Here is a 72,089-nt window from a genome sequence, read left to right on the forward strand (position 1 = left end):
TCGAAACATATCGCCTAATTAATTATACTTAATTAATTAAGGGCCTCTTCTTATCAAATTATAATTATTCTATAAATAGTAAAGTTAAACCACACCAACAAACTGTATCATGCAATTACCCTACTTACCAAACATATATACAACCATGCAGATAATATAAGGGGATGTCGACGACTAACTTAAATTAATTAGCTCAATTATTGACTAGCTAATTATTATGGTGAATGTTGCTTTATTACAATCACAACTCATAGATTATGCCACTATGTTTTATAATTAAAGTACTCTTAGATATTATTTGGAGCCTTAAACTTCTTAAACCTTCACTTTATATAATTGTATCATTTTCCTTCCAAAAAAAAAAAAAAAAAAAATTATATAATTGCGTCATTTGAGTTAGAAAAAATTGTACAATCAAGTACAAATGTACAATGGATGAAAGAAGTTAATGAATGAATCCGGGTGTATGTTATAATCTTAAATGGACTAGGATTAGTTATATTGATACTAATTTAAGTTTGAATTTAATTAACTTATTGAATTATGTTGAATGATTATCTCATAGTCAAAAGATGAATAAAGATATGTATCATTTTATAGTTAATACATGCATTGGATTTCTTCACCCACTAAAGCCATATAGTTTATAAAGATATCACTTTATAGTTCATAATTAGAAACTGATGACTCCTAGTGTAAGGTTACTGATGAACATTATTGAATACAAATTTAAGTGAATGAAGTAATAGACTTTTTAACTGAGCGATCTCAAAGAAACACAGTCTTAGGTATAAAAAAGGAGTTGTGATTTTTGACAAAATCTAATAAGTTTCATATTGAATACACAAATAAGATTGACTTATCTTCTACAATATGTAATTGAGCTCACTAGAATGAAAGAGTTACGTTACACTTACACACATACAACAATTTAGAAAGAAAAAATAAAAATTGTCACAAATATAAAATGCTTTCTCTAATCTCTCTTTTTATGAATTGTCATTCAAAATGTTAAAAAATCATTCCTGTTAACACTAGTCGTGTAACCATAATCCCTATTCACTTACGGAGTAATTTTTAACTAGGTGTCATATATGCTTAATTGAGATTATTTATTTTTTATTTTTCCATCTTTTTGTTATATACTTGTATGATACATATTTATACCTTTATGAAAAAAAAGACATGAAGTGTAAAATTAAAACTTTGTACTATGGAAAATAACGTTGGTCTAAAAATCGGTCATGCAAATGTTGTTCCCTGTGGATAAATTACAGCTGTAGCATAATATACGAAGAGAAAGGCATATTATCCTTTTATCTTTACTTCTTTATTAATCGTATGATCATTTGCCAGAGGTTATGGTATCTTCCTTTATTTATTTTTTTGGTTGATGGCTTCCTAATTTAAAGTTGGAATGTCGGATTTTCTCTACCTTTTAGATTTACACCTTTATATGTGTCGGTTTCTCATTCATTATCATTAATACTTGAAAAAGTATATTAGCATCATCTTAATTATGGGTCATTCTTCCTAATCAACAGGGTAACTACCGACAACCCCTTTTTGTAGAGAAAATCACAAATGCAAGTATTGGTTAATAGGAACAATACACAATAATAAGTGCTTCGATCAGCTGATAATGAAGTTGTTCTAGCGTAATAAAGATATTAAGTTTAAGATTTAACATCATGTTAGGAGAGTTTTTTCCTTCAATTAGGGCTTAATTAACCTGACTCTATTTCGGAGTAGTCCGTATAGTGCGCTCTACATTATTGATATGTTTGTATTAATTAAAAGAGTATCAGTAATAAGGGTTTTCGAGTTTTGTGTAATACCCCCGATACTTTAATTAACCAAGATTATTTTCATTTCATCAAATCTCATTCGTCACATTTAAATGAATGTGGTTTGGTCTAATTTCATAATTTGATTGAACTTTGATCTTATTTATGCATTGAATAAGATATAGCTTAATTAAGATAGTTGTCATTCCCATGATTAAATAAAATAGTTGTCATTCTCATATTTGCTTTAATCAACTTTGCTGGACGAAGTATCCATTGACAAAATATTTGCTTTTAATTTATAAGTTAAATTAGACATAGCCTAATTAAGATAGTTGTCATTATCATACCTTATACTTCTTTCATTTCTGTATAGTTGCGGCACTTCTCTGAAATGGAAATGTCATAATAATTACAACACACTATAAAAAGGAAGGTTTTTATGGTGAAAATTGTACTATTACCTTTATTTAAAACTCATGACCCATTTGATTAAACTCCTAACAACCTCTTAACCATATTTAAAGTGTATTATGTCATGTGAGGTCCATTTTCTTAAAAACCGTAATAAAGTGTGTGTTGCAACTATAGAGAAACAAATGATGTAGTACCACCTTTTGATTATTCCAGAATAACACCACCTTTCATATGTATTTGCCAAAAATGAAACAAAACCGGTTGGTAACCTGTTGTATTGGTTTCCTATGACACGTGTCACAATGTCATTGGTTAATTATTTTTATTTTTATTTTTTTTAAAAAAACCTAAGTAATTAAAATAAAGTTAAAATTAAAAAAAAAAAACCACCACCTAGCCTCCCTGCCCAACCCTCACCCTCACCGGCCGCCCCTCCCCCCACGCTCGCCGGCGCCCCTCCCCCCACCCTTGCTGGCGCCCCTCCCCCCGCCCTCGTCGTTGATCGACCTCCCTAGCCTTCCCCCTCCCCTGAACGACACCCCTCCACAGCTCCACCCATTCCCCCACCCTTAAACAACCCACCACCGAAACCCTAGCCTACGGAAATTAGGGAGAGGAAGCCAAAATTGAAAAGGGAAGGAGGGAGGGGGCTGAAATCGGAAAAGGGAAGAGGGGGAAGGGTCGGCCGGAAAGGGGTAGGGAAGGGGAGAGGGTGGTGCAAAGGCGTCGAGCAGGGGAGGTGGGTGCCGAAAAGGGGTATGGAAGGGGAGGGGGCGACGGAAAGGGGAGGGGGTGCTGGAAAGGGGGTCGGAAACTAGGACGGGGGTCGGGGATAGGGTTGTTTTAGGTGGATGGTCTCGGTGGTGGTGGTGGATGCCGGCGAATGGTGGTGGATGACGGTGATAGTCGTGGGAAAGGGGGTTAATTTTTTTTTTTTAAAAAGTTTTTTCAAAGTCAAAAATAAAAATAAATAAACTGACCGATCATACTAGGACACGTGTCCCAAGGTAACCTGTAAAATAGGTGACCGATTTTTTGTTTCATTTTTGGCAGATGTGTGTCAAAGGTGGTGTTATTGTGGAATAATCAAAAGGTGGTGTTATTTAGGGAAGACCGGTGAAAGGTGGTGTTATTTTTAGCAAATTTTCCTTAATATTATTCAAAACACTTCTTTCCTGTTTGTGGTTGTTTCAGGAGATTTTGGAGATTCTTCCACGCTTTTCTGCCTGTCAACTTCGTAAGGTGCCACAAAGTTGGGTTGCTCCTGCGCACTGGTTGGCTGTCCGTGCTAGTGATTGTCATTTCCTTTGCTGGTCTTTTTAGCTTGTGTTTGTTGTTTTGTTTGTTTGTTAGTGTTCTTTGTCAAAAAAAAAAAAAAAACAAAAAAAACAGATGGAATATCAATAATCCAACTTTGTACTCCCTCCGTTCCACAATGATGTTCCTGTTTTGAATCTTTGACTTTTTTAAGATAGAGAGAATCTTCTAAATTTTTCTTAATCTATAAGAGCAAATATAGTCATGTGGGATCTAGTTTGATTCGTCTTGGTGAGTAGTTTATTAATATCTAACTTTTACTTCCTCCGTTTTCTTTTAGATGCAACACAACCTTTAGCGCGGTAATTAAGAAAGATGGGGTTTACATGATATAATAAACTTTAAAATAAGATGAGTGGTTGTTAGGATTGTAATTTAGTGGACCATGTCCTTTAAATAAGGGATATAGTTGTCCTTTAAATAAGGGATATAGTATAGTTTTTCCCTAAAGTAACTTTCCTTTTATAGTGTGTTGCAAGTATTGTGACATTTCCTTTTTAGGGAAGTGTTGCAAGTAAAAGAAAACAGAGGAAGTATAATTTTTGCAAGTGTGAGATTAAAGATATTTGCGGTCAAAGATTGGTAAAATTTTGCATTAATTTGTTAAATAGGAACATCATTATGAAAACGGATTGACTACTTAAAAAGGAAACAGGTAATTAAATTAGGACACGTTTTAACTTGTTTTCCTTATTATTTTCTAATGTGTAACTAACTCAGGTCTCAATGTCAAAAAAAAAAAAAAAAAAAAATCCATATTTAGTAAGAAATCATTTGTTCCTTTAATATGAGAAACTAATAAAAAAAGGAAAAAGAAAATAAACACAACAAGAGAATGAAAATGACATCTAACTAGGTAGGAACATGGGACGACTATAATTTACCCAATATGGAGTAACATCCAACGCTAAAGAAGTAAAGATAGAGTGATCAATTGGAGTAAGATATATACCTAACCTATCAATTTTGTTCAATGTTGTCTTGTGGCGGACTAAGATATACTGTCTGGTCAATTTCAGGCTGATATTATAGGAAAACTTTTGTATACACCCGGTTTTCAATAATTTACTGAACATTGGGTACACTTTTGTCAGATTTAGTGTCACTTTTGTCAAATTTAGTGTCACTTTTGTCAAATTTATCAATAAAGCATAAATAACTTTTATATATGTCAGGATAACTTTTGTGCGTTTTAGTGTAACTTTTGCACATTTTATTTTCACTTTATACCGGATGTTCAGTAATTTACTGAACATCCGTTTTATTTAAAAGTTTGTCGATATTATATGCATGTGACGGTGCCAACTAGGTCTAAATTAGGGTTATTACAACTAATTAATCAGACATACTAATCCGGCTATGTTTGGTTAAGGGGTCGATTAAGGACTGATCTTTTCTCCTCTTCATCCTTCTTCTCCGGTAAGATATTATCAAATCAAATCACAACCCCCACGGTAAAATTAAAGATGGGGACATGTTATTCCATGTCAGCATGTCTCTTGCTCAACTGCTCAAGCAAGCCATGCCTAAAACCGGCTAAGATATAATCGTGCTTGCTTGCTTGCTTGCATTAGGGTACATAATACGCAGTAAGTTTTTTTTTTTTTTTAATTAAAGTTGCATGCATGACATTTTCCCAAACACATGCCCACACCTATCCATGATGTACATATATACGTTCAAGTGTAGGATATAGTAATGCACTACTAAAAAGATAGCGTGAACGTTGTCTCTAGTAGTATAGTACTAAGCAGCAGCACTTGATGCCAACTTTAATGAGACGGATTGGCCGATTGGCCATAAATGGAAATGGTGGGAAGCAAGAAGAAGCACCTTCACTAAGATAAGTAAAATTAGTTAGCAAAGCATGCAACTAAAATGGATGATGGATGCATGCCAACAATCATATCATACATATTTGAGTATAATATTGAGCTTTCATACAATATATACATCTACAGACATATATACCATATACTGATATACATACTCCCTTTGTCCCTTATTATTTTTTGCCCCATAGAGGAATATTACATTATTATTTTTAGCAGTGGCGGATCCAGGATTTTCGAACTGGTGAGTCACCATCAATAACTGATCACTTGTTTCAATCCAAAAATTACATATATGTATATATAAAAAATATATTTCACCAAAATGATTTCAATCAAAAAATAGGACATAAAAATCCATACTACAATAGTACTTAAAAATTCAATCTTACAAGTCAAAAGTACGTACTTCAAATAAATAACATGTTACAAACAAATAATACTATAAAATTATTACATTAAATTAACTTTATTGTACAAGAATTATTAAAAAATTATAAGGAGTACACAAAAAAAAAAAAAAAAAAAAATATATATATATAGTGAGATAACTTAAGAGACTTGTTATTAAATATAACAGGTCTCTTTAATGAAAAAAAGAAAGCAGCGCAACAAATATTCATATACAATCAGCAGAAAAGAGACCTGTTATCTAAATAACCGGTCTCTTTGTTATTTTAAAAAATCTGACAAAGTGCTAGGCAGCAATAGCAGCAAAGAGACCGCCTATCTATAATAGAAGGTCTCTTTGATTTTTTTTTTTTTTTTTAAAAAAAATTAATTTTTTTTTTTTTTTTGCTGGTGAGTCACGTGACTCACCATGCACCTACATAGTTCCGCCCCTGATTTTTAGGTTGGAAAAAAATAAATGAGAGAGAAAAGTAATAGGATTAAAAATAGAATGAGACAAAATTAAAAGAATAGGCTAAAAAGAAAAGGAAAATTGGCTGCAACAACACCAACTATGATAAAGGTACGTGTAGCATTAAAACCTTTTAAAGGTGCCGTCCAAAGCACAAATTATGTAATTGAGTGCACATATTAGCATAAATGACACTAATGAACTAAGGTTCTATGGAAAAAAGTGGAATCTTCATTATTTTATAATTGTTTAAACATTTTTTAAACTTACACATTTTTCCATCATGTGTGATGTGTCTATTTTATATAGTATTTTACCCCCGTCCCTTGGTCATAATTAGTAGTGTTTTTGGCTCTTTAGAGTCACTTTTATTACTAATTGGTGTTTTCTAGTGTTTTCGTAGATTTGGTTGACTTTTGCAGGGATTTATGCTTTTGGAGTATTTTCCCGAGATATTTTGGAGCAATCACGAGCATTGGAGAAACACGACCAGATTTTATAGCCCAGGGCCGGTTAGAGCCATCGAACCGGTGATTAAGGGCTCGGTATAGGTGATACCGGGGCATTTGGACCGAGTATTCAAGACCCAAAGAGGAAACCCAGATTGGCCCGAAGAATTGGAGCCCAATCGTAGTCCAAATAGTGGCCCAAGAGAGCCGCCCGGCCAAAAAGGCTGGCGCCCGGAGGCGAGCCCGGCCGGGCGGGAGAAGCAAAGGTCGGCGCCCGGCCAAAAAGGCTGGCGCCCGGCCGGGCGAGAGAAGCAAAGGCTGGCGCCCGAAGGCGCGCCCGATCGGGCGGTGCCTCGCCCGATCGGGCGCGTGTATTTCTTAGGAGATGTTTAACGTAGTTTTAATTTGTTTTAATTTAGGATTTTGTACGGGGTATAAATACTCCTCCGTAATACGATTTTAGTATCATCTCTTCTTCTTCTCTTCCTCTCCTACTTACTCTTTCTTTACTCTCTTAATTAATTCTCTTAGAATTCTTTCTCTAAACTTTTGTCCTTAATTCTTCCATTAATTCCAGATTACTTTTTGGTAACAATTTCTTCCCCTTTACTTTCAGTTATTTTATTTACTCCCTTGATTATGCTTTTATTTATTTATTTGATTAGTTTAGTCATGATGATTTGTGAGTAGTTTTATTTCTAGGGTTTATGGGGATCTAATAAATAATATGAAGGGGTAATTTATTGTTGTTAATTATCAATGCTAGATTAGTTTCCTATCGATTGATTTAATGCTCTGTGACTAGATTAGGCCTATCTTTTATGCATGAGTTTGACAATATTGATTCAAGAATCGAGATATGAGAATTAATGTTTAGGTCTAGTTTCAATAGGCAAGTTAATTTATAAATGGTTAAGTCAAGGTTCGAGAGATGAGATTTAATACCGGTTGATTAATTCTGTGATTGTAATACGTAGCGAAAGCCCTTTACAATCTGGTTAATTGATGCATTGATGATTGACTATTATTGATTATTGATATTGCATGATAATTTCCTATTGAATTGTTTTAATGTTTTACAATTGCGGCTTGTAAAAGTATAGCAATATTAAATTGATTAATCGAGCAGATGTTAATTTGATATTAAAGGTTATTTTCAATAAGAACTTAGATCTAGTAAATTGCGAGAGCCTGTTAGATCTATGTTGATTAATAAATTGCGAGAGCCTGTTAATCATGTTATTTATGCAATGTCAATGATTGATTACTATGTTTTACCCTGGAGTATTATTTATTGGTGAACCTATGCCCTAGATCCTTTTATATATTGTTTTCTCCCTATTCCTATTCTTTGTAGTTTAGTTTCTTACTCAAATATAAATATTGGTTACCTAGATAATTTAGATTATAATAATTAATTAGGAGTAAAAAGACTTGTTTCCCTGTGGAGATCGACCCTACTTCCCTATCTACTTTAGTTAGAGGACTTAGGAATTATTTTTGATTAGGGGATACGACTTTACCCTGTCAATGTGTGACTAAATTAGCCTTCCCTTCTATTTTTTGTTTCCATTTAAGCATTTCTTATCCTTCACCATTGAAGCGGATTCCTTTGAAAAAATTGTACAACTATTTTCCTTCTTTCGCTTCTTCAATTACTTTATTCTAATATCAATCTCAAAGAATTGAATTGACTTAGTTTCCTTTCCCTCTCCACTTAGTCATATACTAAATTGATAAATAAATAAATAAAAATCATTGAAAAACCTTTATTTTGTCAGAGTTCGGGATATATAAGTAACTTTCTAATACCAAGCCCCAGAAAATAATTCAAAATACTTAATTCAAACAACAATTTTAGAATTGGGTTTTAAGTTATACCAAATTGATTTTCTGGTTTTTGATTTTCTAGTTGATTTACTATTGTTAGTTGAGACGAACACTACAAGAGGGGGGGCGAATTGTAGGTGAGTTCCTAGTGACTACTTTTTCAAATATAAAACAGAATAAAATAGGAACTTCAATGCACACAGGATTTTACGAGGAAACCTTCTAGTGCCCAACTAGAAGTAAAACCTCGACCCTACCTTAGGGATTTCGATCACAAACAATTTCACTATAATAGGGCAAACACCAAGTTACAACCTATTATAATCAAACCTCTACTCACAAGTTTCTGAACAAACTTGCTACATAATAGGATTCTATTCTACCCAGTCTAAGTCCCACACTTAGACTCTCTCTCGTACTCCCTAAGCACAGATCTTCTTAACTTCTCAACAGAAGCTCTCTCTCTGTATGCAATGATGACAAAAACACTCTCACCCAAATAACCCAAACCAATTACAAATAAAGACACCTAGTATATGATAGGCAAGCTATGCATGAAACCCGAAACTAATATGACAAGATGATAAGCTTGGAAAACTTACACAATTAAAGCTCTGTAAATTCTTTTCGCATAAACTCACAAAAACCTAAACTCCTTTTTCCTCTACTATTTATACAAGTATTACTTGTATAGCAAGTAGGTTTTCTTAAAGATAAATAAGTTAAACTTAACTTATCTTTATACACGGTTTTTATGTAAATCATTAGAAGAAAATATTTTCCGAAAAATAAGATAGAAAGATTGAGTTAAAAAGCATAATATCTTTTTAACAAACTGATTTTAAGAAATAAACTTTTAAAGAAAATCTTTTTCGAATTCTATCTTTTATCTTTTCCAATTTTAATTTATTTGCCAAGCTATCTTGCCACGCTTCTAATAGACTTCATGCATATCCTACTTAACATATTTAACAATGAATCTAGAAGATAAAATCTTAACTAAGTCATTGCTGCGCCGTGCTCCTGTACTGGTAGGTTTACTTGAGCTCCACGCTTACTAAGTTCCTCCAAAGATCTTAGTCAGCCATCTTCAAGTTCCTGTGAAGGAACGTTCCTGTTAGAAAACTCAGTTCATGTGAGGGAACACTTCTTCTGTTTCGAATAACCTTCTTGAACAAGGAACTTCTTCAAGTCTTCTTAGTTTCAGTTACTTCTTCCATCTCCAAGATCAATTTCACCTAAACTAAACAAACACTTGAAAAACCTTTATTAAATGAGTTTGCTGTAGTTTAAGTTCTTCATCATCAAAACCTTTAACCATCAACAATTACACTTTAATTGTGAAGGTTGAGAGAGAATAATTTAAAGGGAAAAAATAGTTATAATGGAAGAGGAAACTAAGTCAATCACATGAGATGTAAAAAAAAATGTAATTAAAGAAACAAACGATAGAAAATAATGGCGAAAACTTTTTTAAATTATTCAATTTAATGGAGGAAATTGAATAGTGTTTAAAGTAAAACAATTAAAGGAAGAGAAGACTACTTAGTTACGTGAGATGGAAAATTAAGTAGAATGGAATTAAACTACAATATATATAAATAAAAAATTTAAAAATATTTAAGATTCCACTTTTTGAAGAAATCTAAGCTATGCCAATGTCATTTTGTTGTTATGTGCACCCAAATGCATAGTTTGTGATGTTGAATGCACCTTTAAAAGGTTGTGCTGTTGCACACTCCTTCGTCATAATTGGTGTTGTTGATAGTTTGTGATGTTGAATGCACCTTTAAAAGGTTGTGCTGTTGCACACTCCTTCGTCATAATTGGTGTTGTTGCGGCCAATTTTTCTAGTTTAGGACAAAAAATAAGAGACGAGGGAGTACAACATATTAGTTACTCCCTCCGTTTTTAAATACTTGTTCCATTACTATTTTTTGCACTATTCATTTGTCCTACTTTGACTAATGTTTGTGATTTATACAATAAGAAAAAATATAGTATAGTCTTATGGGTACTTGTTGGAATCATCTCAATGAATAGATTATTAATTTTCAATTGTTAGAATTTATAAAATGGAGGGAGTACATCATATGAAGCAGTTCACTATTGTAGATGTTTGAGAAAGCGTAAAGAAAGTAAAATTGTTCTATTTCAATTAGCATATACAAAGTATATATACAATTCTTTTTTTTTTTTTTTTTTTTTTTTGATTGGACGAGACAGATGACTATATAATTTTCCACTATAAACTACTAAGAAGATTATATCAAGTTTCATGTTTTATTATTCTATATCAAACGTGCACGTAGGTTCGTTCACTGGTTTATTACAACAATCCAATATTTCGTATGATTTCTCCATTATCTACATCAACTAAAAGTTTAAAGTCTCATTTTTTCACAAAGATGGATTTTTTTTCTGATTATTTTTTTTATTTTTATTTTTGAGACATACAAAGATTAAGTTATCTAGGCTTTTAAGTTTTTGAATTTTTGAGCATGCATATCAGCATATATCTAGCAAGGTTTATGAAAAGTCGGTCATAAGGAAATTACGACCTTTTTACCATAGCACTTGGCTTTGATGTTCCAAGCTTAAGAAAATTCTAGTAACAGATGGAAAGTGTCTTTAATTCTTTATGATGAGTTACCTGTTTGGTAATAAAAATGAATTTTATCTAGTATCTGACCCGTTTAATGCACGAGTTATTACTTAGGTATATTTTTTGAAATGTGTTGCTTATTTGTGCTATATATATGCACGCGTAATTACATTTGATTTGCAAAGTGGAAATAAAAATATTTATTGTTCATGTAAGATTAACTTGTATGATGGACTCGATGTCCTATTCTTAATATAATGCTCCGTTTGCTTCTGCAAAATCACATTTTCTAGCGATATAAACGTTTATAATTTATCTCTTTATGATCCTTTTTGTTATTTTTAGAATCTTTTAATGAGACAAAGAAAAGAAAAAAAAAAGTTAAAAGTAGGAATAACAAAAGGCATTATTAGATCAAAATAGAATATCTAACAAGTACGTACTCATATGCATTAGTTGTTATTATTAATCTTGACTTCAAATTAAAAATATAAAGGTTAATGCATAAGATAAGTGGTGAATCCAAATTTAAAAAATTATATACTCCCTTCGTTACATATTACTCACAACAAAGTAATAATTTATGTCTCACAAATAATACCCCTTTTGTTGCGAGTAATTCGTAACGGAGGAAGTATATATAAAAAAAATTAAAAAAAAAAAAAAAAGAAAGAAAAGAAAAATAAAACCCTTACTTTTCTTCTCTCTTAGATTGTTGAGTTAAGGTTTAATAATGCTTCCTCTTCTAAAATGAACATTTCTCCCTCAAAGGATCGATATGGGTTTTATTCACCTCTTATGTAATGAGAATTTTCCTCATTAATTTGAAAAACAGAGTCTTTCTTCTCTTCTTATTGAGATATAGATCTAATGCATTACTATGAAAATATCATCAAAATTCATCAATAATTTTGATTCAATCATATATATGAATCTGATGAAAACTGTGCATACCTCTCCAACAAATCATTAGATTATTTATTCAAAAAGCAATATTTTTAGGGATATGAGTGAGAGGTCTTTCACAGTTTATAACAAGATTTACTTGACGATCAATTATAGCTTAATTATATATTTATATGTAGGAGCTGAAATTGAGTACATTTATTAGATTCATATTTCTTTTTTAATAATACTAATGAATTAAAGTTTTAGTGATATGTATGTTCTTTTTTTATTTTATTGTATAATTTTCTATTTTATGGGTACTAATTACTAATCATAAAATCCCAACATAATAATTACTATTGAGTGATACTTGGAGCTTTAAAAGGAAATTTTTATCTTTTCTTATTTTTTTGGGCCATTATAGCCTATAGGTGTTTAAGAATTAGAAAAAGGTTGGGGAATTTGCATGAAATTCTTGTCTACTTCTTTTTTAATGTAGACTATTTTTTGGGCACCTTTTCAATTATAGACTTGTCTCATCAGAAACGCCAATTTTAATGTCTATTTCTTTTTAAGGGGTTGAAAACACATAAATGTGGGAATTTGGTGAATAATACTCGTTATTCACCTAATATAATCATAATTTAAAAGTGTTGGGGACTTAAATTTCCAAAGGTGTCATAAATTGTTAAAGGACAAATATATGCTAGCCTAAATTCCTCCAATCATGAAAAACTTCTAATTGGATGGTGCAAGAAAACAATTACATCCACGTCTTATAGAGTTATAGTTGACATGAAGATCATTAGTCTATTATTATCATTTAATTGGAAAATTGTTGATTATGAAATCCAACTTGTTAGGAAATTAGGGTGCAATTGTGTTTGATTAATGCGGAACAAGTCAATGAAATTAAGAACGAGAAAAGCAATAAAAAAAGATAAACAAAGAACACAAGGATTTACGTGGTTCGGTCAAAATAGACCTACATCCACGGGTGGGGGATTCGAGAGCTTCTTCACTATAATGGAGAAAGAAACAAGATAATAATACAAGGAGTCTTAAATCTAATGGCTCAAAAGGTATGATCTAATTGATCAACTAAAGGGTCCTTTTATAACACAAGGAAACCCTAATAAAACCCTAAGATTGTTCCCCAAGTACACTCAAATTATAGCCGTCATAGAAAAGATATAATTATAGAAAATATTCCATAAATTATCCTAGAATAACCTAACTACCGAGCTATAGCTCGGCAGCTAGCTCATGCCTGTCGCAAGTCCTCATAGGGCCAAGCTATAGCTCACTCGCATAGAGCTATAGCTCGCAGCCTCGTTGCAAATTTCCAGCTTCGTCAGGTTTTTGTAAAACGGTCATAACTTTCTCGTTTCTTATCGGAATTGGGCATATAACCTATCGTTGGAAAGCTCTTGAACCAAGCTATCACCTCCAACTTGAATCACCTCAAAATCAGTTGTAGTTTGAGAGATATAAGCGTTCAAAGTCAGCCCTACTAGATTTCAAGTCACAATTTAACACAACTTTTACCGGTGTGCATAAGTAATCTCAATTGGCATCTAGTGATATTCTACAAAATTGTTCTACTTTTGTCCCTTTTGTTGGTTATGCTTTCTCTTTTCGTTCCTTTCTTTTAAATGGTTGCACTTTAGTTTTTGTTATATTTTTTAAACCCGTATAAACTTTTATTACCAAAACCTCACTTACAATATTATCTTATATATATATTTTTAATAGTACTCCGTATTATCTTACTTATATTTGCAAACACATTATCACTCATTCTCTCATACCCTTAATAGTCGATAAGTAACGGAGTTATATTGCGTAATTTTATTAAAGTTAAAATACATCCTTAAAAATTTGGGGAACATTACATCAATTAGTATTAGACCCTGTTCTCTTCACCTTAATTAAAAAAATAATATTAAGTAAAAATAATTTCAGTTCAGTAAAATAAGTTCAGTTCAGTAAAATTCAGTTTTCTTAAAGAAGAATTATAATAGAAAATCAGTAAAAATAATTTCAATTCAGTAAAAATAATTTCAGCTCAGTAAAATTAAGTTCAGTTCAGTAAAAATAAGTTCAGTTCAGTAAAAATAATTTAAGTTCTACAAAATTAAGGTGAATGAAACAGGGCCTTAATAAATTATAAATTTGTATAACTAAACTATAGAAGATTTTAATAATAAGTAACTAAAATTATAAATATGAGTTTTTTTAGGGCCTATGTGATGGTTTGATGAGATTGAATTGATATGAAAAGTTGCTTCAATTTTCTCCTTCGCATCTATTTCAAAAAATAAGCTAAACAATTCAATAAATTTAGTTCGAGGTTATTTATAGATTAATTTAATCAGTCATTAGTAATTTGGACTAGTCAGTCAGTCACCAAGTCTTAAAAGGACGAAGAATCGAACTCCGCGATCCTAACTCTAACCTCAACTCACCAAATTGAGTTACATTGAACAAGCCTTAAATTCGAGGAAAGAGCCAAAGTGATAACTATAAATAGAAATGTGTATAAGATGAGTCCATTACATACAAGTTCATACACGACAAACATAATAACAAAATCTTCAAATATGCCAATTATTGATCTCTCCAAAACTATAGTTTTTGTTACATATTACCTCATTGACAAAGACACCACTTTGCATAAAAATGGCAGACATAATAGATAGAAATTGTGATATTATAAGTGGAAGTAAGCAAATGAAATTATATATATGCTCGACAAGTTACTGAATTTACATGCAACATAGCACTACCTTAGTCCTTTTTAGTACAACATTTAGCTAGTTGCATGCATACATACAAATTATCGTACAAGTTATTACAACTTATTTTCTGATGCACAATCTAGTAACGTGGTACATGTGTACGCTTTTCTATTTTAGTTGGTTAACATCAAATAGTGGGATTTTAACAATGGACATATTTCTTGTAATTGATGTTTCCTCACCCATCAATTTCGATCTATTTATGATGATGTACAATTTTCATTGTATAAATCATTATGAGATGAAATTTTGTACATAGATTTTAGAAGATTTTGTTACATGATTTTAATAAACTCGAAAATGAATATGATTAATTAACAAGGATTTTGCATGGTTTTGCTTTTAACCATTTAAGAGGAATTATAAATTAAAGTGTCACTTCATCATGAAGAATTTTCAAAAGGTAAAAATTAATTAATTGAACTACATGTATTTAAAAAATAGTTATGACGATCTTTTTCACTAGTATATATTCTAATTGTTCTAGTTCTAGATAAATTATATAATTGGTGTGCTTCAGCCTTCAAGTTAAGGCATGACATCTCTAACATAATGGATGTTGTATTATCTTGAAAAGTTTATGATTTTTTTTTTTTTTTTTTTTTTAACACATAGGTTAAGAAAATTATATACTCAGTTATCTTCCTTAAAAAAGCTACTCCTCCGTCACTTAAAGAAAGTCATATCTGAATATCTGATGGTTCTATACGTTAATAAAAAAAATAAAAATAAAAATAAAATAAAAAAAGATAGTGGAAAGAAATGATTAGATGCCACATTTATGGAACGTTAATGATATACTACGTATCGTATATGTGGTCTGCCTTCATCCTTCAAGTTAAGTATGATAACTATGATTAGATACAAATATTTGCGTTGAGAATATGTAATTATCTTTGTAAATAGAAATAAGTGCATTAGATGTATAAAAGTATTTTGAAAAAGGAAAATTTAACAACAATAAATAAATCTTTGCCCCATTCTCCCAAAATGGACTAACCTTTAAATCTTCCCAAAATAGACAGAAGTTTGCATTTTTTCTCCCAAAATGAACCTAAATGACCAACAACCTATACAACCGGTCATTTTTTTTTTTTAATTTTCATTTAATTATCTTTTTTTTTTTAATTAAAAACCTTTAATTATTTCTTACAATTCAACAAAATAATTTTTTTTTTTTTAAAAAAAAAAAAATCAGACCTCTCTTCCCTTACCCCGGTTCCAAGACTGCCAACCACCCCCTCCTCCACCTTTCTGGCCACCACATCCCCTCCCCCTTCACGGCTTCACCTCCCATTTTCGACCATCCCCTTTCCAGTCACCACTCCCCCTCCCCTTTCCACTGCATTTTCCGACCATACCTCGCTCCCCATGAAACCCTCAAACCGACAATCTATCTATCCCTAAATCGAAAAATAGTGAGAAATTAATGTAAAAGGAAAGAAGAATCGGAAGATTGAAAAATTAAGGGTTTCGGTGGGTGGGTTTTGGATATTGGTGGTGGTGAGAGGATGGTTATGGCAGGTTTTGGGTAGTGGGTTTTCAGATCTTGGTATTAGTGGGGTGGGTTGGTATGGTGGTTTTGGTGGTTGGTATGGTGTCTTCGACGAGTTGGTATAAATGGTGGTTTCAGTGTTTTTGCTGGGTTGGTATGGTGGTTTTGGTATTTTTGGTGGGTTGGTAGGTGTTTTCGGATGGGTTGGTATGGTAATTTCGTTGGTTGGTATGGTGATTTCGGTGGTTTGGTGGTTGGTATGTTGGTTTCTATGGTGTTGGTTGTTGGTAGTGTACATAAGTGGTAGTGTAGTGGGTGGAAGTGATGGTGGTGAAGCTTGAGAGGGTGGCTGGAAATGGTGGGAAAGGGTTTTTTTTTTTCATTTCTTTTTTAAAAAAATTATCAAAATTAAAAATTAAAAAAACCTTTAACCAATGATTTAATGACAAGTGGTTTTTTACCTGGTATAACAGGTAGGGTGACCTGCTTGGTTCATTTTGGGAGAAAAAAAAAATGCAAAATTCTGTCTATTTTGGGAAGATTTAAAGGTTGGTCTATTTTGGGAGAATGAGACAAAGGTTGGTTTGTTGTTGTTAAATTTTCCTTTGAAAATTGGGAATAGTTGCATGGAAAATATGTACGGAGTATGTATGAGGGAAATGTGCATTATTACAGATATGAAAATAATGGGAAATTTGGGATTCTATGTGAAAATACGGAGTATTTATTCTAATTCAAGAAATAATTGAAAAGTTGCCATTAAGGGGAACGCTAAAATGATGACAAACGTAACTCTCTTTTAGAAACGAAGGGAATAAATTATAAATAAAAATAAATAAATAAAAATTGTCTAGAAATGCAAATATGCATTATGCTAGTTGGAGTTTTTTTTTTTTTTTTTTGTACTTTTAAATAAGGCAAATTTGGTTTTGAATTACCTTTCTTTGAGTACTTTTTGAATTAAATTGTGAGTATCTTTTAAATTTCTTAATTAATTTAACTATCTTTCATTTTTTTTATCAATTACTGATGAATGTCATTTATGACACTCATTTGGTAGCATTTTATGTTGTTTTTACCTTAGTATTATAGATTTTCTTCCTAATTAAAAGCTTAACCTTATTTCATTTTTTTATCTTTCTGAGACCCGTCACGATGATTTTTCGGGTTGGAAGAGGCCTATGGTGCAAGGTGGAAGCTTATGTATAGCTCACAAGGCAAGAGATGGTTTACTATAAGACTTGGGCCTACGCTCTTAAAAAATCATGGTGTTGAATCCACTATAATAAACTTCATTTCGAAAATGCCTACCTAGTGACAATCATGAGGAGTGCAACATTCACATCACGCACAGATCAAATAAGTGTGCTGCTCTAGGCTGCGCGGGCGCGCATGACAGACATGCGGGCATGCACGACAGGAAATGACGGGCCACGGCAATTAAGCAGCGCAGCACCACGGCAGGTGCCCGCGCTGTAGAAAATTATAAAATGATATGAGTAGGAACTCGGCGCAAGGGTAGCGCGACCTTTGCGCGGTCGCGCATCAGGGCCGCGCAGATGTCATGCGGAGGCGCGCCACCTGATCTGTATTCCGTACCCAGATTATCGTAGGCGTGGCGGTGGCTGCGAGGGCGCGCCTTATTTCCTTTGTAGTTGGTTATACTATAAATAGCTTGTCTTTTTAATTCTTCATTAATTAATTTAAGATTTGAATTAGACTTCATTTTCAGCTTAGGTTGAGAGTTTCTCTCTCTAGTTTTAAGCTTAGTTTTACGAGTGGTTTTAGAGAGAGAAAATGAGGGATTTCAATGGTGATTTGAGATATTGAAGATATAAGGGTGACAATTGTATATTGAAGATCTTCTCAATTATCAATGAGCATTTCTTACTCTATCTCATCTTATTACTTTCTTTAATTTCATGTTTGTTTGATTTAGTTTTGTTGCTTAATTCTTGATTAGATTAGTTGTAGTCCGTTTGATTGAATCTTGATGTGATCTCTTCTACTTGCATTGCTTTGATGTAATGATGATTGTTAGTGAGTAGTTGCTTGCTAGGGTTTGGGTCAAACTTGTATGATTGATTTATTGTGCTTAATTTGGGAATCATGTTGATTGATTGTTGAAATTAAATTATTAATGGAAGCTTGCATGTGCTTAGTTTGATTAGGCCTTAAGAACTATGCTAGATTGCAATGCAAATCCTAATGACATGCCCACTCGATTTAGGATTTACAATAATTGTTGATTGGTTTGAAATGTGATTCTCATAGTTTGTCATTCATAGTGGAGACCTAGCTTGAGGATTAGCTCATTGATTCCAATTGATAGCTCTTACCATTAGTCTTCACAATCATTGATTGACTTAATCTTCCCAAATTGTTGCAATTGTCATGATTACATATTGATCTCCATTCCTTAGTTTTTCATTTGTTTGATTTCTTTGTTTGGGTAATTGATTGATGTTTGTTTACTTTATCCTTCATCTTCGATTTTGACCTAACTTCGGTGTAGATGGAAAGTACTTGAGCATAATCGTTCTTATTAGTTCAACCCTTGACTTACCTCTATACTTGTATGTAGGCTTGTTAAGTGATTATAAATTATGTTTGGCTCTAGGGAGAATTAGTCAATGACCCACTTTTCCCTACGTCAAATACTCCATCCGTTCTCGAAAAAAGTTTACGTTTGGTTGTTTTATACCGTTAATAGAGAAAATAAGATAGTGGAAAATTGATTAGATATCACATATATAAAGTATTAAGTCATTAAATTAACTTTGAAAATAAGAATATTAAATATTTTGATAAATGGAATAGTTGCATCTTGCATGGAAATTATGTATGGAGGAAAATGTGAAAAAATAATTGAAACGTAATCATCAAAAGGGATCTCCTAAAAGAGCAAACTTAACCCTCTTTCAAAGGGAGTACTTCGTATTAGTTTTGCAACCATGCGTTTAATAAAAAAATACACCAATAATATCAATCACAATTCATATACAAAGTATGTATTTTAAGTTTTAACCTCCTTTTTATACACTTCGTATATTACGCTCGTTTTAGCTATTAAAAAGCCCAAAATGGCTTCAACTTTGCCAATTTTGAACTTGCAGAATGACCCAATTACACCTAGTACTTAAGAACACCACCTCCCCCACCCCCACCGGCCGAGGTTGTGTAATGTGTTATTCTTAGCTGTAACTTGCAAACATTAGTGTCAGCCTAAAAAACACAAAAACATTGTGACGCTTTTCAAGTGAATATAGTCATTTTACACCTTCAGCAAACGGAAGAAAAAAAATATACTGGTATATCAAGATGCATTAACGAGTGATCCAGTGATGACGGCTAACCAGTAAATTGAGTCTAGAGTTGAATATTTCCAAAAAACAACTGATTACATTAGATCACCGATTCGTATCAGATCTAGTATACAAAGTTAGGGCCTAATTCAGTAGTCTGTATAGAGCTCAAATTACAGATAACTATATACAAAGAATGGCTGCTAAAAAACAGCTGAACTAATGGTATGACATCTGGTTTCTTCAAATTGTAAAATAAATTTCTAAAACAATTAGAAGGGACTAACAGCACGAGCCAATTTCAACATAAACTCTGGCACAAGGCGTTTCCTTTGAGGTGCCATCGCATCATTGGCAAGTGCTTCTTCATCTTCGGCATGAATTATAGCAACTAAATCTTCAAACATTGGGTCATTACCACCCCTCATTGGATCCTAATAAGCAGAGTGCAGAAATTAAAATATTGCAGCAGATACATGACACAAGTTGATAGAAAATCAGCCAACCTCATACTCTAGTCCTATAACTCTTCCAATACATAAGAGGAGGGGAGGGAGAGTAGAAGAGATAACAAGATTTAGAGAGTATGTACAGGAAGTACAAAAAATCGTGATTTATATAGTAAGTAGTGGACGCTCAATGTTGTTGCATGCCAACTCGTAATAGAAAGGCTTTCAATGTGCGACATATATCTCAGTATTATCTGAGTCTATTATTAAACTACAGGGAAAAGCCTAATGGAAAGCAAGGTTTTGAAACTTACTAAAAATATCATGTATTTTTTCTTATAAGGATTTAAAAAATGCACCTTAAATAACTTAGTTACTACCTTATGTACAGCATATATGGTCTGATATTAACCATGATGACTAATAACAAGTATAACAGTCGAATATAAATGGCAAGGAGTAATTTGTTTGTGGAAAAGCCGAATAGGCATATCATGAGTGAGGGCAGAGGGAATATTACCATATATAGAGCACTAACAAGCCTCAAATAAAGGTGTAATATGGATGTTTTACCAGATTCGCTACTTTAGCAAAAACTATTCACCAAAATGGCTATTTATAAATTCTAATTCCAAAACTAGCTATATTATTAACAAAATATCGAGAGAAAATTTTTTATTTATTTTTATGCCAAGTTATTTGAGGGAAAAAAAAAGGAAAAGTTTTTCTAATTACACTGTCACTCTGAAAATGAGTCAAAATACAACCAGATGCAAGCAGACAATGTTTCAAACTTTTAGTTACCAAAAGATTCAAATCTCTTACTAATTTCTAGAAAAAATTACACAAAAATGCAATATAACATACATATAATTGGATGATATAAATAATACCATATAACCCAAAGAAAAAATTATGATTCTGTTACTGTCGTATAATTTCGATGTTGCTTAGATAGAAAAATTCTAATAAAAATTGGGGTTAGATGAAAACAAACCTATAATCATTCAATGATCTAAACAATACAAACAAAAAATATAAAACTGAATGGAATCATAGAAGGTTAGATGCAAAGGTGTAATGGGAGTGATGGGAATGGTTCAATAGGCCTACTGTTAGTGTAGGGCAGCTATAAATGAAAATTATGACTTAAAAATTTAACCCAAAAAGTAATTAATAAAAAAATCTTTCCAAGTCAATATTAATATGGCTAGTTTTGGAATTAGATTTATAAATAGCTGTTTTGGTAAATAGTTTTGCTAAAGTAGCTAATTCAGTAAAAGATCTTGATAAAATTCAGACCTAAAATGAAACGAGTGATGGAAATATGTACAGAAAATGCAAAGGACTAACAATTTAGCACCAGGGTAGGACACTATCACTAAGAACTAAGAAGACTGCTAACAGTCAAATTTTACCTGGAGAAAAACATCAGTATGAGTCTTCCCTTCATACAATATCGCTTGAGCTTCTACGCCAAGTCCTTGCAGTGTTTCGGCAAATTTTACGCTGAAAGATTCCAAGTTGAGATTATTAACCCAGAGAACCAGGGGAATAAATAGTACAAATAAAGCAAAAAAGATGGACCAGTAGCTTTTTAATAAGAAAAATTATGAATAGATTGTTACATTGAAAATGGTAGACTGACTGTAAAATTATTTATTAGAGGAGCGATAATGGGTACATATGGAGGTTGATGGGAAGGTAGCTTGAATTGAAAGTAACAATAGTGTTACTATTATTATTATCCTAATCGCTAATCTCATCTTTTGAAGTTAGTTAAAATTGACTGTGCAAGTGTTCAAAGTTAGCATAATAGCCACGAAAAGCCAGCACTTTACTGTATACACAATTTTGAAAAATTAGGTGAGTAATGAGATGAGGGAGAGAGATACCTAGCGTCTGATGGAATGGAATAGTCACCAGTCCCATGGAATAGGGTCATTGGAGGTAATATTGAAACTGCACTTCTAACATTTGGATCCTGCACCACGACTTCAGGCGAGTAATGCAGCAACGAATGCTCCCCACCCATTATACTAAACCAGAGGTTAGATAAGGCTCCATGTAAGCATTATAACAAATTTAAGGAGAGACATGCGCCTAACCTCAAAAATATGGAACGGTATAAACCCCTACTGTGGAAGTGATCAACTAGGTTTAGCAAATTATACCTGAATAGTGATTGAAATCATAAGAATCGACTAAAGTAGGTTGATACAATTAAATCAGACAAGCTTTCTTCCAAATAAAATGAATAATGAGTTTGCTCCAAAACACAGTTCAAACAAAGAATGTTTCACCCGATTGATCTAGAAAGAAGCATTCACACAATACAGTATCTGAAGGCACAATTAGTCTTGTAACTCAGAAGTGCAAGGCCAAAAAGAATTGAATAGAGACATTATATAACCATGAAGCTGTGACAGAAAAAATTAAGAACATGCAATGTAATGAGACTAATGACCATCAACAAAGATCATCAATTCATTTTGAAGATTTTGAAGGAAACTCCCAATTGAGAAACAATGGGGGCACTAACTTTTAGCTTTTTAAATTATGTGTGCATATGCTTCCATAGGATAGACTAATTTTAAATATTAGACAGGAGAAAAATTAACAGCTGATGCAACAGAATGATTTAACTGAACTTCCTTTACTGGTTATACATGACGGTAATAGTATACTGCATAGAACAAGAATAAGTTTGATTTAGATCAAATACATATCCTTTGAAGTTAAAAATGACAATAAAATTTTGAAATGTCTTTCAGATCTCAAGTAGTTCCCAGCTAATGTTTTAGAGATAACACTTGATGTTGGAAGATTAGTTACTTTGTTTCAGGCCATAAGTGATCAATATTGACATCAGGCCTCTGTCATACACTCTAATAAAGGCATGCCAACCAGACAACTTTACTTGCAATCCAATTTGCAGCACAGACAGGCATTCATTAGCTCATGAATCATGTTTGAATTTATGCATTGGATTTTGACTGGGGAAAGGAAAGGATTTTAATTATCATAGAAAGATGCTAAACCAATCAAAAAATTATGAGGAAAACATCAGTTAATTACTTGAATATAAGTTCATCAAATTAATGGAAGGATTTATGATTCTATACCAGTTATCAATTATTTTACATTAGTATACAGTTCAATGAATTCAGTTATTAATCTGCACAATCAAATGCAGGCGCATACATACCCTCCTGATAATCCAAAATAAGCTCTTATCTGTGAAACACTCCAAGAAACACTTTCTCCTTCACCACCTGCCTCTTTGATAGCTTGCTCAACAAGAGTGCAAGCAGAAATGTGAGCACCAGCTGACTGCCCCATCAAATATATCCTGCAATGTGGAGGAGAAAAATAAATCAGTAAATCACAAGTCCAAATAAAGTAGAAATCTTTCAGGGTTAAAAAAAAAAGAGGAAATTTGAAAATTTAACCAGCAGTCTACTGTCTACTACAATGATTTATGTTGACAATATTACCTGTTAGGATCACCTCCATATTCTTCGATATTGTTGCAGATGAATGATATTCCACGAGAAGCATCTTCTATCATATCACTCATTGTACCCTGAGGAAAATTTCTGAATGCATGTGTTTACAGCAGCACAATCATTATGAAATTCAAGCAATACTCAGTAAACACAGAAATTCAAAACATTATTGCCAAGATTTACTACCACAATGCATAAATTCCTTTTCCACTTTGATATCCTTTTTTTTTTTTTGTTTCTCTTAGTACTTTTATTAATAATATGGTTCATATGATTTTTTAATTTTTATTTCCTTTCTATTTTTCTTCTATAAATAGTACATCCAGATAAATGAATGTGCGAAGCAAATTATGCAACAGAAAATAATTTAAATCTATAAATTACATACACAAATTGCAGCAAGTGTATGAAAAACCATTTCCAGCAGCATCAATTCGAGGAGCTATAAGTATTCTTGAAATCACATACCTATAATCAATGCATGCAACAATGATGTCTCTATCAGATAATTGTTGCCCCAGAAGAGAACCCCATGCTTTGTAACTGCATTAACAGTGACATTAACTTCAAAACACAAAAAAACTTAGGCATTGAAATCAACAACAGAGTCTAAATCACAGCTTATCTTTCACCATTAGCATCTTACTATCTTAAGTCTTCTACTTCAAAATTTATACTCGAAGAATTACTGTACTGGTATTAATGTGGTTGTTTTGTGCTAAAAATTGAATGTGGTTACATTTAGTCCACAGTTCCTCTCATCCCCCTGATCCCTTAAGAGTGGGAGAAAGATAAGGGAGTCCCTACCCCTAAAAGGTCTAGTGGATTTGAGGTCATTACAGATATGGGATGGAGAAAGGAAAGGACACAAACTATTTGGGACGAAGGCAGTAAATTTTGTGATTAAAAACAAGGAAAGACTTTAAGGGTAAATACTTATTTTAAAAAGAACCTGACAGTAATAGGAGAAAAAAAAAAACTGGTGCACATTTACAATGCCTAAATTTACGTAAAGTTTGACAATAATAATCATTTGTCCATGGTGAAAAATCCTGACTTCCAACATGAAACAACAGTACTACAAATAATTTTATTTTACGCCACGGCACATATAAAAAATGAAATGTCACCCTATATACATTAGAAATGCTAACTTGGGGAGAACAACTGAGCAAGAATTTTAAACAGGGGACAAAACAGTAATAACTAGCGCAAGCCTCTTTTATCTACAGAATATCTCATATGCAAAGGTATAGCCGGGTATCATAGAGATTCTTAGAAAGCTCACCCAATAATCCAGGCTCCACCCGTTACAAATGCAACAACTGGCTTTGGCCCATTGTTATTCTTGGGCAAGTATAGATCAAGACTGCCAAATTCTCAGCATTAGCTTCATTTCAAAAATCAACAAATAAAGAAAATGTTCTGAACCAGTAGAAAGTCAAGCAAAATTAGTAATAAATGTTTACATACCTGTTTCTAGGTTGATCACCATAGACTATACCTCTGCGGATACGACTTGAACAAAAATACTTATAGCCAACTGTATGAGGGTGATTACCATGGTTCAGAAAGCAAACAATACACAGATAATAAATCCAACATACTTCATAAGTATAAACAATTACATAAACCCTATCTTTCATGGACAAACCTTGAATAAAACCAGGCATCAAGAAAATGGCATAACAACCAAGAGCGAAGAATCTTATGATCCATCTGTAACCTACCCTGGAAAAAGTAAAAATAAGCATGGAATAGAAGCAGAGATGATTACAATCATAGCATAAGTTTGCAAACAGAGAAAGTAAAAAAAACATCAACCCCAGAAGCCCAACATGCATCATCAATCTAGAAGTTCCAGTGTATTTACAGGTTATTAGCTTATTATGCATACATCATCTCTAATGTTCACAGGCCATCACGAACCCATGGTGTAATCATCTAATCAATAGTTCAATACACCACGCCCAAAAGGCATGCCACCTCATATTTCAGACACCATTAAACCTTATGACAGCATTTCAAGTGTAACAATCTGTTCCCATTGAAATTAAATTACCCCTCCATCAAAGCCAAGAAAAAAAAAAAAAAAAAAGAAAGAAAGCTTCAGTTTCAGGTGACATGGCAGCTCTGGAAAAGTTTTTCAGAGACAAACAAGCTAGTTTTATCGACAATTATATATATGTAGCTTAAGTCAACAAATCTTTACATCCAACACCACTGCATAAATTCATTGACAGCATTATATAAGGGACGTCACTGTACCATATAACAAAATGCAAACAATCATAGCTACATCATCTAAAAAACATAGCTATCCTCGTTCATCATACAACCACTAATTAACATCAGTGGCCTTGCACATTGGGAGTTGGGGACTTTGTTAGATTTGCTCATGGAATGCATGAATCTCTATTTCAATTATAATAAAGATAAGGCTATTAATTATGGTTAGAAACTAGGAAGAAGCTTTATACCCATTATACAGATTACTGAAAATTCCATCTCAATAAGAAGATTTTTTTCTATATTTAACCAAAAGAAAAAAGGATTATACTAACAGCTCAGAAAATGTAGGACAAGCAAAAACAGACAAACTATCCTCTAAAACAGGACTAAGGGCATATGTTATATTCCAAAGAAGATGAGGTAATCGAACAAAAATGCCAAAAAAAAAAAATGATTCACTAATAGTTCACCTTAGTTTGGATATAAATAAATCCACAGAAGAGACGTGTTTTATTGCCATCCTTTAAACCAGCTAACAGTGTGCAATTCAAGCTCTCAACAGTGTCAAAAGGTACATTATGCTATCAATCAATCAATTAATCAATCAAAGCCTCAATCCCATAAGTGGGATCGGCTACATTGCCTACATGAACCAAAAGGTACATTATGCTAGGTCATTAAAAATCCTCTTTGCTTTCTAATTATTGTTACTTAAAGGCCACCTCTCCAGAGACCAAAAAATCCTACACACTATTTATTCGCTAAACACCATATGTTACTTAGACTCGAGTACAAGCAACTCACACAAATAGATGTGCATTTCTAAAATTGTCATCTATCCAAATTCCAAAACATCAAATACTTCAAGTAAAATCCAAATTCCAAAGCTTCATATACATCTCAAAGTGTCAAAACAAAACATCATATACTTCAAGCAAAATCCTTGACTAACGAAGCATCCAACTTCTACTCAAAACATTTGAATAATTAATTCCTAAAACACTCAATAATTCAATAACCAACCAACAACCATAGATCAAATAAACTTACTATTCAACAAAAAGCACTACATAAAACTATCAATTAATATCAACATTACCCAAAACTAGAAACAAAACCAATTGAAACAAATTTTATAAATCCTAAACTTATTAATCATCCAAGTCATACTTAAAATTTTGAATAATTAACCCTTAAGAACTTACAATCACTTCAGCAAAGAAAAACCCATAAAACTATCAACTAAAACCAACATTACCCAAATATAGAAATTATAAAATTCGAAGAAAAGATAGAACAAGGAAAGTACCCCAGATAACCAAGAAGCTTAAAACTGAGACGAGTGATCAAAAAAGTCTCAGCAGCAGCATGTTCAACACTGGTAGCAACAGATTCACCCTCATTCTCCTCCCCATTAGAAATCAAATGCAGATTATCATCGCTTGCGCTTCGGCGGCGGCGCTGTTGTTGGGTGGTTGAAGGGGGTGATCCTCCGGCAAAGCTAAAAGCTCTAGAAAGAAGGGGTTTTTTTTCAATGGAATTAGAATTATAATCATCATCAATTTGAGAAATTAGAAGATGGGAAGTGGGTAATTCATAATTAGATCTTTGAACAAACATGGTTGAAGAACCCAAAAATGATGAAGATGAGTGAATATGATTATTGTTATTGTGATTATTGGTTATAGGAAGAATTGGGGGTTTAGATTTCATCATAATCATCTATAAATAGGGGGAAATTTTGGGAATTTTTTTGGGAAATTGATTTGGGTTATATGAGCTGTTTGTTTATTGGGCTTAACTGCCAATTTTGTTTGTGAATGTGGAGTTGATGATGATGATTGGTTAGATGTATTTGCATCAACAGCTAGCAGAAGAGGAAGAGAATATACGGGGAGAATTAAATAAGGAAGATTGCAAATCATGCAATGGTTTTGTTTAAAGTTTTGTGATTGGAAGATGGCATTTTTGAAGACTTGTGGTAGGGACTAGGGGTGAAGATGCCAGGATGGGACATGGGAGGGTGTCTTTTCTATATCCGAGAATGAAATTATGTTTTGATGTTATGAGTAGATAAGAAGGTGATTTAAGCACAATAAAAATTGATTTTGACACTCCTAATCATGAATTGGGTAATTAGCATTTTTCATCACTATAGAGACTTAGAGAGGTTAATCGTTAACTAATTATGACGAGACTATGAATAAGAGGTTAACTTTTTAAAGTGGTCATAAAGAACCTTCATGCCGTTTTTATTGAAGAACCTGGTATTGTATCCTTAGTAGTTTATTTTCCTTGCTTCAAATAAGCCTTGTGGCATTAGTAATTGTTATGTTTTGCTTTTGTTTCTACCTTAGGTCTGTTTTTTATTTTGCTTTTTATTTTTCTTTTCCTCTGTTAGCGCAATATTCACTCTTGAATGTCCTCCCTACATAGAACTATGGGAGTAGCCAAAATCAATTTTTGATGTGCAAAATAATTTTGTATAGATAGATTTCTCAAAAATGGATTTGACCAGTGAACTTAGTTTGAGTTGATCATACATCATACGATATTCAATATGTACTCGAATAATGGGCGAAATATGTGATCTCTAGTACAAATCGAACTCAATTGGATGTTAAATAACAATTAACTGACTTGAATTGATAATATATGATTCGAACCTACATAGTATTATGACCCAATATAACAAACTAATGACTCGGCCCACGATGATCCTTCCCAGTGTGTTGTATTGTTGCAACCAATCTTGATTCATGGGGTACGGTTGGGGGTTGTTGTCAGTTGAATTTTTGGGTGCAACCTCACAATCCAAGTAAAGGCTACACATATAATTGTTGTAGATGGTACCTACATACAATTTTAATTTGTCATGTTTTTATTGGCTATGGGCCCAAGTTTCCTTAAATTCAATTTATATTTGACTCCTAATTTTCTCCCCTCTTTTGATGATGTGTCCATTTTTTAATGGTATTGTATGTAAGGACAATTTACAATGGTTGTATGTGTATCTAGGGGTGTACATAAAATGCCCAGATCAAAAACCTGACCCGAACCAAACTGGACCCGAAACAGAATATCCAAGTCTGGTCCCGGTCCTTAACAATGGTCTGATTCGGTTTTCGGTTTGGTCCGGGTTTAAACCAGATTTTCCGGTCCAGACCGAAAACCCGTTTTTTTTTTGTATAATTAGGAAATGAAAATTGCATAGTACACTAGGGTGTACCAATGATGCGTTTTTAATATTTCATTTGCAAGTTGTCAGTTTGTTATTTTAAAAAAAAAAATAATAATTCAATCTCTTCCACAATTCATGGGATTGAACGTGATATTCTCCATTTTTTCATAACTTTCAAAATTAAATATCACCATATTTCAATTTCGAATTAAGAAAGAACAAAGTTTATACGTAAAGAATTTTGTAGAGAGAAAAATACAGAACAAATTATGAGGACATTGTAATCGATGAATCGGAAAAGGTAATTTGATTTTATTTGTTATGATTTTAGTTTCATAATTTTTCTTATTAGATTGATTATACTTAGTTATTATTTTGCACGATTATTGTAAAACATCATTGTTTTTTTTTCAATTTTGATATTTATGAAATTGAGATCCATATGACAAAGGTTGAAGATGATGTTCTTTTATTTTGTCAAATGTTGAAGATGGTGTTCTTTATAAATTGTACTTATGTTCGTTATTATAATTATTGAACAATTATATGAATGTTCTTTATTTTTATCCTTTATGTTCTTTGCTTCGATGTTCTTTGATTATTCTGTATGTTCTTTGAATTATTATACTACCTCCGTTAATGGTTATCTGCAACTTTGGGGTATTATTTGTGAGATATAAAATATTCCAAAGTTGCAGATAACTTGACAGGGTAAAGTCGTATCCCCTAATAAAAAATAAATACCTAAATCACTAACTAAGGTAGATAGGGAAGTAGGGTCGATCTCCACAGGGAAACAAGTCTTTTTACTTCCAATTAATTATTATAATCTAAATTATTTAAGTAACCAATATTTATAATTAAGTATGAGACTAAACTACAAAGAATAAGAGTAGGGAGAAAACAATATATAAAGGGATCTAGGGTATAGGTTCACCAATAAATAATACTCCATGGTAAAACATAGTAATCAATCATTGACATTGCATAAATAACATGATTAACAAGCTCTCGCAATTTATTAATCAACATAGATCTAACAGGCTCTCGCAATTTACTAGATCTAAGTCCTCATTGAAAATAGCCTTTAATATCAAATTAACATCTGCTCAATTCATCAATTTAATATTGCTATACTTTTACAAGCCGCAATTGTAAAACATTAAAACAATCCAATAAGAAATTATCATGCAATACCAATAATCAATAATAGTCAATCATCAATGCATCAATTAACCAGATTGTAAAGGGCTCTCGCTACTTATTACAATCACACAATTAATTTACCGGTATTAAATCTCATCTCTCGAATCTTGACTTAACCATTTATAAATTAACTTGCCTATTGAAACTAGACCTAAACATTAATTCTCATCTCTCGATTCGTGAATCAATATTGTCAAACTCATGCATAAAAGATAGGCCTAATCTAGTCACAGAGCATTAAATCAATCAATAGGAAATTAATCTAGCATTGATAATTAACAACAATAATTTACCCCTTCATATTATTTATTAGATCCCCATAAACCCTAGAAATTAAACTACTCACACATATTAAAAACTAAACTAATCAAAATAATAAAATAACTCATGATCAAAGGAATAAAATAATAACTAAGATTAAGGGAAGAGAAATCGTTACCAAAATAAATCTGGAATTAAAAGAAAGAATTAAGAACAAAGGTTTAGAGAGAGTTTAAGAGAGAGAAAACTAAGTAGAGAGAGAAAGTCTAAGAGAGAGGAGATAAAGGAAGGGGAGAGATGATAAAAAAAACGTATTACGGAGGAGTATTTATACTCCGTACAAAAATCCTAAACTAAAACAAATTAAAACGACGCTAATCGTCCCCTAAAAATACACGCGCCCGATCGGGCGGGGCACCGCCCGATCGGGCGCGCCTTTTTTTATCTCTAATAGCAATCTCGCGCTCGGCCGGGCGCGTCACCGGGCGCCAGCCTTTTTGGCCGGGCGGATTGGGCTCCAATTCATCGGGCCAATCTGGGTTTCCTCTTTGGGTCTTGAATACTCGTTCCAAATGCCCCGGTATCACCTATACCGAGCCCTTAATCACCGGTTCGATGTCTCTAACCGGCCCTGGGCTATAAACTCTGGTCGTGCTTCTCCAATGTTCGTGATTGCTCCAAAATATCTCGGGAAAATACTCCAAAAGCATAAATCCCTGCAAAAGTCAACCAAATCTACGAAAACACTGGAAAACACCAATTAGTAATAAAAGTGGCTCTAAAGAGCCAAAAACACTACTAATTATGACCAAGAGACGGGGGTAAAATACTATATAAAATAGACACATCAAACTCCCCCAAGCCAAACCTTTGCTTGTCCCTAAGCAAAGATCTCATCAATGAATCAATAAATATGCTTCACCCCAAAAAGTAAAAATCAAGCACAAACGATCCAGGGTAAATCAAATAAACATGCTTCAAAGTCAACCAATCAAATCCATCCAATTACCTTTCTTCCCTAATAATCGTCAAACAGAGCAAACCACAAGAGCATATAGAATTCAAGACTAGTGCTCACACACTCGACTCTCATTTATGTGGCGAGTAAAATATGTACTCGATCGCTCTCCAACCACCCCTTTAATGTGAACAATGCCCTCCCAACTCACACTCTCGCGTGTACAAAACAATGAACGCTCAACCTACTAGTCGACTCGAAATATGCCAAGTCATAACTTGCATTGATAAGCAACACTTTCACATTCATACAATTCTATGCACAAGGTCGGAAGGTCTTTTAAGCTTGTAATGTAAGGCTAGGGTAAAGGTAGGATAAATTTGGGATTATGTGAGAGAAAAGCTATGCATTAAGGGAGCCATATCCTAATAAACCCATGATCAAAATAATGATGATCATACATCTCCATCAACATAACCAACTCCAACAAAAACCACCAAATACAACTCTAATCATAATAAATAATCCCAACTCTTCAATTTCACTCATAAGATATAATAATGAAGAAGTAGAGTGAATAAACAAACTTTATTTTCCAAACTTGAATATTTCATTGAGGCTCAAAATTATTTTTCTTTGATCAACCTCCAACTAGAACATTTGAACATTTTTTTTTCTTTCGAAGTTCACTTATTTTTTTCACATTTTTTATTTCTTTGAACTTCTATTTTTTCATAACATCATGCTTTATTTTTTCAAGAAAATATAACTCTGAAACTCATCAAAAATAAACATGAATAACAACAAAACAACTTCTCAAATCCCACCCAAATTTGTGCAAATAGTAAGCACACTACAAACTCCCTCACCTCACTCACTAATAGCTCCCCCAAGCCAAGCTTGGGACTAGTAACCAATGGGGCAAAATAGGCTTGTAATATGGCTAATAAACAACAAAAAGTCAAGGCAACAACATGGGTAGCAAGAAGGGAACAAATGTATCTACAATCATCTGGAGGCTACCTAAAAGAACAAATGCCTTCGTCCTCCTCAATGTGCATAATAATGAATCATATAAACATTACTTATAGTTGCAAACCAATACTCAAATTCATTGACATACCAGGAATTATGGAACTATCACACATTCCTTACCAAATCAACTAGTCAAGCACTATATTCACAAGTAGTTTGGACAAAATTGACGCAAGTTAAGGAATCTAAACAATTAGACTTCAAATCATGACCAACAAATCCACAATATTCATCATCAAATACCAAGAATCAGAACAATTTTCTCAAGTAAGGGGCAAAGGGAAGCATGATTTACAATTCATTGGAACAAAACTAACCTAAGAAAGTAATAAAATCTATACTAAGAAAAATAAAAATAAAAAGAGAAGAGAGAGAGTGAAAGATGTACCATACGAACACGAGAACCTCCCCCCAAGCTAAATCAGACAATGTCCTCATTGTCTTAAAGGGAAGCTAGTAGTCAAGGTGACTACTCTTCATCATCACCACATCAATGTCACCAAAGTCTCGAGGATTGCAATACATCTCTTTGAAACAAAATTGGGCAAGAAAGAAACAAAGTGTTAGTGGGAAAAAGTTCAAATTTGAGTCAGGTACACTATTATGATCATAACTTTTGATATATAAATGATAATGTAGTTATTCCAATTGCATTGGAAACTAGACTTGAAGAGATTTCCAACGACAGGTCACACGTAAAAATCGGATAAGAAACGCAAAAGTTATGGCCTGTCGAAGTTGACAAAGTTGCTGACGCGTACGCGTGCCCGATCGGGTGAGCTCTGCCCGATATATCTTTTCCTTAACTCGATTTGCGCCCGATCGGGCAACCTCGCCCGATCGGGCGAAATTTGCTCGAGTTTCTGACTGCACTTGCGCGCCTGATCGGGCGGCCTTCGCCCGGTCGGGCGAATTTTAAGCCAAAATTCTTCCCTTCTCGCGCCCGGTCGGGCGAGGCTTGCCCGATCGGGCGGACAATTAAGTCCGTAAATGTCAAGTTTCGCGCCCGGTCGGGCGCCTCTCGCCCGGTCGGGCGAAATTTCTTTATTTTTGAACCATGCTCTCGCGCCCGGTCGGGCGAGATTCGCCCGATCGGGCCCGAGACTAAATTGTCCAATCGATATTTTCTTCTTTTCTCCAAGATTTGGCTAACTCTTTTCCTTCAAATCTGTAAAAATACTCATAAAACTCATTAAATTCCCTCATCTCTTCTCTCATAAGAAAAGGAAAAAAAGAAAAACTAGACTAAAAAGCAATAAAAATACGGGTTGCCTCTCGCAAAGCGCTGGTTTATCTAGGTCCCGCACGACCTTCTTACCAAGTACAATTTCTAGGATCCTTGGCCTAACGCTTGATCGGGTGGTTTTTCACCCGGTCTAGCGATGTTTAGGCTGCGATGCGGCTTCCTAACATAACCTGTGGGACGCCAAGTCGCCTTATCTGGTGGATCCTCCTTGACTTGGATTGGGGGTTCTTCAATGCTCCGCACTAAAAACCCTTTTTCGATCGAATGTTGCTTCAAATTGTCATTGCGTTCAACACTTGCAACTCGATCTGGCGGAACACTTACTGTAGGCTCAATTCGCACAACTTGCTCGATCGGTTCCACTTGTTCATCCTCGAAACCAAGACCAACATTGTAGAGTGCTCTTTCTATTGCATCGACTTCCTTTTGCCATCTTTCTATCTCATCTGAAAAGGATGCAACACAAGATACCGCCTCCAAGGGATCTTTTTCAAGAGCTTGGGGCTTGTTAGAATAATTTACAGCCACATTAACACTGAAACATTTCTCCTCAGTCATGGAGCTTTTGGGGGCATTATTCAGATTAAAAACAACTTTATCGTCCCCTACTGATAGTGTTAACTTACCACTTCTAACATCTATGACTGCTCCTGCAGTGTTAAGGAATGGTCTACCCAAAATAATCGGGGTTTGCATATCCTCAGCCATATCAAGGACAACAAAATCTACAGGTATATAAAATTTACCTACTCTAACGGGAACATCCTCTAAAACACCTAGGGGGTATTTGAAAGAACGGTCGGCCATTTGCAGAGTTATATTGGTAGCTTTTAATTTACCCATATTCAACTTAGAACACACAGATAATGGCATGACGCTAACACTAGCACCCAAATCACATAATGCATTATCAATCAAGAGATTGCCAATATGACAAGGGATAGAAAAACTACCCGGATCTTTTAATTTAGGCGGAGACTCATTTTGAAGTACGGCACTACACTCTGCAGTGAAAGCTACTGTCTCTACCTCACTAATAGACCTTTTTCTCGTCAATATTTCTTTCATAAATTTTGCATACGAGGGGATTTGTGTGATCAATTCAGTAAAGGGAACTGTTACCTTCAAATCTTTAACCACCTCCAGGAACTTACCAAACTGCTTATCCAAGTTTGTCTTCAATTGACGATTGGGGAAAGGAAGTTTGATGATTGGCTTTGGAGCATTCTTATCTTTGTCTGGAGTAGCCACCTTCTCTGGAGTTTTACCCTGCGATGTAGAATTAGATATGTTAGTATTATCCTTTAGCCCTACGAGGCTATCAACTACATTGTTTGGTTTAATTGAATCAAGATTAGCAGTATTTAATAAAATAGGTTCATCAACTATGGGCATAGAGGGCCCTTCATAGTTTGAACCACTCCTTAGAGTATTTGCAAATGCTTGATCCGTAGGCCTAGTTGGCTGTGCCGGCAGGGCTCCCTGTTGGCGTGCTTGTAGAGTAGCGGAGAGTTGCGCAATTTGATTATCTACAATTTTATTATGCGCTAGAATTTGATCAATTGTCGCATCCCTGCTCTCCATGTGCTTTTGCATATTGACCAACATTGCTCTAATTTCCCCCAAAGAAGGGTCGGAAGATGAGGGGGGTTGTTGTGGTTGATTCTTCTGTCTAGCATTGGGATGATAATATTTCTGCTGCTGTTGCTGTGGCACCTGTGGTTCTTGTGGTGGTGGATTTTGAATATTAGTGCTCCGGTAGGAAAGGTATGGATGATTCCGATATCCAAGATTGTAAGTGTTGGAGTATGGGTTATTCTGCCTATAAGCTTGGAAGGCATTAACTTGCTCCACGGAACTCCTGCAATCCTGCTCCTAATGACCTACAATACCACAGTTTTCACAGAAAGCCTCATTAGAATTATTATTAATCGCAGAAACATTAGCTACATTAGCAGTGCTCAGATTATCTAATTTTTGGCAAATAGAGGTCAGTTGAGCTTGCAAAAAGGATATAGAGTCGACACTATGTTTCCCCTTATTAGCAAATCCTCTGGGATTCCCATATTGGGAATTGTGTATCGCCATATCTTCAATAACCTGACCTGCATCATCAACATTAAGATTCATAAATCTCCCACTAGCTGCAGAGTCTAAAATTATTCTAGAAGAATTTCCAATGCCGTTATAAAAGGCTTGGATTAACTGCCATTGTGCTAAATTATGGTGAGGGCATTCTCTTTGTAAGTCCTTAAACCTCTCCCAAGCCTCATATAAAGACTCATCGGCTTCTTGGGCAAAGTTCTGAATCGCACTTCGTAGTACTGCTGTTCTCTCTGCAGGATAATACTTGTTATAGAAATTCAAAACAAGAGTTTCCCAGTCAGTTATACCAAGTGTAGTTCTATTCAAGCCATTAAACCACAATTTAGCTTTTCCAGTTAAAGAGAAGGGAAAAAGAATCTCCCTGATTTGGTCTTGAGTGACCCCGGCTTGCCTGATGGTGTTGCAATATTGACAATAGTCGGCAATGTGAAGATTCGGGTCTTCACCCTTGGCTCCACTAAATTGCTTCCTCTCTATCATCGTTATAAATTGAGGTTTAATTTCAAATTGAACCCCATTAAGAGCCGGAGTAGGGGTGAGATGTGGAAAATCCGTAAGCTTTGGTTGTGAATAATCACTAAGCTTCTTTGGAGCCGCCATCTTTGATTTTGTGTCTGATTATGTCTCTAAATCGCTAGAATCAGTTGGAGGATCGCGGTGATTATTGTTAGTATCACCAGAATCCGCCAGGATTTGCTTGTAGAAGTTTTTCTGTCTATGGAAGGAACGTTCGATCTCAGGATCGAATGGGATATAACCTGATCTGGAACACCTGGGCATAAACAAAAACTAGAAGCAAATATGAGATTTGTCTTAGAGAACTAACGCTCTCTGAGACAAAAAGGGAAATAATCTAGACTACAAAAACAATCAGAAATAAAAATAAAACTGTTTCCCCGGCAACGGCGCCAAATTTTGACAGGGTAAAGTCGTATCCCCTAATCAAAAATAAATACCTAAATCACTAACTAAGGTAGATAGGGAAGTAGGGTCGATCTCCACAGGGAAACAAGTCTTTTTACTTCCAATTAATTATTATAATCTAAATTATTTAAGTAACCAATATTTATAATTAAGTATGAGACTAAACTACAAAGAATAAGAGTAGGGAGAAAACAATATATAAAGGGATCTAGGGTATAGGTTCACCAATAAATAATACTCCATGGTAAAACATAGTAATCAATCATTGACATTGCATAAATAACATGATTAACAGGCTCTCGCAATTTATTAATCAACATAGATCTAACAGGCTCTCGCAATTTACTAGATCTAAGTCCTCATTGAAAATAGCCTTTAATATCAAATTAACATCTGCTCGATTCATCAATTTAATATTGCTATACTTTTACAAGCCGCAATTGTAAAACATTAAAACAATCCAATAAGAAATTATCATGCAATACCAATAATCAATAATAGTCAATCATCAATGCATCAATTAACCAGATTGTAAAGGGCTCTCGCTACTTATTACAATCACACAATTAATTTACCGGTATTAAATCTCATCTCTCGAATCTTGACTTAACCATTTATAAATTAACTTGCCTATTGAAACTAGACCTAAACATTAATTCTCATCTCTCGATTCGTGAATCAATATTGTCAAACTCATGCATAAAAGATAGGCCTAATCTAGTCACAGAGCATTAAATCAATCAATAGGAAATTAATCTAGCATTGATAATTAACAACAATAATTTACCCCTTCATATTATTTATTAGATCCCCATAAACCCTAGAAATTAAACTACTCACACATATTAAAAACTAAACTAATCAAAATAATAAAATAACTCATGATCAAAGGAATAAAATAATAACTAAGATTAAGGGAAGAGAAATCGTTACCAAAATAAATCTGGAATTAAAAGAAAGAATTAAGAACAAAGGTTTAGAGAGAGTTTAAGAGAGAGAAAACTAAGTAGAGAGAGAAAGTCTAAGAGAGAGGAGATAAAGGAAGGGGAGAGATGATAAAAAAAACGTATTACGGAGGAGTATTTATACTCCGTACAAAAATCCTAAACTAAAACAAATTAAAACGACGCTAATCGTCCCCTAAAAATACACGCGCCCGATCGGGCGGGGCACCGCCCGATCGGGCGCGCCTTTTTTTATCTCTAATAGCAATCTCGCGCTCGGCCGGGCGCGTCACCGGGCGCCAGCCTTTTTGGCCGGGCGGATTGGGCTCCAATTCATCGGGCCAATCTGGGTTTCCTCTTTGGGTCTTGAATACTCGTTCCAAATGCCCCGGTATCACCTATACCGAGCCCTTAATCACCGGTTCGATGTCTCTAACCGGCCCTGGGCTATAAACTCTGGTCGTGCTTCTCCAATGTTCGTGATTGCTCCAAAATATCTCGGGAAAATACTCCAAAAGCATAAATCCCTGCAAAAGTCAACCAAATCTACGAAAACACTGGAAAACACCAATTAGTAATAAAAGTGGCTCTAAAGAGCCAAAAACACTACTAATTATGACCAAGAGACGGGGGTAAAATACTATATAAAATAGACACATCAAACTCCCCCAAGCCAAACCTTTGCTTGTCCCTAAGCAAAGATCTCATCAATGAATCAATAAATATGCTTCACCCCAAAAAGTAAAAATCAAGCACAAACGATCCAGGGTAAATCAAATAAACATGCTTCAAAGTCAACCAATCAAATCCATCCAATTACCTTTCTTCCCTAATAATCGTCAAACAGAGCAAACCACAAGAGCATATAGAATTCAAGACTAGTGCTCACACACTCGACTCTCATTTATGTGGCGAGTAAAATATGTACTCGATCGCTCTCCAACCACCCCTTTAATGTGAACAATGCCCTCCCAACTCACACTCTCGCGTGTACAAAACAATGAACGCTCAACCTACTAGTCGACTCGAAATATGCCAAGTCATAACTTGCATTGATAAGCAACACTTTCACATTCATACAATTCTATGCACAAGGTCGGAAGGTCTTTTAAGCTTGTAATGTAAGGCTAGGGTAAAGGTAGGATAAATTTGGGATTATGTGAGAGAAAAGCTATGCATTAAGGGAGCCATATCCTAATAAACCCATGATCAAAATAATGATGATCATACATCTCCATCAACATAACCAACTCCAACAAAAACCACCAAATACAACTCTAATCATAATAAATAATCCCAACTCTTCAATTTCACTCATAAGATATAATAATGAAGAAGTAGAGTGAATAAACAAACTTTATTTTCCAAACTTGAATATTTCATTGAGGCTCAAAATTATTTTTCTTTGATCAACCTCCAACTAGAACATTTGAACATTTTTTTTTCTTTCGAAGTTCACTTATTTTTTTCACATTTTTTATTTCTTTGAACTTCTATTTTTTCATAACATCATGCTTTATTTTTTCAAGAAAATATAACTCTGAAACTCATCAAAAATAAACATGAATAACAACAAAACAACTTCTCAAATCCCACCCAAATTTGTGCAAATAGTAAGCACACTACAAACTCCCTCACCTCACTCACTAATAGCTCCCCCAAGCCAAGCTTGGGACTAGTAACCAATGGGGCAAAATAGGCTTGTAATATGGCTAATAAACAACAAAAAGTCAAGGCAACAACATGGGTAGCAAGAAGGGAACAAATGTATCTACAATCATCTGGAGGCTACCTAAAAGAACAAATGCCTTCGTCCTCCTCAATGTGCATAATAATGAATCATATAAACATTACTTATAGTTGCAAACCAATACTCAAATTCATTGACATACCAGGAATTATGGAACTATCACACATTCCTTACCAAATCAACTAGTCAAGCACTATATTCACAAGTAGTTTGGACAAAATTGACGCAAGTTAAGGAATCTAAACAATTAGACTTCAAATCATGACCAACAAATCCACAATATTCATCATCAAATACCAAGAATCAGAACAATTTTCTCAAGTAAGGGGCAAAGGGAAGCATGATTTACAATTCATTGGAACAAAACTAACCTAAGAAAGTAATAAAATCTATACTAAGAAAAATAAAAATAAAAAGAGAAGAGAGAGAGTGAAAGATGTACCATACGAACACGAGAACCTCCCCCCAAGCTAAATCAGACAATGTCCTCATTGTCTTAAAGGGAAGCTAGTAGTCAAGGTGACTACTCTTCATCATCACCACATCAATGTCACCAAAGTCTCGAGGATTGCAATACATCTCTTTGAAACAAAATTGGGCAAGAAAGAAACAAAGTGTTAGTGGGAAAAAGTTCAAATTTGAGTCAGGTACACTATTATGATCATAACTTTTGATATATAAATGATAATGTAGTTATTCCAATTGCATTGGAAATTAGACTTGAAGAGATTTCCAACGACAGGTCACACGCAAAAATCGGATAAGAAACGCAAAAGTTATGGCCTGTCGAAGTTGACAAAGTTGCTGACGCGTACGCGTGCCCGATCGGGTGAGCTCTGCCCGATATATCTTTTCCTTAACTCGATTTGCGCCCGATCGGGCAACCTCGCCCGATCGGGCGAAATTTGCTCGAGTTTCTGACTGCACTTGCGCGCCTGATCGGGCGGCCTTCGCCCGGTCGGGCGAATTTTAAGCCAAAATTCTTCCCTTCTCGCGCCCGGTCGGGCGAGGCTTGCCCGATCGGGCGGACAATTAAGTCCGTAAATGTCAAGTTTCGCGCCCGGTCGGGCGCCTCTCGCCCGGTCGGGCGAAATTTCTTTATTTTTGAACCATGCTCTCGCGCCCGGTCGGGCGAGATTCGCCCGATCGGGCCCGAGACTAAATTGTCCAATCGATATTTTCTTCTTTTCTCCAAGATTTGGCTAACTCTTTTCCTTCAAATCTGTAAAAATACTCATAAAACTCATTAAATTCCCTCATCTCTTCTCTCATAAGAAAAGGAAAAAAAGAAAAACTAGACTAAAAAGCAATAAAAATACGGGTTGCCTCTCGCAAAGCGCTGGTTTATCTAGGTCCCGCACGACCTTCTTACCAAGTACAATTTCTAGGATCCTTGGCCTAACGCTTGATCGGGTGGTTTTTCACCCGGTCTAGCGATGTTTAGGCTGCGATGCGGCTTCCTAACATAACCTGTGGGACGCCAAGTCGCCTTATCTGGTGGATCCTCCTTGACTTGGATTGGGGGTTCTTCAATGCTCCGCACTAAAAACCCTTTTTCGATCGAATGTTGCTTCAAATTGTCATTGCGTTCAACACTTGCAACTCGATCTGGCGGAACACTTACTGTAGGCTCAATTCGCACAACTTGCTCGATCGGTTCCACTTGTTCATCCTCGAAACCAAGACCAACATTGTAGAGTGCTCTTTCTATTGCATCGACTTCCTTTTGCCATCTTTCTATCTCATCTGAAAAGGATGCAACACAAGATACCGCCTCCAAGGGATCTTTTTCAAGAGCTTGGGGCTTGTTAGAATAATTTACAGCCACATTAACACTGAAACATTTCTCCTCAGTCATGGAGCTTTTGGGGGCATTATTCAGATTAAAAACAACTTTATCGTCCCCTACTGATAGTGTTAACTTACCACTTCTAACATCTATGACTGCTCCTGCAGTGTTAAGGAATGGTCTACCCAAAATAATCGGGGTTTGCATATCCTCAGCCATATCAAGGACAACAAAATCTACAGGTATATAAAATTTACCTACTCTAACGGGAACATCCTCTAAAACACCTAGGGGGTATTTGAAAGAACGGTCGGCCATTTGCAGAGTTATATTGGTAGCTTTTAATTTACCCATATTCAACTTAGAACACACAGATAATGGCATGACGCTAACACTAGCACCCAAATCACATAATGCATTATCAATCAAGAGATTGCCAATATGACAAGGGATAGAAAAACTACCCGGATCTTTTAATTTAGGCGGAGACTCATTTTGAAGTACGGCACTACACTCTGCAGTGAAAGCTACTGTCTCTACCTCACTAATAGACCTTTTTCTCGTCAATATTTCTTTCATAAATTTTGCATACGAGGGGATTTGTGTGATCAATTCAGTAAAGGGAACTGTTACCTTCAAATCTTTAACCACCTCCAGGAACTTACCAAACTGCTTATCCAAGTTTGTCTTCAATTGACGATTGAGGAAAGGAAGTTTGATGATTGGCTTTGGAGCATTCTTATCTTTGTCTGGAGTAGCCACCTTCTCTGGAGTTTTACCCTGCGATGTAGAATTAGATATGTTAGTATTATCCTTTAGCCCTACGAGGCTATCAACTACATTGTTTGGTTTAATTGAATCAAGATTAGCAGTATTTAATAAAATAGGTTCATCAACTATGGGCATAGAGGGCCCTTCATAGTTTGAACCACTCCTTAGAGTATTTGCAAATGCTTGATCCGTAGGCCTAGTTGGCTGTGCCGGCAGGGCTCCCTGTTGGCGTGCTTGTAGAGTAGCGGAGAGTTGCGCAATTTGATTATCTACAATTTTATTATGCGCTAGAATTTGATCAATTGTCGCATCCCTGCTCTCCATGTGCTTTTGCATATTGACCAACATTGCTCTAATTTCCCCCAAAGAAGGGTCGGAAGATGAGGGGGGTTGTTGTGGTTGATTCTTCTGTCTAGCATTGGGATGATAATATTTCTGCTGCTGTTGCTGTGGCACCTGTGGTTCTTGTGGTGGTGGATTTTGAATATTAGTGCTCCGGTAGGAAAGGTATGGATGATTCCGATATCCAAGATTGTAAGTGTTGGAGTATGGGTTATTCTGCCTATAAGCTTGGAAGGCATTAACTTGCTCCACGGAACTCCTGCAATCCTGCTCCTAATGACCTACAATACCACAGTTTTCACAGAAAGCCTCATTAGAATTATTATTAATCGCAGAAACATTAGCTACATTAGCAGTGCTCAGATTATCTAATTTTTGGCAAATAGAGGTCAGTTGAGCTTGCAAAAAGGATATAGAGTCGACACTATGTTTCCCCTTATTAGCAAATCCTCTGGGATTCCCATATTGGGAATTGTGTATCGCCATATCTTCAATAACCTGACCTGCATCATCAACATTAAGATTCATAAATCTCCCACTAGCTGCAGAGTCTAAAATTATTCTAGAAGAATTTCCAATGCCGTTATAAAAGGCTTGGATTAACTGCCATTGTGCTAAATTATGGTGAGGGCATTCTCTTTGTAAGTCCTTAAACCTCTCCCAAGCCTCATATAAAGACTCATCGGCTTCTTGGGCAAAGTTCTGAATCGCACTTCGTAGTACTGCTGTTCTCTCTGCAGGATAATACTTGTTATAGAAATTCAAAACAAGAGTTTCCCAGTCAGTTATACCAAGTGTAGTTCTATTCAAGCCATTAAACCACAATTTAGCTTTTCCAGTTAAAGAGAAGGGAAAAAGAATCTCCCTGATTTGGTCTTGAGTGACCCCGGCTTGCCTGATGGTGTTGCAATATTGACAATAGTCGGCAATGTGAAGATTCGGGTCTTCACCCTTGGCTCCACTAAATTGCTTCCTCTCTATCATCGTTATAAATTGAGGTTTAATTTCAAATTGAACCCCATTAAGAGCCGGAGTAGGGGTGAGATGTGGAAAATCCGTAAGCTTTGGTTGTGAATAATCACTAAGCTTCTTTGGAGCCGCCATCTTTGATTTTGTGTCTGATTATGTCTCTAAATCGCTAGAATCAGTTGGAGGATCGCGGTGATTATTGTTAGTATCACCAGAATCCGCCAGGATTTGCTTGTAGAAGTTTTTCTGTCTATGGAAGGAACGTTCGATCTCAGGATCGAATGGGATATAACCTGATCTGGAACACCTGGGCATAAACAAAAACTAGAAGCAAATATGAGATTTGTCTTAGAGAACTAACGCTCTCTGAGACAAAAAGGGAAATAATCTAGACTACAAAAACAATCAGAAATAAAAATAAAACTGTTTCCCCGGCAACGGCGCCAAATTTTGACAGGGTAAAGTCGTATCCCCTAATCAAAAATAAATACCTAAATCACTAACTAAGGTAGATAGGGAAGTAGGGTCGATCTCCACAGGGAAACAAGTCTTTTTACTTCCAATTAATTATTATAATCTAAATTATTTAAGTAACCAATATTTATAATTAAGTATGAGACTAAACTACAAAGAATAAGAGTAGGGAGAAAACAATATATATAGGGATCTAGGGTATAGGTTCACCAATAAATAATACTCCATGGTAAAACATAGTAATCAATCATTGACATTGCATAAATAACATGATTAACAGGCTCTCGCAATTTATTAATCAACATAGATCTAACAGGCTCTCGCAATTTACTAGATCTAAGTCCTCATTGAAAATAGCCTTTAATATCAAATTAACATCTGCTCAATTCATCAATTTAATATTGCTATACTTTTACAAGCCGCAATTGTAAAACATTAAAACAATCCAATAAGAAATTATCATGCAATACCAATAATCAATAATAGTCAATCATCAATGCATCAATTAACCAGATTGTAAAGGGCTCTCGCTACTTATTACAATCACACAATTAATTTACCGGTATTAAATCTCATCTCTCGAATCTTGACTTAACCATTTATAAATTAACTTGCCTATTGAAACTAGACCTAAACATTAATTCTCATCTCTCGATTCGTGAATCAATATTGTCAAACTCATGCATAAAAGATAGGCCTAATCTAGTCACAGAGCATTAAATCAATCAATAGGAAATTAATCTAGCATTGATAATTAACAACAATAATTTACCCCTTCATATTATTTATTAGATCCCCATAAACCCTAGAAATTAAACTACTCACACATATTAAAAACTAAACTAATCAAAATAATAAAATAACTCATGATCAAAGGAATAAAATAATAACTAAGATTAAGGGAAGAGAAATCGTTACCAAAATAAATCTGGAATTAAAAGAAAGAATTAAGAACAAAGGTTTAGAGAGAGTTTAAGAGAGAGAAAACTAAGTAGAGAGAGAAAGTCTAAGAGAGAGGAGATAAAGGAAGGGGAGAGATGATAAAAAAAACGTATTACGGAGGAGTATTTATACTCCGTACAAAAATCCTAAACTAAAACAAATTAAAACGACGCTAATCGTCCCCTAAAAATACACGCGCCCGATCGGGCGGGGCACCGCCCGATCGGGCGCGCCTTTTTTTTATCTCTAATAGCAATCTCGCGCCCGGCCGGGCGCGTCACCGGGCGCCAGCCTTTTTGGCCGGGCGGATTGGGCTCCAATTCATCGGGCCAATCTGGGTTTCCTCTTTGGGTCTTGAATACTCGTTCCAAATGCCCCGGTATCACCTATACCGAGCCCTTGATCACCGGTTCGATGTCTCTAACCGGCCCTGGGCTATAAACTCTGGTCGTGCTTCTCCAATGTTCGTGATTGCTCCAAAATATCTCGGGAAAATACTCCAAAAGCATAAATCCCTGCAAAAGTCAACCAAATCTACGAAAACACTGGAAAACATCAATTAGTAATAAAAGTGGCTCTAAAGAGCCAAAAACACTACTAATTATGACCAAGAGACGGGGGTAAAATACTATATAAAATAGACACATCATAACTATTAACGGAGGTAGTAATACTTTTGTAAATAATATATCATTTATTAATTCTATATATATTTTTAATATTAATTATCACTAACTACGTATATTTTTTTTTAAAAAAAAAACCAGGATCGTGAAAGTTGATGACGATATTCTTTTGAGATCTCCTCTATTGATGATTGTTTTTCAGATCTAAAGAACATCCGTAATATTATTAAAGAACAAGATAATATTATGTAATGAACATAACTTATATATATACCTACCACGATCCAAAGACAAAATTCAAAGAACATTTCACAATAAGCAATGAACATTATGTGACGATAAAAGTACATTGCAATTACAATCAAAGAACATGAACATTTAAAATAAAATATCAAAAAAATCTAATAAAATAATTCTATTATATAATTATGGACTTAATGAAATAGATATAGTTTTAAAAAATGATTGTACATTACAAATAACTATAAAGTACATCATGTTTTCTAATAGAGAACATTACTAAATCACATATAGAACATCACAAAAAAATTTATACCAACCCTAAAATGAATATTGTAACTATGGGCATGTTCACATTTACTGAACTGAATTGATCAGAGCTGAACTGAACTGAACTGAACTAAACAGATTGGAGCTGAACTGAACTGAACTGAACTGAACTGAATAGAGCTTAAATGAATATTTTATGAGAGAAGGAAATTAGGAGCTGAACTGAACTGAACCGATTGGAGCTGAACTGAACTGATCGAACTGATTGGAGCTGAATTGAACTGAACTGAAATTAAGCTGAAGTGAACAGGCCCTTGTAAGAGTTTATAGGTACTACGCAGCGGAAATAACATGAATCATATTCAATAAAGTACCTAATCCCATGAATCACATGCATAACACACAAGACACATAATCATACCTTTGAAGCGTGAATTCCACGAAGCTATTCGACAGGCAAATCAGGGAGAGAATAGAGCCCCAAGTGTTGCTCCTCTACTTAGTCCACGAGATTTGAACGAGCCGTCCACCAATACTAGATTGGTCGAGTGATTGAGGAAAACCGCGATCACCACCTTTTTGGACAACCGACCACCGCACGAACCACCACCACCACGACACACCACCGGCGCCTAGGAGGAGGAGAGAGCCGTGAGAGAGAGGACTATGAGAGGGGTTGGGTTTCGTGTTTGCTAATTAGGGTTTGATCACACTGATCAGTTAATTGCTTTCCTACTGCAAACCTTGGCACCTAGTCTATTTATAATCTCATTATAATTAGACTAGGGCACGAAGCCCAAAAATCCCTTGTCCACTCCATATGGCCGGCCACCTAGAGTGATGAGGCCCATGATGGGCCTCGTCCTCTAATGCTCGATCTAGCCCCTTTGTGTGACCTTATAGGATCCGTCCAATTGGGCTTTGGCCTATTTTACTAGTCCAAAGATCGTAAGTACCTCTAGCTATGGCAAAACGACGACCCAAATGTTCGGACTTAATTATCTCCATAATTTGATCCAATTATATATCTAGTAATTGCACACGACAAAGACATAACTCCTTCAATCTCCCACTTGTTTGAGACAAGGGTGCAATATTCAAATTCCTTAAGTCAATGTATATGTCGATTTGATAATATGTCGATTAATATGTCGAGATCATATTAATCTACAAATCGTTTCTTGAAATCTGAGTTAGAATTACAAAACCAAATGATTACTGAGTAATGCATTTGAACGCGGCCACGTATTTTCTGAATTCTCCCTCTTCAAGCGGCCATGACACATTTCCTAATTTAATAGGTAGACTCTATCCAATCTTGTGGTAACAATCCTCCCACTCAACTTCTAAAATGACCGGGAAACACCCTTTATAATCTCCAGTTACGGGCAGACGTTTGAGTGTACCACAGCCATAACATCCATTGAATGAAATCATGTTCCACTCATGTCAAAGGAATCCACTAATATATACGGAAGCTCTATACTTGAACTTCAAAGTAGGTCAATAGTTCGATCATGCATCATTCATGCATATCCAAGTGATTGACCGAGCATCACCATGCCCCTATAGCCCATGAAACTGCGCTATCCAATCAATCTTACATGCTAGTCCATTTATTGAAACCATTTATGCCCACTTTAATGATTTTGAACTAGGAACTTAAATAATATATGAATTTTGTTCACCTGTGGGGTTTCATTCAAAAGGTCATCAACCTAGTGAGCCCATCAATTCATAATTATTTTGGACATTTTATTTAATTTCCAAAACCATAATTAAATAAGAGAAATAATAATTTCTGTTTTAAACATAATTCTGCAAATTGATGTATTTCTTATGTAATATGTTTTCTCAAACATACACAACTTAAATTACATAATTTGCTTCAATCCAAGACTTTAATATGACTTTCATACCTTAGTCTATGGAAGGGGTTTAGTGATTTCTCACTCATAATAAAACTTTGCAAAACGTGACCTCCCGCTGGTCAATGATCTCATAACTGAGGCGATATCTCATATCCATTTGTTTGGATTTGTGATGTGACCCTGGCTCCTTTGTTCTTGGGCAAAGGTGACTCTTTAGTCATATGCCATTTTAATCCGAACTTCCTCTAAAACTATCCGACTATAGCTTAATACACATATTCTGACATTGAGCATGCAATAGTGCTCTGCTTTGAACTCTTCAAGCTCACTGTACTTCTCCATACTGACAAAATATGCATCTAGATCAACTTCTAGAATCATCTTGCCTGTTTGGAAAAACTTGCATCCATAAAACCTTTTGACAACTTGTTTACCTCTAACACCATAAACTAGAAAATTTCCTTTAGTGCTTCTCAAGTACTCAAGGATTTGTTCTTGGTAACTTTCCGTATGCTTATTCTGTATTTGCTTGAAACTTGCTACACATGCACAAGTCATATGTAACAACTTACTTTGTACATTTCATGGCACATGTAATGGACCCTTTTGCAGAAGCATAAGGTACACTACCTTTTCAACTCAACTCTACTAGCTTTTAAGGCAATGAGTTTTACTGAGTGTAAAACCATGAGGCATGGGAAGAGATCCTCTCTTAGAGTCTTGCATCTTGAATTTGTCAAGAACCTTATCAACATAAGTCTCTTGATTAGGTCCAGTCATCCTTCAAGATTCACTTTGTGGATTTTGATTCCCAATATGTACTCAACATCTCCTAAGTCTCCCATATAGAAACAATCTTTCTAACCATTGCTTGACTCATTCAAGCATTGATATATCATTTCATATGAACTATATGTCAACTACACACTAGACTAAGAAGACCAATTGCTCCCACTAAACTTCTTGTTTCTACAAGATTCCTTTTCATTCTTCCAAGGTAATCAAACTGTTTGATTTCCTAATGAATGTTCCAACTCCCTGATGCTTACTTCAATCCATAAACGAATTTCTGAAGTTTGCAAAACTCTCTAGAATTTCTGGATTTCAAAACTCTAAGGTTGTATCATATACATTGCCATCCATCAAGAACATTTCATGAAGGTGATTTTGATTTCCATAACTAGAAATAATCCGAATAGGCTTACATGACTAATAGGTTTGACCCTATTTGTAAGACTATCATGGACTAGCACATCTTTACAGACATGGAGTCCATTCTGGATTTCTTGGCTTTAAGCCACTTCCTGAGTTGGCACTTGTCCAAAGCTTTCTTGTAGGTATGGATTCCAACCATTCCAATAGGAAAATTTTAGAATCCACCTTTTAATAGAATTCCAACAAACTGTTTGTTTCGATCCTAAGTAACCTACGATAGGTATGAGCGACAATAGAATTATTCTCTTCAACTCTTTGAAGCCTTTCATTCTAGTAGGACGATAGAAGTCTCGCTACTTGAATTAGCTTGCTTCGACACATGTTTTATCAAATTAGCTGATTTCATGCGCCTTCGTCTCTGATGTAGTGTTATCCACATCCTTTTGTTGCTCGTCTCGAATCTCATCGAGATCTAACTTTACTCCCACTTGGCTTTGTAGGAAGACATTTCTTTCTATAAAGACACTATCGCAAGCAACAAACATTTTGTTTCTACGCGATTGTAGGAATAACACCTTTGATTTAGGGTTTATTATGTCATCTTTGTAAACATTTTACATAGATTTCATACTCCCTCAATCCTGTTTAGAAAAGATAACTTTGGAACATTTTTAATCCATAACATTTATGACATCTTTTTCTACTGCTTTGGTTAAGTTTCTGTTTAGTATATTCGCAATTGTTGTTGTTCTAATGCATATCCTCAAAATGATATTTGTAAATCATTAAATCTTGGATCGAACTATGGAAAGCAAAGTTTGATTCCTGCTTTATACATACATTTTAATTGTAATGTTCCTGGATTGTGAACTAATTCAACAATTCCTTTAGATGATCATTTGTTTTAAGTTAAATATTTATCACAACAATCATATTGTAGTGCTAAATTGTTTATCTCAAATTGATTTTACATTTCATTTTGGAATTTTGAACATTTCAATGATTCCAGCTTTTATTTCATTAAGTAACTATCGACATATTTACTTAAATCGTTAATAAGAGCAATGAAATAGTTAAATCTCTTGCTAATTTTGAATTTATGGTACACTCACATCATATGTTTGTGTTTCAAAAGGTCATTTTAGCTCTTTTACCCTTTCAACTAAAAGGTAACTTGGTCATTTTACCTTATCAAGCATGACTTCTAATTCTTAAGTGATTCATAATCATATAAGAGTAAGAGTCTGTCCATAACTTTGGATGTGCAAATGGTTTATGTGACCTAACCTTACTTTATTTATAAGTAAGTTTACTTTGAATCATCTAATTTTACTTTTGTGATCTACTTATATCAATGTCATAAAATAAAATTAACTCATGTCTAGCAAAATGAAAACAATTTATTACCTTGGTCATGGATCAACATTTTTCCAAGCCAAGTAAACCAAATCAGTATTCAAAACAAGAAAACCGAAATATTGTCTCATCAAAAACTGGAAATTGTTCTAAATGTCATGATAAACTAATCAGAAATTAAAACTATGAAGCTATTTCTGGCCACTCAAAAACACTTCTAGTGCACCTTCTAGCTCCATTTCCTTGCTAGCTTCACTTGTTTGCAGTTCCTGCGCAAAATCACAATGTTAAGCACTGCAATTTGGTATCACATACCTTAGTGAAAGTTAAAATGTTTATAGCATTATACCTGAGGTTGATGCTCCATTCTTCTTCTTGAGGAAATCAAGGTATTTCTGGCAATTACGTTTCCAATGCCCCTTCTTCTTGCAGTAAAAGCATTCACTCTCACTTGCAGCCTTGGGTTTTGGATTCGCCTTAGGCTTTTCAGGAGCCTTGGCAACTTGCTTGCCCTTGCTCTTGGCACTAGCCTTTTGCCCCTTCTTCTTGAACCCCTTTCCCTTTTGAATCATAAGAACTTCCTTCTTAGGTTCCTTAGGGATTTGTTTCTCAGCACTAACCAGCATTGCATGCAATTGATTCATAGTCTTTGCATTGGCAGTCATGTTAAAGTTCATGATAAACTGGTTGAAACTTTCTGGAAGAGAGTGGAGAATGATGTATGTTGCCAAATCATCACTATATGGGTACCCCAGTTTCTCCATACTTTAAATTAGGCCGATCATTTTGAAAACATGATCATGAACTGTGGCACCCTTCTCCATTCTACAATCCAGAATCTCACGATGAAGCTCATACCTTTCAACTCTAGCTTGTTTCTTAAACAATGCTTTGAGTTCTTCCATGATTAAATAGGCATCCTGGTCCTCAAAACGCTTTTGAAGACTAGGTTCCATGGTTGCAATCATTAAGCAAGTGATAGGCATAGCTCTATCATGAGCTTCCTTGTGCTTCTTGATCTCTGCCGCAGTTGGATTTTCTGGCAGAGGTCCTGGCAATGGGGTATCAATGACATCCTCCTTACCTTCAGATTTCAGAACAAGCCTTAGCATTCTTTCCCAGTTGGAAAAGTTTTCCCCTGTTAACCTATCCTTCTCAAGGAATGGTCGCAAATTGTAAACGTTGTTGTCATTGTTATTACGGCTACCCATCTAAGTCAAAATAAGGCAAAGTTTAATTATTATGTTTAATAAAATTAAAGTACCATAAAACGCATTCATTTGGTAACTTTAAAACACTTTATTCAATGATTAAATGATCCCTATTGAATTTTAAGTGATTCCAAGATCCTTTATTTGTGCAATAATTGACCAGAGTGAGGCCCTGCCATCAACCATTATATTTTCAAGGTGAGTAAACTCTTTACTGATTACAACTCTTGTAACTCTTGGTTGAATAATTAACCATCACATGTTTAATTATTACCCTTAGCTTCAAGGTTCTAAACGCTTTAGGTAACCTTGTTAAGTATATAACCAATTAAAATTGTAGAATGGGTCCTACCCCCACTTCCCCAAGATATATTATGATGCTCTGCTGAGGGCCGACCCATCATAAACGATCGAAGGTTTCGTCGTGTTTTTAATTGGAAAACCTGCCTCAATATTACTGGGATCTAGATTTATTATATTGTGATTATTTAGTGAACTCTAGTGCATCATCAATCAACATAAATAAACCTAAACATGCATAATCAACTAATGCAATAAAATAAACTTGACGTAGTATGGCCCCTTAGTCCTAAGAAAACTAAAAATGAAAAATGCTCCCACTTGAATCATCATGGATCTTCATCCACCTTGCTCCTTTGGGCCTTCACTTCATGGGCTTCTTTTGGGCTAACACCATTTAAATAACTATTCTATTTACATTAAATAAAAGTTATAAAATACTTAACGGTACGCAGACCGTATTTAGATTACAAAAATACATCACGATGCGCAGATCGTATTTAAGAATCTATGGGCCATACTAGTCTATATATAGCAACATAATATCATATATTATAAAAGTGTCATATAATAAATCACTCAATATGCTTGTCTAAACTACAACATCGAATGTTCATAATAAAGTCAACGCATTTCCTAAAATATCTTATATATTAATCATAATTAGATAATTTCATATATTATTCATGACGGTTCATAAAATATCATATATTTAATTTAGTCATGAGATAGAATCAAATCATATTTTAATCTAGAAAGATAAATCATATTTAATCTTCCATGATTATCCTAACTAATTTAGGAGATTCTTTCCTAATTACTAGCCAATCAAATAATTTTAAAATCAATTACATCCTAATCTAATTATGGGATAATCACATTTTTTAAATCAATTATTATCCTTTTGGAATATGCTCAGAATATCCTAGTCAATCTTATCCATAATTAACCACTTTAATTTAGGATAATTACCAATTTAACAACTTAAATATGGATAATATCAAATATAACAATTTTTGGATATTTGATTTTATCCTAAAATAAAAGATCTTATCCAAATAAAACCAATTTTATCTTTTAAAAATAAAAGATCATATTTTCAAAATATTTTAACTTATCCAAAATAAACTGATTTTATCCCAAAATAATTCATAATTATCCTGAAATAAATTTTTCAAAACAGAATTTTTTTTTTTTTGAAATTTCCGCAACCACCAATGCCAGCCACCGTGGTTGGCTAACCGAAGCTAGCCACGGTGGCTGGCTGCCGTGACAACAGCCACTGCCGCAAAAGGCAGCAGCGTGGCAGCTGCTACTGCCGGGGCTGCAGCCCACCGTGCGTGGCCAGCCAAGGCTAGCCACGGTGGCTGGCTGCCTTGCAGCAGCCACTGCCGCACAAGGCTGCAGCACCCCGGCGCTGGCAGCCGCGGCAGCAGCCGTGCAACGGTTGCACGCTGCTGCCCACAACCACCTAGGACCGCCACGCTCCCCTCCCTCCCTCTGGATTGACCACCTGGTCGGTAGCCGCCGTGGCTGCGCCACCCAGCCGCGGTTGCCGACCAAAATAAATTTTTTTTTTGTGTTTTTAATTTAATTAAAATAGCATTTATCCAAATTAAATTAAATCAGTCCATAAGATTAAAATTAAATCATATTCAACTTTTAAAATTAGGGTTTATCATAAAATTAATCCCAATTAAAGTTTAACTTTTAAAATTAAATCTATGATCATACATAAAACATTTTTATGCATAAATCAATCCAATTAAAATTATGAAACAAATTTAAAACGTAATCAACCAAAATAAGCATCAAAATTCATAATTTTAAGGCTAATAAGGTTCGAATTTTCGAATAAATTAGGGTTAGGGTTCGAAATTTTCGAACAATTTTAGGGCATAATTCGGTCCTCTTCATGGCTATTTGAGCATAATTAAATCGTATTTAATCGATTCCAAAATTTTAATCATATTAAATATAATAATCGAACCATAATTAAATTAATTTCTCCCTCTTAATTGATTATAAAATTAACGTGGACATCAAATAATCGAATTATTATGATCTAGCACGTTCATGCAAGAGGCTAACTGATACCATTGTAAGAGTTTATAGGTACTATGCAGCGGAAATAACATGAATCATATTCAATAAAGTACCTAATCCCAAGAATCAAATGCATAACACACAAGACACATAATCATACCTTTGAAGCGTGAATTCCACGAAGCTATTCGACAAGTGTAGACACCCATTTGTGTCTCCCCAAAACCAAACCCAGTGATGAGTACCTTTCACGTCGAATCATAATCGAATGAAACGAAAGTGTGGAAAGGTCTAGTGTTGCGGAAAGTTTTTATTTCTTTTCTCTTCTCTCTGTTTTGGAAAACTTTATTTTAAGAAAACAGTCGATCCAGTTTGGTTGGTCCATGATATGGGTCCAATGATAGTGTAGTTGGATGGGGCTTGCAAAGACCTTTCCAACGATATATTATAAGCCCAATTCCGATGAATATTGAGGAAGTTATGGCCAATTTACTAAACTGGACCCGGTTTGAGCTTTATGTGCGGCCCAATGATCTAGGGGAGGGCCTAATATGATTTATCATTCTTAATGCAATTAAGAATGGTTTTAGTCTTCTAGATTCTTCTAGAAGGTTCTTTTCATTCCTAATTCAATTAGCATTGATAAGTTGACTTTGTTGACTTTTCAGAGTTTTAATTAAAATCAAATAGCATTTTCGAAGAAATTATATTATTTTATCCTCCAGTACGGGAAATTTATCAGATTTTCGAAAACGCGTTGAAATCAAGCTTGGCGTCCAACCCCAGGCCTTGGCGCCAGACGCTAGCCATTGGCGCCTGGCGCTAGCCATTGGTGCCTGGCGCCAGCTAGCCAGGGTTGGCGCCAACCTCGTTTTGCGTGCGTCAGACTCTGTTTTGTTAAATTATCTTTTTTGGCTGATTTTCTCTATAAATATCGTATCAAAAATTCCGTTTTCATTCACCTACAATCATTCATCATCTACATCTATCATTCACAAGTTTTAATTAACATTCATCTTTCTTTCTTACTTTGTTTTCATACAAAATTCCGCATTCGCAAGATCTAGAAACACCTAGCCATATTCGAAGTTGCCTTCGCCCTAGACGTGAAAGGTTTTAATTTCTGAGGGTTTGGTCCCAAATCTCTCTTTCAATTATTTAATTTCATTATTTTGATTATTACTTTCTTTGAAGTTACTAAAGTGTGTATTTTGTTATTAGAAAGAGGTACGAAGCATCAAAGTAAGTTCTTTATTGGTTTTTATTGATATTATGATGTAGAAATCATGTTTATATTGTTATTATGATATTCCTAGTATCATGTCTAGGGTAATTTTGATATTAAATATGATTGCTATGATGTCTTTTATTCTCTTCCTAATATTTATGATTGTTAGTATCATGTTAGGGTTAAAGGTTTGATTTTTATTGCTTAGTGACATGCTAGGGTTTGTTATTAATCTTTTTAGTATCATGCCTAGGATCTTGCTTTTATGCTTTAACATGAATATTATGATTATGACTATTATGATTGCTATGATTATGATATTCGTTATTGTTCATGGTCATTATAATTTGTTATAATAATGGTTCATGATTATTTATTATTTATGATTATTATTGTTGCTTGATATTATATTTGTTATTGCTTGATCACCTTTATGCATGCTTAAAGGGAATTTGTACTTGCAATCACGCTTAATAAGATATTTAATAATCTTGTTTAGGGTTAATGTGATTATAATTCAAGTGATCGCCAATAATAGATTTATTTGTGCATTAAATTCAACCAACATAGATTAAACAGGTTTAGGGTTAATCCTATTGATTGCATGTTAATCAGAAAGCGCACATGAATACGATCAGAATAAAGTAGAGACCTATTATTAGGCCAGGTTCAATCTCTTTTAGGATGGATTTGTACCTTCGTCCCCGAACCCTTATTTGGTTCATGACCTTATGGAGTTGACGATCTCTTGGATCGTTAAGGGGTGTAACCTTCACCTCGTGAACGGTTTACAAATTCCTAAAAAACTTGTTGGCGACTCTTTTGCTCTATCTTCTTCCCTTTTGGACGCCACCGTACTTTAGTGTATGATCACAGTGGGGTTCGAGCTAGTGGGATTTTTAAAGGCTTGAATTTATTCCCTACAACAGGCAAATCAGGGAGAGAATAGAGCCCCAAGTGTTTCTCCTCTACTTAGTCCACGAGATTCGAACGAGCCGTCCACCAATACTAGATTGGTCGAGTGATTGAGGAAAACCGCGATCACCACCTTTTCGGACAACCGACCACCGCACGAACCACCACCACCACGACACACCACCGGCGCCTAGGAGGAGGAGAGAGCCGTGAGAGAGAGGACTATGAGAGGGGTTGGGTTTCGTGTTTGCTAATTAGGGTTTGATCACACTGATCAGTTAATTGCTTTCCTACTGCAAACCTTGGCACCTAGTCTATTTATAATCTCATTATAATTAGATTAGGGCACGAAGCCCAAAACTCCCTTGTTCACTCCATATGGCCGGCCACCTAGAGTGATGAGGCCCATGATGGGCCTCGTCCTCTAATGCTCGATCTAGCCCCTTTGTGTGACCTTATAGGATCCGTCCAATTGGGCTTTGGCCTATTTTACTAGTCCAAAGATCGTAAGTACCTCTAGTTATGGCAAAACGACGACCCAAATGTCCGGACTTAATTATCTCCATAATTTGATCCAATTATATATCTAGTAATTGCACACGACGAAGACATAACTCCTTCAGCCCTATATATATTAATGGTGAAAAATATGAACGAAATAAAAAAAAAAATTGAAATCTAAAATTTTGAAAATGAAATTTATAAATTTAAAAACGAATCTTTAGTTATTTTTAGGTGAAATAATTTTAGAGAATAAAAATAATCTTCTATAAACTATTACTAAAACAAAAGTTGTTGACGTCATCATTTCATACGTGTCGCTCTCTCAATAAAAATTTTCCCACCTAAATGCAATGATGATGTCATCTCCTTTTTTTAGAAGCTTTTACATTACAACTAAAACCTATTAGTTTATCGTTGGAAATTTAAACAATTTTGAATAGCACACTAATATATGACTAGTACATTGAACTATGAATTAGACAACGTTGATCACTATATCATAATTTTGATGAAAATAAAAAATTTTAAAATTACAAAATGCACGTAATCAATCAATAACATAATACTAAAACATACATTAGGAATGACACATGTCACTTTCTGATGCTGTTTTTTTTCCCTCCAAAACTCCTAACCCCTTTTAGCAAAAAAAAAACTTTTATTTTAGGAATATTTTTATAATACAACTTTTATAATGTTATTCCAATTTTTTATTTTTATTTTTTTTAATTTTTTTTTTGAATGAATGTTATTCCAAATCTTTATATTGTCATAAAATGTATTTTTTTAAATGTAATTCGTGATCTTAATTCTTCTATACACATTAATAAAAAAAAAAAATTCTAACTCTTTTTTAATTATAGAAAAAGTGAGCCACTGGTTTAGGTACAAGATACTATCATTACTGCCCGAAACATATTTTAGACGGAGTATTATTGAATTTTACTCAAAAAGTAATTAATAATAAAATTCATTCATATAATTGATACAACAAATTACTTTAAAACATTACTTTAATTTTTTTTTCAAATACCTCTAATATTTTGTTTGCTAGACTAATGGAGTATTACATATGACTATAAAATATTGTGTTCGACAATTATATATTATGTTTAACTAGATGAAGCCCGTGCAATGCACGGTTTGTTTGTTATTTTTTTTTATGAGCCTTAAATTTGTTATATATTTAGATAAAATTCCTAATATTAAAAGATAATATATAATATTTAATTAATTTAAACTTAAAAATCTCATTCGCCAATTTTGCTTACATGGCATTTGAATTATTTAATTTTAAAAGAAATTAATAATCTCCTATTTAATTGGCTACTACTAAGATTTATAATCTTACATGGCGCACTAAGAAAATTAGATCCTATGTGGCTCTCTAAAAACTCGGGAAAAAACTCCCCTTTATATATATATATATATATATATATTAGATTCTAGGAAAAATATGAAATATCAATCAATTTTTTTTTATTATTACGTAATTAAATATATTAATATATCAGTAAATAGAAAAAAAAAATATGTTTTGCTGAAATATGTGATTGAGATAATTAATTTATTACATTCAAGTATTCAACATTATAAATAAGATGCATAGTAAACGACACGTCGAACATAGTGACAAGTGACATCACTTGTGTATCTTCTTTTTTTTTTTTTTAAACATCTATCATCTACAAATAAATGTTTAAGGCAATAATCAAACAAGTATCAAATTACAATTTTTCTTGGCAAAAATAAAAAAAAATTAAAAAAAAATTACAATTTTTGGATAGCTTCAAACACATTTTTATATAACAACAAAGAGCGACGATATCATCAATTCATAAACAAAAAATGTACTATTAATAATATAGGTGAGTGTTGTCTAATAATTGATTATTATTGCCTTTAGTGATCCAAGTAGTATTTATTTTCATTGAAATTATTTTATTGGATATAAATGTGATATATTATTTGTAATTAATATATTTATATGTATGTTGTGCTAATAGTTTTACGGTAGATTTTATTTTGTTGTTTGATTATATTAATTTATATTTTCATGTTTATTAAAAGACATTTATAAATAATTAAGTCTTTAGTCATATACTCACTAGATTGTATAGTTGGGAATAATATGCATCATTAATGTATTAATTTTTTTTTTGAGGGAATCATTAATGTAGTATAATGTATATATACTGTAGGAGTACTACTTTTAAATATTTTCAATACAACTAATCAATAATAAATCTTTTTTCTCAATTGTAGTTTTAATAATTTTTGCTTTATTATTTTATTTTTCTATGTACTGCATTGCACTTGTTTATTCCACATGAATTGTCTCATTTTTATATTATATAACAATTAATTATAGGAAAAAAAATTATTACTACCTGTAGGGAATAATTTCAAGCCTTTAAAATCCCACTAGCTTGAACCCCACTGTGATCATACACTAAAGTACGGTGGCGTCCAAAAGGGAAGAAGATAGAGCAAAAGAGTCGCCAACAAGTTTTTAAGGAACTTGTAAACCGTTCACGAGGTGAAGGTTACACCCCTTAACGATCCAAGAGATCGTCAACTCCATAAGGTCATGAACCAAATAAGAGTTCGGGGATGATGGTACAAATCCAACCTAAAAGAGATTGAACCTGCCCTAATAATAGGTCTCTACTTTATTCTGATCGTATTCATGTGCGCTTTCTGATTAACATACAATCAATAGGAATTAACCCTAAACCTGTTTAATCTATGTTGGTTGAATATTAATGCACATACAAACTATTATTGACGATCACTTGAATTATAATCACAATTAACCTAACAAGATTATTAATTATCTTATTAAGCGTGATTGCAAGTACCAATTCCCTTTAACATACAATAAAAGGTGATCAAGCAATAAAGAATAAAATAATGTATCAAGCAACATAATAAATAATCAATATCATTAATAATAATCATGTTAAAAACATAGCAAGATCCTAGGCATGATACTAACAAGATTAATAACAAACCCTAGCATGTCACTAAGCAATAAAAATCAAATCTTTAGCCCAAACATGATAATAACATGAATTAATATTAGGAAGAATATAAGAAGCATCATAACAATCATATTTAATATTAAAAATACCCTAGACATGATACTAGGAATCATAATAACAATATAAACATGATATCTACATCATAAATCAATTAAACCAATTAAAGTACTTACTTGGATGCCTCGTACCTCTTTCTAATAACAAAATACACACGTTAGTAACTTCAAGGAAAATAATAATCAAACAATTAAATTAAATAATTGAAAGAGAGATAATTGAAATAGAGATTTGGGACCAAACCCTCAGAAATTAAAACCTTTCACGTCTAGGGCGAAGGCAACTTCGAATATGGCTAGGTGTTTCTAGATCTTGTGAATGCGGAATTTTGTATGTGAAAACAAAGTTTAGAAAAAAGAGAGAGAATAATCAAGAAAATCTTGATGAGAGTTGGTGATCGATGATGCTTGTTGATGAATGATGAAGATAGTTGGTGAATGAAAACGGAGTTTTTGATACGATATTTATAGAGAAAATCATCCAAAAAAGATAATTTAACAAAACAGAGTCTGGAGATCAAAAAACAACTTTGGCGCCAGCCCTGGTCAGTGGCTAGCGCCAAGCGCCAATGGCTAGCGCCTGGCGCCAATCCTGGTTCCAGGCGCCAAGGCCTGGGGTTGGACGCCAAACTGATTTTCCACGCGTTTTCGAAAATCTGATAAATTTCCTGTACTGGAAGATAAAATAATATAATTCCAATCGAAAATGCTATTTGATCTGATTAAAACTCTGAAGAGTCCTAATTGAATTAGGAATTACAAGACCTTCTAGAATGTTCTAGAAGACTAAAACCATTCCTAATTACATTAGGAATGATAAATTATATTAGGCCCTCCCCTAGATCATTAGGCCGTACTTAAAGCTCAAACCGGGCCCAGTTTAGTAAATTGGCCATAACTTCCTCAATATTCATTGGAATTGGGCTTATAATATATCGTTGGAAAGTTCTTTGCAAGCCCTATCCAACTACACCACTATTGGACCCATATCATGGACCAACCAAACTGGATTGACTGTTTTCTTAAAATAAAGTTTTCAAAAACAGAGAGAAGAGAAAAGAAATAAAACTTTCCGCAACACTAGACCTTTCCACACTTCGTTTCATTCGATTATGATTCGACGTGAAAGGCACTCATCACTGGGTTTGGTTTTGGGGAGACACAAATGGGTGTCTACACTACCGTACATCGCACCGGCACTAATCTACTGTAGTTTTTTAATATTATAATCAAATATTTTTTAAACGTTCAGTTCAATTCTCTGATTCTCTCACCTAAAAAACCCTAAGTTCGATTCTCTCTCTCACCGGAGATTCTCTTTCACCGAAATCAGTTCTCTCTCACCGGCGACTCCTCATTCATGGTTAGTGTATTTTTTCTCAATTATTGATGATTATTTACTTGGTTGATGTTTGCATGTTGATTTTTTGAATTGTTGATGATTATTTACATGTTTTGAGTGCATTTGTATGGATTTTAGGGTTTCTTTGAATCTGTGGGTTTATGATTTTTCAATTACTTTGATTATGGGTTTTTGTTTTTTCAATGCTTACTACCTGTTCGACGAAATTATCACATTTTCTATTAAGCTCTGAAATAATTTGGTAGTTAGTAATTGTGAAGTTATTTGTTAATTTGACTCTGATTTCAATCTGGGATTGGGTTATTTCTGCTGTATTTAGCACAAAGTTGGGATTTTTTCTTGTAAGTATCAGGAAGTTATGGTAGTTTGAACATAGTAGCAAAAGATTTGATGCTACTGTTCGGATGCCGCACCACATGATCAATATTTAGGCCTATTTTTGAATACAAGAATGGCTAATGTTTGATAATTATTTCAATTTTTTAATAAGGTGTAATTTGTCAATGGCATTATAGTGCTATACTCCGCACTTACCAAGTTACCAGTTACTATGTGTCTATATTTAAATAATTAATTGGGTTATTTTTGGGTGGATTTTTGTGAAAAGGGTTTGTAGATCGGCGTTCTCTGCTATGAAGCGATCACAACGAGTACCATTTTTCCCTAGAATTCTTCATCGTCAAGGTCTGATAGTTGTTGCTGAAAGTATGGTGATGACCAGATCCAGATCTAAGGCTTCGATGCCTGTTGCTGAAAGTGCGGTGACGACCAGACCCAAACAAGCTTTGAATTGGAAGATTGCTGAAACACACAAGATAATCTGGGGGAAAAAGAAGCCGCCAATGGCGTATTATAGAAGCGAGATTTTCATTCATCTAGTGCATACGGATGCTGCTGATATTTTCGTGGAAGAAGATGAAGCTGTGAGAGAGTTTAAGGAGAAACAAATTCACAGGGAAGAAGATGAAGCTGTGATAGAGTATGAAGCCTGCACTGGTATCATAAGATATTTGGGATGAAATTTGGCGTGCTGCATTTAAGAAATGGTGTTCCATGACTGTTACTGAACAAGCTCCTTACCTTATAAAGGCTGCGAGAAAGTATCAGGAAGTGGATGAGGCTATGGAAAAGGAGCGTAGAAAATTGAACGCCCAATACCGACGATGGAAAAATCGTCAAGACATGAGGAAGAAGAAAGGAAATTGAAAGAGTGATGGCAGAGAGTAGAGCTTAGAATGCCAGACAGACTTTTAATGTTTGCGCTTGAATAGAACTTAAGAGTTTATTGTGCTTGTTAATGCTACTGTTAATAAAAAAAAAAACATTGATAATAATTTGCTCGGTATGTTACTGTCTGTTGGACCTATAGGCTCTTGCACTTCATCTTTTTCATCCTAGTACATTATAACACCGAGCTAGCACCCTCTTGTTCCGCCGGAAAAAGACTTTTCCGACACTATTTGCGAACTTCACAATATCAGTAAGTCCCTCTTTTTATAATTGTTACTTTATTTTTCATTTCCATGCTAATTTCTGAATTACCAGTTATAATTGATTCTCTCTACTTTTTTTTGAATAAGATTCTCTCTACTTCTTATTTTGTAATTAATGATGAAACCTTGATTTTGTTCTTGTTGTTGCCGGCAACTTGAAATTGATCCTGATATTAATGGAAATACCAAATCTTGATGATAGTTATATTGTAATTCGAGCCATTATTTTAATTATTACTCCTCTCTGTGTTTTTTAAGTACCCCAATTTGTATATACCATTTTGACTGGTGTTTATCAACCTTTTATAATTATATTTACTAGAGCGTATCCGTGCTAACCCATGTATATTTAGAAAGAAAAACAAAAGGAGATGTGGAAGTTATTAAAAGAAATAGAGAATTAGAAAAAATCATAAGATTTTAGAATTGGGTTTTTGGAGGGGTCCGTGTGGTTAAGTGTTAAAAATGACTGCAATCATATACTCGTAAACTCAAATTATAAAGACAAACTATGTTACTCGAACTCGGATAGAAGTGTTGTGTCAAGGGTCTGTTTTCAAGTCACACACAGCTAAATAGCCATTCTATAATTTCTTGCATGATTTTGGTTCAAGGTGGTACTTGAAGATAATGAAGAGTTTGAGTAACATAGATTAAAATTCATAATTAGGGCCTGTTCTATTCCATTGAAATTCAATTCAATTCAGCTCAGTTCAGTTCAGTTCAGCTCTTAATTTATGTCTAATGATATTGCTAATGATATAAAGCCAAGTTTCATTCTTTTAAGCTCTTATTACGACGACGACAACAACAATAATAATAATATTAACAATAATAATAATAATAAAATAATAATCAATAAGTAATAAATAATAATAATAATAATAATAATAATAATAATCATCATCATCAATAAATAATAATAATAATAATAATAATAATCAATAAGTAATAAATAATAATAATAATCATCAATAAATAATAATAATAATAATAATAATAATAATAATAACAATAATAATTGAAATAATAATACTAATAATAATAATCAATAAATAATAATAATAATCATCAATAAATAATAATAATAATAATAATAATAATAATAATAATACTAATAATAATAATCAATAAATAATACTAATAATAATAATCAATAAATAATAATAATAATAATAATAATAATCATCAATAATTAATAATAATAATAATAATAATAATAATAATAATAATATTAATAATAATAATTTTTTTTTAAAAAAAATTGTTTAAATGGGTTAGATACATGTAAGTGTTTTGTGTTCTTTTGTCATAATACTATTTTATTTTTAAATTAAATAGTATAAGTGTTTAAAATGTTTAGAGGTTTCAAGTTTTTAATATATTTTCCATACATTTTATAATTATATAGTATATTTTTCGTAAATATTTTAATATGTACATTTGTATATACACATATGTATAGTAATAAATAATCAAAGATCACTAATCCGTAGTTAAAAATCACTAATTAATAAGTTCAGCTCAGCTGAGCTCAGCTCAGCTCAGTTCAGGTTCAGCTGAGTTCAGTCAATCGGAACATGCCCTTACTTTGTTGATTATTATTATAAGTTGGGAAGAGTTGATTTTGGTTGTGCTAATTTGTTCAATTATATATTGTGCAAGTTTTTTTTTTTCTTTTTTTGCAAGGACCAACATTTTAGTGAATTATTTTTGTATGGTAATTTGAGCAGCTTTGATTGCATGTTATCTTGATCAATGGAAAAGACGAAGGTGGAGGATTATTGGTGCCTTCCACATGCAGAGAGATCACCCTATCTTGTGTATACGCTCCGGAATGTATGTGGGGATGATGATGATGATGAGTCTAAACCAACTCAAACATTCTGCACTATTGATGAGGGTAATGATGTCAGTGATTACTCGTATATCAAGAGTATCCCTCAAATGCGCGGTAAATTTATTTGTGCCTCTTGTCATGGCTGGTTAATCTTAGGTGATTTTGTAGACAAATTCTTATATTATTTATGGAATCCGCTCACATTGGAACTTATAGCACTCCCTCCGTTGCCAAATTCAGCTTACACAGATAATGAGGCTCTTGAAATTTATGGAGATCTTGAAAAATATAGAGCTTACACATTGATTACATTAGGTGATGAAGATCTTGAAAAAAATAGTGTTGGTAACAATGTCTCTGTAGTTTTATTGTTTTTTGATGACAAAGTCTTTTCTTATCGACTTAGCTCAAAGAGTAGTAGTGATATAAGTTCTAATTGGATCAATCATGGACTCGAGCTTTTTGGCAAGAAATTAACAATACACAATGTTATTACAGTGAACAAAGTCGTATATGCATGGGCTCATAAATATTATAGAGAGGATATTGATGGACCTGATCGTTCATCCATTTTGTTAAGTATTGAGGTTGCCAATGACGCTACTGACTCATTCACTATAAAGTCCTTGCAAATGGATCCGCTGCCACAAAATGGCTTAGTTAGTTCTGATAAACTTGTGGACTATTGGGTTGAATCTTGTGGTCATGTATACTATATCTGGTATCTTGTCCGCCGGTGTATGGATTGTCGTATCAGGATGGTGAAGATTTATGAGTTGGATTTGGTGGGAAATAAGTGGGTGGAGGTGAAGTCTTTGGATGGCCGCGCCTTTTTCTTAGGCCAAGATTGTAGCACCTGGTGCTGGGGAAGTAACTCAGGTGATGGCAGTGGATGTGTCCGAGGGGATTGCATTTACTTTCCTGTTCCAAAGAGAGAGTATTTTGATAATACTATATATTATTGTTACAGCCTGAATGAGGGTGCTTTGAGTATGAAATTGTTCCGCTCAGAGCTACCAAGACATTATGCTCCTATTTGGCTGAATTTGATGCCGCAATATCACAGGTTAGTATTTTAATTGTACTGTTTCTTCTACGACATTATCTCTTCACCTGACTTTAATAAGCTGTATGTTTATACACATTATAAGTAACTGATTTTATGGGGTCTTAATTTTTCTAATTGTGGAGCATGCATACTTTGGAATATGATTTTGATCATATGATATGGTAAACTAATTTATGTTTGTTGTATGTATCTTTCTCTGTTTTGGGCTTTCATAGTTTATTAGGCGTTCAGGATATGAAAGGCAAAGAATTGACTCAGATTAAGGAAAATGTAGATGGTCTTGACTGTGAGATGATTAGTTATAGTACAAGCTATGATGAGTGCCACAGAGAAGAGAACAAAAGACGAGGAAAAAGACCACAACTCTCTGAGCTTCCACTCCATCTTATATATCTGATTTCAAAGTATATGCATTTGTTCGATCTCTGGAATTTTCGAGTTAGCTGTAAGACATTTCATGATGCAGTACCTCAACCCCAACACAGAACCAATAACATGCTTCCGTTGTTTGTCGTCTTGAAGAATGATGGCAGATCTTGTGAAATAATAGACCCATCACTTAATTATTCATGTTCCAGCATTTTGCAACTTTCTTCTGACCCTTTTGCTATTGAATTTTTCAAGGATGGGTGGTTACTTATATCTGTTGATTCTAAAACACAATTGAAGTACTATAATCCCTTCTCAAGAGTTAGTGGGGATTTTCCTTCTGATGTTGATATACATCGCTTTACACGCATCGGATTCTCTACATACCCTACTTCTCCTGATTGTGTCACGGTTGCAATTGATAATAGCATACCTTGTGCAGTCAAAATCTATTGCATTAAATATGGGGATGAATCATGGGATAGTTTTATGTTTCGTCGCCGCCTTAACTTTTTCTTTGGATCAAGCAGCCCAATTTATATAGCAGGAACATTCTACATTCTCGACGCAGTTAGAAATCTTGGAGCATTTACATTGATAGATGGTAAAGGAAGTTGGAGAGTTTACAATAGGCCGTACATTATTGGGAATTTGAAACGTACGAGGGCCTATTTGGTTGAGAGTGATGGAGAACCACACTTTGTGTGTATTCGTGATGATTGGGGACCTTGGGTTAAAGTGTTCAAGTTCAACCTTCTCCAGGTTAAATGGCTTGAAGTTAAAAGCCTGGGAAACCATAGCTTTTTCTTGAGTCATACTTTTTCGTTTTCAGTAGAAATTACAAAGGCTGGGATGCAAAATAGGATCTATCTTTCAAGGCTCAAAGGGAATGGTATACTTTTCTACTCGCTTGAGACACATAAGTATCATGTTTTGGGGACTGAAGATTCCATGGAGCACTTTTCCGGTACCCGGGAGCCAATGCAGTGCTGTTGGCTTTAACTCATATACATTGTGCCATTTTATGAAATCTTCTTCCACATAATGTGAATCTAAGGATCAGTTTAAAAGTTGAATCTGTTTTAGTGTTTAGTAAATTAAGTGTTTCCCTTGATTTTGATTGTTTGCCAAAGCAATCTTACTTCTGTACGCCTGCTTTTGTATTTGAACCTTGTATTATGATTCCTTCACATTAGCTACTTTGACAAGAACTGAACATCTGCTGGTTTCTGCTGCGGTTATAATACTCGAGTCTTGACAGTTGACATTCCTTGCTTACTGGATTTATCTCTCTAGTTGCTGTTTTTTATAACTTGTTGAATAATGTTCTTGATCATTGTCTAGTAAAGTAACCATTGAAGCGCCCTGTTTTATTTAGTTTAACAAAGCTCCTTGAGAAAGCAAACGAGGTCCTCCCTTTATATTCTGTTTCTTGCCTTCACTGTCAAATTCTCATGCCTGGTAAGTGTGGTAACAAACTAATAATTGCATTTTTGTGTAAATACAATTAGAGGTGTCCAAAGCCATCCGACTCGATCCAAAACCGATTCGAAAAGTATTCGATTCAGATTTTGATTGGAGTGGGCATAATAATTTAGTATGACTTAACTTTAAAAATTAACCCGACCCGACCTCATCAGACTCGATCTGATCATCCGAATTGACACCTCTAAATACAATCACTTCGGATGAGGTTCACTTGTGTTTAGTGGGCTGAACACTTGTACAAATAAGCACGTAAGCCGTGCTAGCCTGCTAGGGCCTCGGGGGTGTGTATGAGAAAACCCCTCCGATGCCTATGTTAACTTGGGTATACTACGATTGAGAAAAGAGTATTATTGGCTTAAGAGAGCAAGTGCAATAAACGCTAATAGGAGATACCATTGAAGTGCTATTTGGAGGGGTAATTAACTAATTATACCCTTGGGGTAGTCAAGGAAGATGGACCTAGTAAAGTATTAGTTGTACCAACAAATGACCTTTGGGTCTAATGAGAATTTCATTGGATATTAATAGATTCACTTGTCGAAGAATCGAAGATGACACATTGGACTGTGGGAGGCCCAAAAGTTGTTATTATGTTTGGGAGTTATATTTCGTATATACATAGTCATGGCTATATATATATATATATATATATATATATATATATAGAAATGGGATCATATGAGACAACATCCCTTATGTGAGAACCCTATTATATGTGAGGACTAATTATAACCGTTGGATCAATTACATCCAACGGCCACAATTAAATCCCGGTCAAACAAAACTCCTGCGTTTTTTCTCTCTCCTCCTTCCTCTTTCACGCGCTATTTTCTCTCTCCTCACAATTTCTCTATTTTCTACTCTCTTTCTCTCTGCTATTCTCTCTGATTTTTCATCACTACTCCTTCAATCTTCATCAATTCTTTGTCAAGGTGAGTTTATTGTTTATATTTTCGTGTTTTTCAATTAATTTTAGGTCACATTCAGTTACATTTGTTGATTTTCGTTTTGATTTTCGTTTGATTTTAGCTGATTTCAGCTCACATTGTTTATCAATTTGTGTCGATAATGTTTTACTTTGTTTTTTCATTGATTTTAGTTTTATTTTCGTTTTTTTGAGTAGTTATCAAGTTGATTTTGCTTATTTTCGTTATTGTCCAGTTTTTTTCGGTTTTTTTGGAAACCTAGAAATCACTGATAATTTGTGCTATTATGTTGATTTTAGCTTGATTTTAGGTATTTTAATTATTTTGTGTATTTTAATTTGATTTTCGGTTTACTTTAGTTCTCAATTATGTTTTATTTTCTGGTTTTATCTTATTTTTTGTTTGATTATAGCTTTATTTGAGGAATTATTAGTTGATTTTAGTTTTAATTTTGCTTCATATGAGTAATTATCTTACATTTTCTTTGTTTTTTTTTGGAAACCTAGAAGTAATTGCTATATGGATTCTGCAAATGTTCCTTAAGAAAATACAATGTATGTGTTTCTGCTCACTTTATTTTTATTATTTGAGTTATTATTATTTTTGTTGTTGTTGTAGATTAGTTGATGAGTTGTATTACTTGTATGGGAGTTCTTGTAGATTAGTTGATAACTTGTTCATTTTATGTTTTGTTGTTCATTTATGAAATATTAGCTTTTTAATTGACAGTTACAAGCAATAAAAAGTTGTAGATTATGTTGGGAAGTAATTTTCAATACATCTAAAACTGCCACAGGTTAATACTTGTATGTGAAAGCAAATAGGAAAAAAAAACTGTTTAAGATGGGAGTATAGGGCTCTCATCTCTTTTGTTTGTCTTAGAAATTCTCACAATCAAAATTCCCTGTGCAATGTTATTACTATCGTCACCACAAAGCTACCAACTTCGTCGTGTACTTAGTTCGGCTTTTCACATCAGAAGCCAAGAAGCTGATAGTTTGAAGGCGTTTTACTGTTCGGCTTTTCACATCATAAGCCTAGAAGTTAGTTCATTATGTTGCACATCAGGTCTTAAAGTAGATATCAGTGAGAAAGAATTTGAGTTTAAAAACAAGTTCTCTAACTTCTTCACAACTTTGAAAGTAGTTGATAACTTGTTCATTTTATGTTTTGTTGTTCATTTTAACACTAAGTATTTGCTCATTTGACAAATGAGCATTTAACTATTTGCTCATTTGAGAAATGAGCAATTAACTATTTGCTCATTTGAGAAATGAGCATTTAAGTTTTTGTTCATTTTGTTAAATTAGTAGCTAAGTATTTGCTCATTTGACATCAAGGATACCTATTTTGTTGAGCAGGACATTTGTTGAGACAGATTTCGCTGTTAATGTTGGTGAGCAAGATGTAGCAGGGGCAGGACATTTAAGAGTTATTGGTGGTGACCAAGATGCAACAGGGGCAGCATAGTTAAGAGTTGGTGGTGACCAAGATGCAGCAGGGGCATCACAGTTAGGAGTTGTTGGTGGTGACGAAGATGCAGCAGGGCCAGCACAATTAGGAGTTGTTGGTCGTTCTACACAGCCACAATATAAAGGAATGAGTTTCAAGACAGGATCTTCTAATGACAAAGGAAAAATGGTTTTAAAGGACACATTAAAGAAAGAAAAACAGATGATTAATGTAGTGGAGATGAAATCCAGCAATGAATTGCAAAGTGGGATCCTAGTTTGAAGAAAAATAATGTAAGTCTTTCAGATTAGTCTCATTAATAATAAGATGTTTTGGCCTATTTGCTTACTTGCTCATTTCATAATTGAACAAAGAAATATTTGCTCATTTCACAAATGAGCAACTAATTCTTTGCTCATTTAAGAAATGAGCAATCAACTTTTTGATTATTTGCTAAATGAGCAAAAAATTACTTGCTCATTTATCAAATGAGCAAAGAAATGTTTGCTCATTTGACAAATGAGCAAGGATTTACTTTTTCATTTCATAAATGAACAAAGAAATGTTTGCTCATTTCACAAATGAGCAACTAATTCTTTGCTCATTTAGTTGCTCATTTAAGAAATGAGACAATTAACTTTTTGATTATTTGCTAAATGAGCAAAGAAATGTTTGCTCATTTGACAAATGAGCAAGGATTTACTTGTTCATTTTATAAATGAGAAAGGATTCCTATCAAATGTTTACTTTAATTTTGAGTTCTATGGTCCATTAATCTAGCAATACCGTAGGCCATTGCCTTACAAGTTACAACTACAACTTGTGGTGTTACTTTTACATGTTTGCTCATGTTATTGAAATCTCCTTAATTGTATAGGGTTTGATTATGTTATTTGTTTTGCAGCTAGTGCTGTCAAATTTCAAACCGAAACCGTTTAACTGCCCGAATCCAACCGACCCAAATGAGAACCGAACCGATTAAAAACCGTTTCTTTGAAACCGAAAACCGACTCGAACCGCATTTTAGTAAACCCGAAATCGAACCAATCCGAGTAATGTTAAACCGTTTAAGAACCGAACATGTTAACAAACCGAACCAAATATAAACCGAACTGAAAGAAAACCGAACCGAAAAAGAACCGAACCGTATCTAACCCGAAACCGATTCCAACCCGAAACCGTTTGAACTGGCATAAAAACCGCTTACACCGAACTGTTAGCAAACTGCTACCCGTTTGCACCGAACCATTTAAAAACCGAACTTATTGTAAACCGAACTGCTTATAAACCGAACCGTTTATGAACCGAACCGTTTATGAACCGAACTGCTTATAAACCGAACCGTTTATGAACCAAACCGCTTATAAATCGAACCGTTTAAAAGCTTTTTTTGTATGTAATAATAATTTTTTTTTTGGTGCACTTTTTTATGTAATTATATGGATTAAGTATTAGAAATCTTAGAATATATTTAGCATATATTCCATACTTATCAATTTTTCTTGAGACCATATACTTATCATATTAATTGTATATATCTTAGTAACTTAGTTAATACTAAATTCCCTTAGAAATAGCACTTCGTTAGCTAATCCGTGAGTATTGACTTTAATTTGGTTTTTGGGGAATAATCTGCAATTTTGGTTTTTTGGGCAATAACCTACAATTTTTTGGCCTTTTGGGCCTTATTTATCAACATAGCAGTATTCCAGTAGCATAATAGGATTAATAGCATTAACAAGTTATAAAACTTCTAATCAACAAGTTTCAACTTAACAAAACCAAAACAAACCAATCCAATCCATACACATAATTAAACAATTTTTAACAACAAAGTAACAAAATCAAACCAACCAATCCATACAAACAAGTTTTAACAACAGAATTGTACAAGTTTTTAGCATAACAAGATTAACACCAGCACCACAGTCTGCAGCAGAATGGCAGATCAGCAGCACTGCATACTGCAGCAGCAGAATGGCAGAACTGCAGCGATGGAAGAAGAGCAGCAGAACAACAGAATGGAAGAAGAGCAGCAGAACAGCAAAATGGAAGAAGAGCAACAGCAGAATGGAAGAACAACAACAGAACAGCAAGTCAGCAGCACAGCAAGTCAGCAGAACAGCAGTAAGGAGAAGAAGCAGTCAGCAGTAGCAGCACCCTATACTTATCATTAGTGTAAGAAATGAAGCTACACTTTTCTCACAAAAAAAAAAAAAAAAAAACAAGAAAGCTTGATTTAAGCAACACAATATAAATTAAGCATCAGTAAAATAGCAACATCCATACCTTTCTAATTAGATGCAAAACTTTCATCTATCACCTCTTTACCAATTTCAAGGACGTCTTCTTCAATATCACAATCATAACCACGTAACCAATTTTGTGTGGTAACCAACGCCTCAACATTCTTAGGCAAAAGTGCACTCCTATACTTGTTTAAAATACGACCACCCATGCTAAAAGAAGACTCAGAGGCTACCGATGTAATAGGAATGACCAAAACATCCCTAGCCATAATAGCTAATATGGGGTACACATTAATTTGAGATTCCCAATACTTGAGAACATCATAATTCTGCCCTTCAATT

General features: G+C 34.1%; 3 protein-coding genes and 2 non-coding genes across 5 annotated transcripts; 4 read left to right on the top strand and 1 right to left on the bottom strand.

Moving 5' to 3' along the window:
* Positions 1-19,539: 19,539 nt before the first annotated feature.
* LOC145558250 (putative isoprenylcysteine alpha-carbonyl methylesterase ICMEL2) lies at positions 19,540-27,500 on the bottom strand. Its single transcript, XM_081619426.1, has 11 exons — positions 27,088-27,500; positions 25,201-25,277; positions 25,020-25,089; positions 24,835-24,915; positions 24,015-24,089; positions 23,535-23,636; positions 23,246-23,389; positions 22,146-22,211; positions 21,933-22,076; positions 21,456-21,546; positions 19,540-20,022 (listed from the first exon to the last, which is right to left on the bottom strand). The coding sequence occupies exons 1-11, from the start codon at positions 27,498-27,500 to the stop codon at positions 19,861-19,863; spliced, it is 1,425 nt and encodes a 474-aa protein (XP_081475552.1). The 3' UTR covers positions 19,540-19,860.
* Positions 27,501-35,883: 8,383 nt separating this feature from the next.
* Positions 35,884-35,990, top strand: LOC145564931 (small nucleolar RNA R71). Its single transcript, XR_014094932.1, has one exon. It is a non-coding gene; the product is annotated as a small nucleolar RNA R71 (small nucleolar RNA).
* A 6,917-nt stretch (positions 35,991-42,907) lies between these two features.
* Positions 42,908-43,014, top strand: LOC145564934 (small nucleolar RNA R71). Its single transcript, XR_014094933.1, has one exon. It is a non-coding gene; the product is annotated as a small nucleolar RNA R71 (small nucleolar RNA).
* A 19,221-nt stretch (positions 43,015-62,235) lies between these two features.
* On the top strand, positions 62,236-65,697 carry LOC145608971 (uncharacterized). Its single transcript, XM_081664581.1, has 4 exons — positions 62,236-62,341; positions 64,088-65,260; positions 65,479-65,520; positions 65,603-65,697. The coding sequence occupies exons 2-4, from the start codon at positions 64,113-64,115 to the stop codon at positions 65,658-65,660; spliced, it is 1,248 nt and encodes a 415-aa protein (XP_081520707.1). The 5' UTR covers positions 62,236-62,341; positions 64,088-64,112; the 3' UTR covers positions 65,661-65,697.
* LOC145636231 (F-box protein At3g56470-like) lies at positions 65,672-66,634 on the top strand. The gene has a single exon (XM_081687734.1). It carries the CDS (start codon positions 65,672-65,674, stop codon positions 66,632-66,634), a length of 963 nt encoding a protein of 320 aa, XP_081543860.1.
* The last annotated feature ends 5,455 nt before the right edge of the window (positions 66,635-72,089 follow it).

This window comes from Chenopodium album, chromosome 1 (assembly GCF_948465745.1).
Source record: "Chenopodium album chromosome 1, dcCheAlbu1.1, whole genome shotgun sequence".
NCBI classification, from domain to species: Eukaryota; Viridiplantae; Streptophyta; class Magnoliopsida; order Caryophyllales; family Amaranthaceae; genus Chenopodium; species Chenopodium album.

What these genes read in the sequence shown, in the direction of transcription:
- LOC145558250 (XM_081619426.1), bottom strand. Translation starts at nt 27,500, where the DNA reads ATGATTATGATGAAATCTAAACCCCCAATTCTTCCTATAACCAATAAT. An exon ending in GTTGCATGCATTGATTATAG is followed by an intron (nt 23,637 to 24,014) that starts GTATGTGATTTC and finishes ACATGCATTCAG; the next exon opens with AAATTTTCCTCAGGGTACAA. An exon ending in ATACTGATGTTTTTCTCCAG is followed by an intron (nt 20,023 to 21,455) that starts GTAAAATTTGAC and finishes TCTGCTTATTAG; the next exon opens with GATCCAATGAGGGGTGGTAA.
- LOC145608971 (XM_081664581.1), top strand. Translation starts at nt 64,113, where the DNA reads ATGGAAAAGACGAAGGTGGAGGATTATTGGTGCCTTCCACATGCAGAG. An exon ending in TTGATGCCGCAATATCACAG is followed by an intron (nt 65,261 to 65,478) that starts GTTAGTATTTTA and finishes GGGCTTTCATAG; the next exon opens with TTTATTAGGCGTTCAGGATA. An exon ending in AAAGGCAAAGAATTGACTCA is followed by an intron (nt 65,521 to 65,602) that starts GATTAAGGAAAA and finishes AGAGAAGAGAAC; the next exon opens with AAAAGACGAGGAAAAAGACC.
- LOC145636231 (XM_081687734.1), top strand. Translation starts at nt 65,672, where the DNA reads ATGCATTTGTTCGATCTCTGGAATTTTCGAGTTAGCTGTAAGACATTT.